We start from the raw sequence: 72,089 nt of genomic DNA, 5'->3' as shown, positions 1-72,089 counted from the left end.
TTAGTCACCCTTATTTACATAACCTGTTCAATAGCAACCAAAACCAATATAAGGCTATCTCATACAACCAAATCAGCTACAGTGAATAACATTCAAATTACATTTTACTCATCCATAGAAATAGCATCTTTGCATATAAATCAACATGAATAATAGCCATCATTCAAGGCTTAATACAAAATGAAGGGTTTTCAACCCAAGCCAACACATTTGGCCAATTCTCAATGACACAAACAAAGTAAAGTCTAAGCCCTATACATGCCATATTCAAAAATATAAATGAAACTATACCGAAAGCTTCGATTGATAGTGTGATCGATATCTTTGACTTCTGTTGATCCTTGAGCTAGATAGGCGACACTGTAAGAAAATGGAAAAGGAGAGGGAGTAAGCATAAAACTTAGTAAGTTCCACATAAATACATATACAACATAACTTTACCATTCATCAACAAGTATCATATCACACAAGTGGCGTAAGAAAAACTTACTCATCAGTATTTAATACACCTCATATAGCATACATTAAGCTCACATTTCATACATACCATATAGGTACCTGTACCACTCACAACACAGTTATACTTTCCTGGTTAACTTTAAATCATACTTTCACCGTTGAATCATTTAGAACATTATCAGATACTCATTTAGCCTAGAACATGGGGTCAGGTGTTGATACCATGTCCCAGACATGGTCTTACACAAGCTCTAGCATATCTGTGTCGATGCCATGCCCCAGACATGGTCTTACACTGACACCTCTTGTAGCTGATGCATGTCCCAGACATGTCTTACACTAGCACTCGTCTCAACACTGATGCCATGTCCCAGACATGGTCTTACATTGGCTCTCATAATGTGACTGATGCATGTCCCATACATGTTTTACACTAGCTCACACAAGTGACCCAAATGTCATGGCATGAATATCTAATTTATTTCCTAAGGTTCAATCGAGAATTCTACTATCTCTATCATCATCATACTATCTCATTTTCACAATCATGTAATTCATGCTGTAATAATTTCAATACAATTCAATCACATACATTATCAATGTAGTTGTATTATTTACATACAACTTACCTTGGATTACAAAATGTGGCGACTAGTCGAATTAGTCGATTTGCTTGGGTTTGCCCCGGTCTAGATTCAGATTCGGTGTTTCTTGATCTATGATAAAAAATGCACTTATTTAGTCACTTTATCAATCTAGGCACTCCACAATACATAATTGAGCAAAATTACCAATTTGCCCCTAGACTTTTGCAAAATGACCATTTTACCCGTAAGCCCGAAAATTGATTTTTATCAAATTTCTCCACATATTAAGCCTAACCAAACCCTTTCTAATGTTATAGAAACTCCAATTTCCAACTATTTCACACACTTATAATCTATTTTACAACTTATGCAAAATAGTCCTTTTAGGTGTTTTCATGCTAACACCTTTCACAAAAGTTGGTTATAAGACACCCAAGACTCATTTTCTTCCACAAAAACTCAGCAAACATTACAAATCCTTTCATGGAAAAACCCTAAACTCTTAATCATTTTGCAAAATAGTACCCTTGTAACAACCCGATTTAGACCTTAATCGGAACAGTGGTTTTGGGACCACAAATCTGAGTCGAAAAATATTTAAAAATTATTTCCTATGTTTATTTCGTGTGAATTTATATTTGTGAAATTTTCGTGATTTAATTTTGTAACACCCCGAACCCGAGACCATCGCCAGTGTCGGACACGAGGGGTTAACAAGCCAAGTTCACTTGTTTTGCCCATCCATTTGACATTTCCAGTCAGGCTGGAAAACTGCGTCACTGTCGCCTTAAAAATCATATCTCGAGTTTCAAAACTCGGAAACTGGTTTCGTAAATTTTCCCTGAATTTAGACTCATATATCCATCCATGGATTTATTTCTAGAATTTTTGGTCGGCCCAATTAGTACAGTTTATTAGTTAAAGTCACCCATGTTACAGGGATCGACTGCTCTGACCTTTGCGTGGTATAACTTGAATATCTCTCTGTACAGGGCTTTAATGCTGGTGCCGTTTGTTTCTAATGAAACTAGACTCAAAATGGAATCTGTACATATAAGGTATGTCTCCTAATTATTTTTGGATAATTTATAGTAAATTTTTAAAGTTACGACAGGGAGCCCAGAAACCATTCTGGCCCTGTCTCACAATAGCTTTAATATCTTTTAACATGTAACTCCTATGACCATTTCGTTTCTTCCATATGAAAATAGACTCATCAAGGTTCATTTACATAGCTTATTCACTATTTAATTCCATTCCTACGAATTTTGGTGATTTTTCACATTCACGTCACTGCAGCTGGCAGCATCTGTTTTAAGGTAGGTCTTACCTATTTGGTAGTCTCCATGAACCAACTAGTCTTGCCATACCTAGCTTCATATATGATCATTTTAACCATGCCAATGGCTGATCATATGACCAACATTCCCATTTCCAAGCCATAGCCACATCATGACACCAAATATATACATACAAACCACAATTAGTCTAAGTTCATGCGTCCTTTTTCGAGCCATTTTCGCATGGCCGTATATATATACATCACAACATATTTAACCAACATGGGGTAGTCCTATACATGCCATTTCAAGTTCAACCAAGAATTTATACCAAAATGGGGGCTTAATAGTGTGGATGACTTGACTTCAACGATCCTGAATCCGATTGCTGTCGAAATAAATCTAGAAAACGAGAGCCAAAGCGGTGAGTAAGCATTTTTATGCTTAGTAAGTCTCAAGGAATATAATCAACTCTAATTACAGCAATACATTCACATAGTTAAATGCATCATTTCATTAATGCACATTCACATAATCATACTTACTTCACCATCCCAACTCTTATGTTCATACACAAATAACGGCTTCATTAAGGCCGATAACTCGTTCCATCATAGGAGTGGATATTCACACGCTCTTACTCCTAGCGCAAAGCACACACCGCACTTACCTTGTCATTGGGAAATTTCACAAGTGCATTAGCTGAAATTTTCCAGCAAGCTTATAATTTTCAAATCACATACCTTCGAGTTTAACCGGATGTCGCTACTCGATCAATCGCCTTGGGACATAGCCGGTTATGGTAACCCGCACCAAGGCCTACGGGACTTAACCCGGATATCACGATTTGCACAAATGCCTTCGGTCTTAGCCGGATAGAATGACTCGCACGAATGCCTTGGTCTTAGCCCGGATGTAGCCACTAGCACAATTGCCTTCGGTCTTAACCGGTTATAATTTCCAGCATAATTGTCTTGGGGCTTAGCCGGATATCATTCAATTTCTCATGCACACATACATCAATAATCATTGGACATACATATTTATTTTCGTTACTAAGGCTCAAACACAATTATAATCACTAACATAATCGCCTTGGGACTTAGCCGGGTATCATTCAATACTCATACACACATAAATCAATAATCAATACATCCATATTTCATTCCACATAATTCAAGTAAGGTCACTTCTTGAGGACTTACCTCGGATGTTGTCGAACGGCTTTTACGGCTATTCGATTACTTTTTCCTTCCCCTTGTCCAATTGTGGCCCTCTTAGCTCTTGAGCTAATTCAAACAAATTCAATTTATCAAAACCTCATTGTGCTAGCTTATGGCGAATATGACAAGGAATTTAAATGGTCATATGGCCACCCTTTAGCTTGAATACACAATGGTCATGCACATTTTATACTACATCAAGCAATTCAATACAATTTATTCGAGCATCAAGGAAAAGCTAAGGCCTTCAATAGGCTACCCAAGGCCGAATATATACTTGTCCATGTTGAGGCCAATTATGCACTTAATACCACACAAAAACAGCATGCATTTTACTAGTTAATGCTTTGCATATTGTAGCTCAAAACTTACAATATAGCATCAAGCACTCATATGTGTGCTAGGCCGAATGTGCTTACAATTTCACAATTATTCTTCAACATCTTCTTCTTTAAACAAACTTATTCATCACTTCCTTCATAACCAAAACATCATGTGCAAACATATATATACATATATGAGCATGGCGAATTTCAAGGTGTCCATAGCCATCCAAAACACAAATTTTAACTAACATGCAAGAAGCATGAACCATGCTCATGAATGCATCATGGCGAATATGACAATCATGCTCCTTTTCAACTTCAATCATGATAAAACAAAAGAAAGCTCAAAATCTTACTCAAGAGTAGACAATCCATCATTGCATGCATCATCATCAAGCTTCACACTTAGCATGCAATGGCTTTATCACCATAACAACTTTGGCCAAATACCATTTCCATGGCTTAACAAAGATTTGAGCCATGGCTAACATGCACATCAAGTTAGCAACCAAAACATGCATGAAACTCCTAACACAACCTCATACATACCTTAATCTTGATGCAAACTTAGCCAAATCTCCTTCTAGATCTCTTCCAAACCAAGCATGAAGCAAAAATCCTCCTTCTTCCTTAGTTTTGGCTCAAAGAAAGGATGAACAAATTTTTTTCTTTCCTTCTCTACAACTCACGGCAATGGGGGGATTACCACACTCACACACATTTTTTTTCATTTTTTATCACCCATACACCTTTGTTTATTATTTCACCCTAATGCACCAACAAAACATGTTTCATGACATGTTTAGCCCATCCTCCCTTGTCATGGCGGCCACCACCTATAAAGGGGAATTTGACATGCAAGTCCATTATTTTGCATGCATGCTTTAATTAGTCATCACACATTTCCTATCATACTTTCAAAGTTCATTACTAAGTCCTTTCTTGTGGAATTCACCCTTATAACACTAAATCAATCATCATAAAATGTCATACATGAGCACACACATATTATAGGCATCAAAATAAATTTTAATTATTTTTATGCCTCGGTTTTGTGGTCCCGAGACCACCTTCCGACTAGGGTCAATTTTGGGCTGTCACAACTCTCCCCACTTAAGAAATTTTCGTCCCCGAAAATCTTACCGTAAATAGGTTTGGATATCGCTCTTTCATAGAGTTCTCGGTCTCCCAAGTAGCTTCTTCTATCCGTGCTTGAGCCATAACACTTTTACTAGCGGAACCCGCTTGTTTCACAACTCTTTCACTTCTCGTGATAGGATACGAATCGGTTCTTCCTCATAACTCATATTATCTTGAATTTCAATTTCGATGGACTAATCACGTGCGATGGATCGGATCTATAGCGTTGAAGCATCGAAGCGTGAAAGACATCGTGAACCTTTTCGAGTTCGGGGCAAAATCAAACGATATGCCACCGGATCGACTCGCTCGGATATCTCATATGGCCCAACGAACCTCGGGCTCAACTTGCCCTTACGGCCGAATCGAGTATCTTTTTCCAAGGCGATACCTTGAGAAACACTTTATCACCCACGATACTCGATATCCTTACGCTTCAGTCCACGACGACTTCGAAGATCGGAGTCTATCTTCGGACTTTCACGGATTACTTTCACTTTCGCTCAGCATCCCTAATCAAATCCACCGAAAATCTTGCTTTCACCGAGCTCACCAAAACAATGGTGTACGGCATTTACGACCGTACAAGGCCTCGTAGGGTGCCATCTTAATACTTGATTGAAAGTTTGTTGTTGTAGCGAATTCAATCAACGGCAAATACCGTTCCCATAAATCACTAAACTCGAGGACGCAACATCTTAACATATCCTCAAGTATCTCGAATTATCCGCTCGGATTGACCATCGGTTTGGAGGTGAAAGGCGGTGCTGAAATGCAACTTGGTACCCAAAGCTTCTTGCAACTTTTTCCAAAATCGCGAGGTAAATCTCGGATCTCTATCCGACACGATGGAAATAGGCACCCCGTGTAATCTCACAACGAGAGAAACGTACAATTCAGCTAATTTGTCAATTGAAAAATCCGTGCGTCACGGGGACAAAGTGGGCCGACTTAGTCAATCGATCTACCACGACCCAAACCGCATCCTTCTTACTTGCGACAATGGCGGTCCGGATACAAAGTCCATTGTGACTCGATCCCATTTCCACTCGGGTATCGTGATTGGTGAAGTAATCTCAAGGCACTGATGTTCCGCTTTCACTTGTTGACATATTAAACATCTCAAACAAAGTCGGAGATGTCTCGCTTCATACCATGCCACCAAAACCGACGTTTCAAATCATTGTACATCTTCGTACTCCCGGGTGGATTGCCATTCGGCTACAATGGGCTTCATTCGAATTATCGAAATGAGTTCAATTCTTTGGAACACACAGACGACTTTTGAACCTCAAACAATCGTCATCATCGATTTGAAACTCGAATCCTTGTTCGAACACACTCACCCGTTTTGCGCCCAACTCGTCGTCGACTTTCTCTCGAGCTTCTCGAATTTGATGTATCAATAGTGGTTTGGCTTTCAATTCAGCTACTAACACACTATCGGATCGAATGCAGAAAGTGCATCGTTCATCGCTCAGTAAGCGAATAATGATTTACGACTCAAGGCATCCGCAACCACATTCGCCTTTCCGGGTGATAGTCAATGACCAGCTCGTAATCCTTTAACACTCGAGCCAACGGCTTTGTCGCAGATTTAAGTCTCTTTGGATCATCAAATATTTGAGACTTTTGTGATCCGAGTATACATGGCACCTTTCACCAAATAAGTAATGTCGCCAAATCTTTAAGGCGAATACGATGGCGGCCAATTCGAGATCATGAGTCGGATAATTTTTCTCATGTGACTTTAATTGCCTCGACGCATAGGCCACAACTCGACCTTCTTGCATTAATACGCAACCTAACCCAAGTAGAGAGGCGTCGCTATAGATGACAAACTCTTTGCCGGACTCGGGTTGCACTAGAATTGGGGCTTCATCAAATAAGTTTTCGATTGATCGAAACTTTTTGGCATTTCTCCGTCCATTCGAACTTAACATCCTTTTGGAGTAAGCCGTCATCGGCGTGGCTATCATTGAGAAGCCTTTACAAATCGTCGGTAATAATCGGCAAGCCCCAAAAAGCTCGAACCTCAAGAATATTTCTGAGGCTTCCAATTAAGTATAGCTGAAATTTTATTCGGTCGACTCGAATACCCGATCTGATACCACATGACCCAAGAAGCTAACCTCTCTTAACCGAACTCACACTTCTTGAACTTAGCATATAATTACTTATCCCGTAAAATTTGCGGCACTAACCGCAGTGTTCAAGATGTTCGGTCTCATTTCTTGAATAGACCAAGATGTCATCAATGAACACAACTACTAATCGATCCAAATATGGTCTAAAGATCCGATTCATTAAATCCATAAATACCGCGGGCATTAGTGAGCCCAAACGGCATCACTAGGAACTCATAATGACCATATCTCGTTCTGAAGGCAGTCTTGGGTATGTCCGAATCTCGGATTCGCAATTGATAATAGCCCGATCTCAAATCTATTTTCGAGAACACTGAGGCTCCCTTTAGTTGATCGAACAAGTCATCGATACGTGGCAACGGATATTTGTTCTTTATTGTCGCTTTATTAAGTCGACGATAATCGATGCAACCGCATGGTTCCATCCTTCTTCTTCACGAACAACACCGGCGCACCCAAGGCGAAAAACTCAAGCGAGCAAAACCTCTATCCACCAATTCTTGCAACGAAGCTTCCAACTCCTTTAATTCCGTTGGTGCCATACGATACGGAGCTATCGAAATTGGAGTGGTACCGGTACCAATTTGATGCCAAATTCTATTTCCGAGCAGTGGTAAACCCGCAATTCTTCGGGAAAACATCCGGTATTCACAAACCACGAGCACATTCGGGTTTCTTTTCGATTCCTTGTCATCGAGCACGTCGCAAAGGTACGCTTCACTCTTTTCTTACATATTTTCGGGCCAACATTGCGATATTACGGTGGCAACCCCTTTAAGTCCGTAGACTTAACCCGAATTATCTCGTTATTCGCGCACCTCAAATCGATAGTCTTGCTTTTGCAATTTACGACCGTATCGTGCATGGTCAACCCATCCAAACCAAGAATAACGTCGAATTCATCGAACGGAAAAAGCATTAAGTCCACCGGGAAACAAGAACCTCGGAACACTAGGGGACTTTTCTTGCACACTTTGTTGACAAGCACGTAATGACCCAAGGGTTTGACACCAAGTACAAACTCAAGAGACTCAATAGGCAAAGTCTTCTTTGGATGCTAAGGTTTCACATATATAAGATTGAGTAGAACCGGGGTCAATCAAAGCAATCACATTAGTATTGAAAAGAGTGAAAGCACCGTAATGACATCCGGAGAGGCATCCTCGCGTGCGCATATGGCATAAGTCCTCGCAGAGCACGAGCCTCGGATCGATGGTAGCATCTCTAGATCCTCTCGACCGCCACCGACATTGCCCATATTTCTAGGTGGCCTACCTCGGCGATGGTAGCACCCGAGTTTCCACTCGACTCACATTCTGCTCAAGCATCCTCGGGCAATCTTTCCTAAAGTGGTCGGCCGATCCACACTTATAGCGAGAGCGATCACGAAACCAACAGCTCCCGAATGCCATTTGCCACAATGTTGACACTCCGCCCTCTCTCGCGATCATTTCCACCATCGGCGATTGAAGTGACTCGTGTGGTCACAGGGTCGATCGCGTCCTCGTCTAGAAAAGCCCAAAGCGCCTCTAGACCGGTTCACATCATCTCGAAATCTCTTGATTGCTGTTGAAGAGACTTTCCGAGGACCTCTTTCGAATTCTATAGTTCCCACATCGCTTTTTGTTTCTCCTTTCTAAGCTCTTCGACTTTACAAGCTCGCTCAACAAGTACTACGATCTCTCGTATTTCGAGAATGCCAACGAACATCCTTATATCATCATTCAGCCCATCCTCGGCGTTTACACATAATAGCTTCGGACGAAATGCATTCTCGCGTGTATCGGCTAAGCCTCACAAATTTTCGTTCATAGTCGTAACCGACATAGAACCTTCTTAAGATCAAGAAATTCCTTCGCTTTTGGTCGATGAATCTCTGATGATATACTTTTTTTTTTTGAACTTGGTTTGAAAGAATTCCCAAGTCACTTGCTCTCTAGGTACCACAGTCGAGTACTCCACCAATAGTAGGTGGAATCACGTAGCAAGGAGATGGTACACTTTAAGCACTCATCGGTGTACAAGATAGCTCATCGAGCACCGGATAGTGTTGTCCAACCAAAATTCAGCTCGTTCGCATCATCATCATCCGTAGCTTTAAATTCAGTGGCCCCATGTTTTGAATCCTATCGATTGGGGCTTACTTGACCTTATTTGGTCGATTCTGGGAGGTATTGTAGGTGCGGGGTTGCATTTGTCGGGAATGGAGGTTGTGGGACAGCCGTGTTAGTTCGAATGTATTGATTAAACCATTCGTTCATCACACTATAAAAGGCTTGCCTAGCCTCATCATTCGGATTGCTGGCCATAGGTTGAGAGTCCGCCGGCGCTGTCCCTTGTGCGGAGCAGCGCCACACTCTCCACATCATCAGCTATTGCTCGGTTGGGATCGGGATCCATTGCTATAAACAAACTCAAAGTCAAATTGTCGAAATCACCACACTATCGATTCATCATTAAATGGCATGTATAGCTAGACCCCAAACACCTCACGGTAGTCCTAGAATCGACTAAACCGTGGCTCGATACCAATAAAATTGTAACACCCGAACCCGAGACCATCGCCATTAATCGGACACGAGGGTTAACAAGCCAAGTTCACTTGTTTTGCCCATCCATTTGACATTTCCAGTCAGGCTGGAAAACTGCGTCACTGTCGCCTTAAAATCATATCTCGAGTTTCAAAACTCGGAAACTGGTTTCGTAAATTTTCCCTGAATTTAGACTCATATATCCATCCATGGATTTATTTCTAGAATTTTTGGTCGGCCCAATTAGTACAGTTTATTAGTTAAAGTCACCCATGTTACAGGGATCGACTGCTCTGACCTTTGCGTGGTATAACTTGAATATCTCTCTGTACAGGGCTTTAATGCTGGTGCCGTTTGTTTCTAATGAAACTAGACTCAAAATGGAATCTGTAAATATAAGGTATGTCTCCTAATTATTTTTGGATAATTTATAGTAAATTTTTAAAGTTACGACAGGGAGCCCAGAAACCATTCTGGCCCTGTCTCACAATAGCTTTAATATCTTTTAACATGTAACTCCTATGACCATTTCGTTTCTTCCATATGAAAATAGACTCATCAAGGTTCATTTACATAGCTTATTCACTATTTAATTCCATTCCTACGAATTTTGGTGATTTTTCACATTCACGTCACTGCAGCTGGCAGCATCTGTTTTAAGGTAGGTCTTACCTATTTGGTAGTCTCCATGAACCAACTAGTCTTGCCATACCTAGCTTCATATATGATCATTTTAACCATGCCAATGGCTGATCATATGACCAACATTCCCATTTCCAAGCCATAGCCACATCATGACACCAAATATATACATACAAACCACAATTAGTCTAAGTTCATGCGTCCTTTTTGAGCCATTTTCGCATGGCCGTACATATATACATCACAACATATTTAACCAACATGGGGTAGTCCTATACATGCCATTTCAAGTTCAACCAAGAATTTATACCAAAATGGGGGCTTAATAGTGTGGATGACTTGACTTCAACGATCCTGAATCCGATTGCTGTCGAAATAAATCTAGAAAACCGAGAGCCAAAGCGGTGAGTAAGCATTTTTATGCTTAGTAAGTCTCAAGGAATATAATCAACTCTAATTACAGCAATACATTCACATAGTTAAATGCATCATTTCATTAATGCACATTCACATAATCATACTTACTTCACCATCCCAACTCTTATGTTCATACACAAATAACGGCTTCATTAAGGCCGATAACTCGTTCCATCATAGGAGTGGATATTCACACGCTCTTACTCCTAGCGCATAAAGCACACACCGCACTTACCTTGTCATTGGGAAATTTCACAAGTGCATTAGCTGAAATTTTCCAGCAAGCTTATAATTTTCAAATCACATACCTTCGAGTTTAACCGGATGTCGCTACTCGATCAATCGCCGGGACATAGCCCGTTATGGTAACCCGCACCAAGGCCTCACGGGACTTAACCGGATATCACGATTTGCACAAATGCCTTGGTCTTAGCCGGATAGAATGACTCATACGAATGCCTTGGTCTTAGCCGGATGTAGCCACTAGCACAATTGCCTTCGGTCTTAACCGGTTATAATTTCCAGCATAATTGTCTTCGGGGCTTAGCCCGGATATCATTCAATTTCTCATGCACACATACATCAATAATCATTGGACATACATATTTATTTTCGTTACTAAGGCTCAAACACAATTATAATCACTAACATAATCGCCTTCGGGACTTAGCCCGGGTATCATTCGAATACTCATACACACATAAATCAATAATCAATACATCCATATTTCATTCCACATAATTCAAGTAAGGTCACTTCTTGAGGACTTACCTCGGATGTTGTCGAACGGCTTTTACGGCTATTCGATTACTTTTTCCTTCCCCTTGTCCAATTGTGGCCCTCTTAGCTCTTGAGCTAATTCAAACAAATTCAATTTATCAAAACCTCATTGTGCTAGCTTATGGCGAATATGACAAGGAATTTAAATGGTCATATGGCCACCCTTTAGCTTGAATACACAATGGTCATGCACATTTTATACTACATCAAGCAATTCAATACAATTTATTCGAGCATCAAGGAAAAGCTAAGGCCTTCAATAGGCTACCCAAGGCGAATATATACTTGTCCATGTTGAGGCCAATTATGCACTTAATACCACACAAAAACAGCATGCATTTTACTAGTTAATGCTTTGCATATTGTAGCTCAAAACTTACAATATAGCATCAAGCACTCATATGTGTGCTAGGCAATGTGCTTACAATTTCACAATTATTCTTCAACATCTTCTTCTTTAAACAAACTTATTCATCACTTCCTTCATAACCAAAACATCATGTGCAAACATATATATACATATATGAGCATGGCGAATTTCAAGGTGTCCATAGCCATCCAAAACACAAATTTTAACTAACATGCAAGAAGCATGAACCATGCTCATGAATGCATCATGGCGAATATGACAATCATGCTCCTTTTCAACTTCAATCATGATAAAACAAAAGAAAGCTCAAAATCTTACTCAAGAGTAGACAATCCATCATTGCATGCATCATCATCAAGCTTCACACTTAGCATGCAATGGCTTTATCACCATAACAACTTTGGCCAAATACCATTTCCATGGCTTAACAAAGATTTGAGCCATGGCTAACATGCACATCAAGTTAGCAACCAAAACATGCATGAAACTCCTAACACAACCTCATACATACCTTAATCTTGATGCAAACTTAGCCAAATCTCCTTCTAGATCTCTTCCAAACCAAGCATGAAGCAAAAATCCTCCTTCTTCCTTAGTTTTGGCTCAAAGAAAGGATGAACAAATTTTTTTTCTTTCCTTCTCTACAACTCACGGCAATGGGGGGGGGATTACCACACTCACACACATTTTTTTTCATTTTTTATCACCCATACACCTTTGTTTATTATTTCACCCTAATGCACCAACAAAACATGTTTCATGACATGTTTAGCCCATCCTCCTTGTCATGGCCGGCCACCACCTATAAAAGGGGAATTTGACATGCAAGTCCATTATTTTGCATGCATGCTTTAATTAGTCATCACACATTTCCTATCATACTTTCAAAGTTCATTACTAAGTCCTTTCTTGTGGAATTCACCCTTATAACACTAAATCAATCATCATAAAATGTCATACATGAGCACACACATATTATAGGCATCAAAATAAATTTTTAATTATTTTTATGCCTCGGTTTTGTGGTCCCGAGACCACCTTCCGACTAGGGTCAATTTTGGGCTGTCACAAATTTTGTTGTTTGAGTGTCTGATTAAATAAACAGACTTAATCGCGTAAATTAAAAACTTGATAGTTAAAAGCATAAGGGCCAAATTGTTAAGGGCTTTGTAAGTTGAAGCATTTATGTTGCAATTTGACTAAATGGTTATAGCATGGACGGTAATGACCATGAATTATAAAGGTTTTATATATTATTATAAAGGTTAATTTAGTAAAACATGTAATAATATATGTAATTATATAACATAAAAATTAAAATAAGCTTTCATAATCCTTGGTTAGTGTCGAAACTAAAAGAAAAAAGAAAGCTTAGGTTGTGGTTTTAAGTTTGGCAACTTGAAGTTCAAATTAAGCTATGAGTTTAACTAGATTTTTGATAATTTTTACGTTTTTTAGATCGTTGCTTCGAATACTATCCGACCCATGCTAGAATTTCTAATTTTGATGAATGTTTTGAGTTATTCCATTGATGAATATTGTTTTTTGTGATTTTTTATGATGAAATATTAAAGATATGTTTTAGATTAACATGTTTTGTATTGGAGTTTTTGATGATTTTGAGTAATTAGGACTAAATTGTAAAAATAATAAATTGAAAGACTAAAATGTGAAATAAATGAAATATATGGACTAGTATGAGTATAAGGAATATTCGGCCTAACTATGTTGTTGTGAGATTGTGCATATTTTGTGTTTTATGCAATAGGGACTAAATAATGAAAAATGTGAAATATTAGGGGTAAAAGTGTAATTTTCCCATTTGTGTGTTTTTGGATGAATTTGGTTGAATATTTGATTTAATAATTTTAATTTATATTAATTTAGATCAAGAAAAGAGAAAATCAGATTTAGATCGGGGAAAAATAAAGTTGTCGACTAGTCGATCCGTACTGATTTTTTCATCGGCCGAGGTAAGTCTATAAGCAAATAGATATTGTTAATTCTAATTATGTATATGCTGATTTGGAATTTATATATTTATAGTAGAGTTAGCCGAATATGATTAAGCATGGAAATAATGTATTTGAGCTAATTCGACTTAGTTATAACATCTGAAAGTTTGTATGAACTATATGGCATATTTGGAATTTTTGATATATAAATTGTTTATGAGACAGCTTTATAATAGTGATATTCGGGATTTGAGCCCAGCAAGCCTTGTGCTGGTGAATTAAATCGAGCTTTATGCCTAGCGGGCTTATTGCCGGTGTATAAAATCAAACCTTGAGTTTAGCAGGCCTTGTGCCGGTGTAAAATACAGGCTTAGGCCTAGCAGGCTTTAGGCCGGTGATTACTTATAAGTTTATGCCTAAAAGACTTCATGTTGATGTGGTAATATACGTTACACGAGCTAAATGGCCAGGTATGAATTAACTTGTTACCTACTTAAAATAAGGTAAGTAAGTAACTTGATTTTTTGTTACAAATCATGTGTGATGCAAATGAAGTATATATGTGATTATGGTATATGTATTCGGTCTTATGATCGAATGATATGAATATTATGGATTTGGTCTTTGAATATGTGTATACAAGACGATGTATATTTGGCCATATGGATAGTTCGTAAACGTGATGTTATATTACGATTTTTGAGCTTGTGTATATGAGTGTATGTACATTTGGTTATATATTGACATCTTGATTTTGAAGGTTGGATGGTAATTAATTATTTTGATTATATGAGCATTCGTTCAAGGAGGAATTGTTCTATGAAATTATATGTTATATATGTATGGAATTAAAAGCTTGAAATTAAATGTGATTACAAATGTATAAGTTGAATTATTTGATTGAAATGATTTAGTATTGAGATGATATTATGCATTAATTGTTTAATTTGATTAAGGCTTACTAATCCAAGTTAGCTTACTCTGTGTATTTTCGTTTACTCTGTTTTATAGATTTTGGATTCAAGCTATAAGCTCAGAGATCGTCAGCAAAGTTCATCACACTATCCACTGCTTTGGTATTTGTGTAGCTGAACTTGAATTATGACATGTATAGGTTGGAGCATATTTTTCTTAATGTTGGATTTTGGTTTGTATGTATATAAGCCATGCGAAAATGGCTTGTTTATTCATGATAAGTTTGGTTTTAAGTTTTGAATATGCTATGGACATGTTTGTTTGTGGTTTTGATGTTGCGGCTATTATATGTGTTTATATGTGAACCATGGTTAATATATTGTTAATGTTGATAAAGTTATGCCAAAGTATATGTGATTGATATAATTGGTTTGATGTGAAATTGTGGTTGGATATTTTGTTGAATGATATGCTTGATATATAAATGGGATATATTAGGTAAATGGCTATGATCTGAAGTATTGATATCTGGTTATGTGATGAAGTAGGTAAGGATAATATGTATATGTCTTTGATCATTGATTAAAAGTATGACTTTCGGTGTGTGAATAGCATGTGAAACAACCATGTTTTGATTCGGAAATAAGGTGAATTAGTTTTCGGTGGATGTTAGATAAATTGGGATAACATGTATTTGATATTAAAAGTGGATTGTTTTGGATATATGGATATATATACATATTTAGCCAAATATGTGACTATCGAATTAGTTTTGGAGCATCACTACTGTTACTTTACTTGGTAAGTGATAATAATATGTGTGATTATTTTGTTTAGTTCTTGGAAATGTTTTATGCGTGTAAAGCGATAGAGTATAATGGAAGTTGACATCAAATAAGGCAAATGTATTTTTGCATGTTATATATATATTCGACTATAGTTTTAATAAATGACCATATCAATAGTAACTTAGGTTTTTAATGAGTAAGTTGGTTGAGATAAAACTTATAATAAAGTTGCATGTATGTATGGTTTTAAATAATGTGAAATGAGATGTTTTAATCCTTATGTTTATATTCGGCCTTTTAATAACGATTATGGTGGAATGTTATTTAATTTATGTGTAACCTCTAAAATGTAGTTTGATTTAGTATTTATTCAAATGTGATGTATTAAGATAATTAATTTCTATGTATATCCATGAATGTCCAAAAGTTGTGTTTCGTTTGGTAATACCTCGTAACCCCTTTCTGTCGACTGATACGGGTTAGGGGTGTTACAACCCTCATTTGAAAGCTTATGCTTCAAGGGTCTTAAAAGTACAAAAATATTTAAAAAAGGGTTGGAAAATCACTTACTTATGAAGGCTTAAAATTGCTGAAAATTTTAAGCTCCAAAACTCTTATTTTGTTGAAAATTCGGTGGTAGAGAAGAAGATGAGAAGGTGATATCACCTTTCTCTTATTTTATTTCTATTTTATCAAAACAAGCCACCTAACCTACCAAATTTTGAAAATTTGACCACCCTTGTATCCTATGGCCGGCCATGCCTCTCAAAAGGGTCTAATTGCCCTTTAAAGGCCCCAATTTAGGTTCTCTAGTTATTTGGCACTTTTAGCTATCAAAATAGGACTTTTGCATTTTATGCGATTTAGTCTTTTTCACAATCGGGCTCACAAATGTCACAATTAACTCACCAAATTTTTCATGCACTCCTAAAAACATGCTATAACATCTAAAAAATTATAAAATAATTTATTGGACTCCAAATTTGTGGTCCCAAGACCACTATTCTGACTAGGCCCTAAATCGGGCTGTTACACTAACGATATATTTGCCTTGCATAACTTGCAGGATTATTGTGATTAAACTATTTCAAGGTATAAATACATTGTTACCTCACGTGATCTTTTATGTGCTTATAAGATTAAATTAATTGTTTGAATTGGCATAGAGATACGTACAAGAGATTATTTTAATTTCATAAGTATGTATGTGCATTAACACATTTGCCTATTAAAATTTGTTTAATCGGTTGAATTGACATAGAGATATAGTCAAGAGATGAATGAATTTTGGTAGGTTAGTATGTTCATAAGTTAGCAAATTATCGAGTTGTCGTGAATTTATTCGTAACAATATAAACATGAGTTTAATAATTCTAAGTTAAGAGTTGTAATTAATTTAATACAATTATGTCATCTTGATTAAATCATCTTTTGAAATCGTGCATTGGAACTTTATTTTATTTTATTTATATTTTCTAGTTTTTAATCACTTCTTCAAAACAAAATATTTTTCTTCACCAAAGTGCTTTAAATTGCATTCATAAATAATTCTTTTCACAGTCCCTGTGGGTACGATAAGTCGACATTTACTTGTCACTTTATTACTTGTTGCGATTGTGTACACTTGCACATTTCCGTCAATCCAATAGTGTGATCTCCAAAAACAATCCAATCGGTAGCTCGTATCCTACGATCTATAAAGAAGAAAACCTAAATAGAGTAAGCTTACGTAAAGCTTAGTAAGTCTGTATTAAACTTAAACTTTGACTTACCATAACTATTGTAAGTAAAATATTTAGCTATTAATTTCATAAACAAGGTCATGAGGCCATTTATTTCCTATACACATGACAAATCTCACAAGGTTGTGAGATCACATATACGAAACATATAACTTTATCATGTGATAAACATTACAACATATTTAAAACTCAATTCAACCATCAGCTATTCATTTAAAACTCACATTTTATTTCAAATATCTAGATCCAATGTTCCATTTCATATATCTATTTCTATATAATCGACTCATATAATCATTTCATACATCTATTTCTATATAATTGATTCATATAACCATTTCATATATCTACTTTTATATAATCGATTCATATAACCATTTCATATATCTATTTTTGTATAATTGATTCGTATAACTATTTCATATATTAAAATTTCACCAATGAACCATAATGAAACAGCGTTGGATACATGGGAACACTGCTCACACAAGCTGTAAAATGGGCCTTCTCACACGAGTTATTGGTCAGGATGTTAGGCTACATGATGCTATTCAAGCGAGCTGTAGAGAATTAGTAACAAGTGTTGTAATAGCACTAACCCGTATCCATCACCAGAATAGGGTTAAAGGCATTACCTGTAACACCCCAAACTCGACCTTTACGTTATGGAAAAATCAAGCGTGTCACATCGAACAGTCTTCTGAAAGCTGATCTTTTCAGTAAAATCCGTTTCTGAGTTTAATTCCTTTTATTATTATTTAAAAATAGTTCTTGTCAAAATTTTTACCAATTTATTTGACTTTGGTACATTTATACAACTTAAATCGCGGAAGCATTTCGAAAACTTTGTTATTGAAAGCTCGTGTTCCTGAGGAAAACCATGACAATTTGAAAACTCGAGTTTTCCTAGACTAGAAGTTTATCATAGAAATTCAAAAGCCCAATTAAAACTTAAAACCACCAATGGCCTTATTCCATAATCAAAACCCCAAAATAAAACCTAAATAAATAAAATTAAAAGTATAACATCCGCAATTGTGTGGCCACCTCCGAGTCTCTCGCCGTATCAAACCGTCAAAGGGTGGGGATTACCTGCACAGTTAAAAGAAATGGTGAGTTTACGAAAACTCAGTGTGTAATCCCTTATTAGTCAGACAGTAAGCAACAAGCAGTAATAGTTTGGGCCTTAACCCTATACAGTGTCAATACAGTCTAGGCCTTAGCCTTATTCAGTAATAGTGTGGGCCTAAGCCCAATTCATTATCAATACAGTGCAGCCATGTACCCTACCCCAATCGAACCAACACACCACCTGTAACAACCAACACACCATGTGGGGATTAAATGACCCACCCAACCAACACACCAATATTGTAGCGAAGCTGCTAACAGTAACGCAGCAATGCTGCTAATAACAATAAATGTGGCAAAGCCACCAAAGCAGTAGCTATGTGGCAAAGCCACTAATATAATACTTCCTTCAAATCAGAAACCCTACCCCATGCAATATGTCGTGTCATAAATATTACGTGTATGCAGTATGTCATACTCAAAACCATTCATATAAATGTCATACACACATCAATTAACCTACCACTAGGGGTACAATGGTCATTGCGTCGATTAGGGGTAAATAGTAATTTTACCCTTTAGGGGTATTTTGGTTATTTTGTCTATTTTGGGGTCTCGATACAGATAACGACATTTCTGAAGGTCTATAGTTGCTTCGAGCGTCACAGATAGCCTAAATGATCATAACGGTGTAAATGGACCCAAGGCCCATTACTCGACCCAAGTGGGCCCATACGCTCGTATGGCCAATTTAGGCCAAAGTCAATTACGGCTATGTGACCTACATAGTCCACTCCAATATTTATCACTTTTGGTGGATTTAATCTGTATGGGGCCCTCGAGCCCATTGGGCCCACACGGCCCATTATGGCCTATAATGACCCAAGTCCACAGAAAATCTCGTGGTGGCCTTTTCAGTCTACCGCCCATGATTTGTGGGCTCGGTTTACCCAACAAGAAATCGCACGCTCGTGAGGCCTCAAATGTCGAAGTTTTGGCATTTCAGCTTTTCAGCTTTTGCCGATTCACAGTCAGATAACGGTGTGGATACACACCTTTTCGGCTTTTGACAGTACAGAATGGTGTATGGTTACACACCTTTTTGTGAAAGCCTATGAACACCCCTTGAGCACCAACCTACAAGCATCGAGATACTACGTTACTCACTTCCCAGAGACAATACTCAACTTATACCAAAACCAACATATCACCATATATTATCTTGATCGAACGAGAAGAGGTTTCCCCTTGAACTGATACCCAAGACTAGCAGCGATTTCCTTTTCTCCAAAACCCTGTATTTTCAAACATCATTAACAGACTATAGTATACGTACAAGTACTGAAGTAAGGGAACAGTCACTTGCCGAGATTAAAAGAGAACTAATCGGCCAAGGCACTTCCAGAGCACAAGAGTGTAATATTCGGCCTAACACTACTAGAATATTTGAGAAAGGAACAAGGGGATGGATTCGCCCAGATTGAGACAAGGGAGGAAGAAAAGAAATGATCAATAGAACTCAAAGAATGAAACAGGAAAGGTTCAGCTATAGAGAGGCAAATCGATAGCACTATAGGAAAAAAAGAAATGAAAGGTTAGAGGAAAAAAGTAATATGATTCGACAAGAAGTAGAAGAGAAGAAATTGAGAATAGGGATTTCGACACTAAGAACTTACACTAATAAAATCCCGAAAGAGCACGAAAGGTAGCTTACGAAATCGGTACTAGGGAGAAAAGAAGCCAGAAATGCCAAAAATAACAAAAACCCGAAATGACAGAGAGGAAATTTGACACCCATTCACTCACCAATTGTCGAAAATGCACACCAAGGGACCCCTACCCGAATTTGGATATTCCAAATCCTCTAATCGGCTACAACTCTCCTTAATTTTAATTCCTTGACTTTCTCATAAAATCTCTCCCCTTATCCCTCCTTGATTTACTTCTTAAATCACTCCTCATCACTCTCCACAACTCCTCTATCAGAATTTCACTGTAACACAACCACTGACCAAAACCAACTGCAAAATAAATACCTAAATTGTGGTGCTCCACACTCGAACCTCAAACCTTCAACACCATTCCACACGCCACTACCACTGAGCCACAGGCTCTTTTTGTGACATCAATCAGTCGTAATAAAATATAAGCCCAACATACTAACGTCCAGATTCACTTTAGAGCAAAAATTAAAATTTCTGCAAAAGCCAAGACTTGAGCCCAGGCTTCTCAAACACTACCTAACTCACCCAAATCATCTAATCACTCAATCAAACATGTAGTTTTGTCAGATAACACAAAATTACAAACCTCCTATTTGTAGGGCGTTACAACTCTACCCCCTAAAAGAAATTTCTGCCTCAAAATTTACCTGGTCAGAATAATTGAGGGTATTATTGTCGCATTGTCTCTTCAGGCTCCCACGTAGCTTCCCCTGAACTGTGATTATGCCAAAGCACCTTGACTAATGGAACAAATTTCCTTCTTAGCACTTTGACGTCATGATCTAATATTTGTACTGGTTCTTCCTCGAAAGTCAAATCAGACTTAACCTCAATTTCCTCAACTGGCACGATATGCGTGGGATCAGAGTGGTAACGCCTCATTATGGAGACATGGAACACATCATGAATCCTGTCTAAGTTTGGAGGCAACTCAAGCTGATAGGCAACTGGCCCACTCGCTTCAAAATTCGGGAAGGCTTGATAAACCTAAGGTTAAGTTTGCCCTTCCATCCAAATCTCAGAATTTTCTTCCATGGTGAGACCTTCAGAAAGACATAATTCCCCACAGGGTACTCGATCTCTTTATGCTTTAAGTCTGCATAAGACTTCTACCTATCAGATGCCTACTTTAACCGATCTTGAATTAACTTTACCTTTTCTTGAGTATTAGAAACTAACTTGGGCCTTAAAACTCGCTGCTTACCAAGTTCCATCACAGGTAGGAGTACAACACCTACGACCATATAACGACTCGTACGGTGCCATCTGAATACTGGATTGATAGCTGTTGTTGTAAGGAAACTCTGCCAATGGAAAATAGTCCTCCTAGCTGCCTCGAAAATCCAATACACAGCATCTTAACATGTCCTCCAGTATCTGAGTCACCCTCTCGGATTGACCATTTGTCTGAGGATGGAACGCAGTACTGAAGTCCAACCTTGTACCCAGAGCCTCGTGTAACTTCTTCCAGAGCCGAGATGTGAATCTAGGATCTCTATCAGAAATGATAGAAACCTGTACCCCATGCATTCTCACAATCTCAGCCATGTATAATTTAGCCAACTTTTGCAACGAATAATTAGTATGAACCGATATAAAGTGGGCAAATTTAGTCAATCGATCTACAATAACCCATACCGAATCCTTCTTAGTCGGTGTTAAGGGTAACCCACTTACAAAATCCATGGTTACCCCCTCCCACTTCTAGAGTGGAATCTTAACTGGCTGCAATAACCCTGAAGGCAGTTGATGCTCAACCTTAACTTGCTAGCATGTCAAACACTTACTCACGAAATCAGTAACCTCGTGCTTAAGCCCTGGCCACCAGTACAGCTCACGAAGATCTCGATATAACTTATTTATGCCAGGATGCATGGGATAGGACTACTATGCGCTTCTTGCAGTATAGATTGCCTGAAGCCAGAATCCCTAGGTATACAAACTCTTCCACGAAAACATAGTACTCCCTCACTATTCAGCCCAAATTTCGTAGTCTCTCCATTCTGAACTAATCGGAAACAAGGAATTAATGACTCATCCAACAACTGTTTCTCCTTAATTTGATTAGTCCAGGTCGGTCTCACTTGAAGATCAGCCAACAAGCTACCATCATCAAATAGGCTGAGACGAACAAACATTACTCTCAAATCAGATACAACCCTACAGCTCAATGCGTCAGCTACCATGTTAGCCTTACCAGGGTGATATTCAATGGAACAATCATAATCCTTAAGCAATTCTATCCACCTTCGTTGCCTAAGGTTCAACTCCTTCTGAGTAAGGAGGTACTTGAGGCTTTTATGATCTATGTAAATAATAGTCTTCTCACCGTATAAGTAATGCCTCCAAATCTTCAATGCGAAAACCACCGCAGCTAACTCCAAGTCGTGAGTGAGGTAATTCGCCTCGTGAGGCTTAAACTGATGAGACGCGTAAGCAACCACCTTACCCTATTGCATCAACATACATCCCAATCCAATGTGCGACGCATCACTATAGACAGTGAATTCCTTCCCAGACTTTGGTTGTTTTAAAATAGGGGTCCCAGTCAGAACTTTCTTTAGTTTCTCAAAACTCTCTTACTGCTTATCAGTCCAATTAAATGGTACACTTTTACGTAGTAACCTAGTCAAAGGTGCAGCAATCAATGAAAACCCCTCAACAAAATGTCTATAATACCCAGCCAAACCTAGAAAACTTTGAATCTTAGATATCATCTTTGGTGGTTTTCAATCCAATATGGCTTCAACTTTTCGAGGATCAACCCTAATTCCCTCGGCAGATACCATATGACCCAGAAACGTCACTTCTCGCAGCCAGAACTCACACTTGCTGAACTTTGCGTAAATCTACTTTTCCTCAAAATCTGCAAAACAATTCGAAGATGTGTATCATGATCCATCTCGGTTCTTGAATACACCAGGATGTCATCTATAAATACAACTTCAAACCAATCCAGATAGGGCTGAAATACTCAGTTCATCAAATCCATGAAAGCTGTTGGTGCATTAGTCAACCCAAACAGCATCACTAGAAATTAGTATTGACCATAACGAGTCCTAAACGCAGTCTTATACATATCATCCTTGTTAACCTTTAGCTAATGGTACCCAGATCGAAGATCTATCTTGGAGAAAACTGGAGCTCCACGCAGCTGATCAAATAGATCATTTATCCTCGGTAAAGGGTACTTGTTCTTGATAGTCAGTTTATTCAATTGCTAATAATCAATGCACATGCGCATGGATCCATCCTTCTTCTTTACGAACAACACTGGCATTTCCCATGGAGACACACTCAGTCGAATGAATCCTAAGTCCAGTAGCTCTTGAATTTGAGCCTTTAACTCCACCAGCTCCTTTACTGCCATCCTATAAGGGGTGATGGACACCGGTGCTGTTCTAGGAAGGAGTCAATACCGAATTCAACCTCACGGTTTGAATGCAACCTAAGAAGCTCTTCAGGAAATACATTCAAAAACTCCTTAACAGTTCTGACATCTCTAACAGAAGGACCTTTAGAATCAAAAAATGTTGACATAAGCTAAAAACGTCTCGCAACCCTTGTGAACCAGTTTCTCGGCCCTTAATGTTGAAATTACATTAGACAAATAATCTCTTCGCTCCCCTATCACAGTCACCTCGTCATCCTCAGTAGACTTTAACACCATATGCTTAGCAGCACAATCCATTTTCGCATTGTGCTTCACTAGCCAATCCATGCCCAATATAATATCTAATTCTCCAAACGGTAGTTCCATCAAATCCGCCAGAAAGACAACCCCTTGGACCTCTAGGGGCACGCCTCTAAACAACTTATTCATCCTAACTGAATGTCCCAGTGGACTCAACATAGTCATCTTACTAACAGTATTTTCAAACTGAATACCCAGCATCGCAGACACAGTGCATGCAACATACTAGTATGTAGACCCAACGTAAATTAAAGCAGTGTATGGTACATTATAAATAAGGAACGTACCAGTTATGATGTTAGGGGTGTCACCATCCTCTCGGTGACAAGCAGCATAGACCAAGGCTGGCTGTGTCACCCCTGGCCTATCCACGGCCTCTCGATGGCTGCTGACCACCTCTCCCTGATTGAATTTGGCCCTGGCTTGCAGCTTGCATCTGAATAGACCTCTAAGTATAGTTTTTAACCTGATGATCCATGGACCTACACCGGAAGCACGCCCCGGTTCATTTCCAACACTCACCTTAGTGAGATCTCCCATAATCAGCACAAGGTTGCGGTCTTACAGAAATGACAAGAACCACTCGGACTGACCCATCATATCTGGCCCTCTTCATAGGCCTTCCAGAAGAACTCGAGGGTCTAAAATCCCTCTTATTTCTACTCCTATCTTTCTCGCGGTTCTAGCACTTAGAGCGCTTCACATCCTCATCAATATTTGTTTTCTCAACAAGGGCAGCAAGGTCTTATTCCCTCTGTGAAGCTATCAGCATATGTAACTCATCCCAGAGGCCATCCTCAAACCACACACAGTGTTCATACTCAGTTGCAACTATCCCGCGAGCATACCAACTCAGCCGCAAAAACTCTGCCTCGCACTCCGCCATTGTCTTATTCCCCTGGGTTAAGTTCAGAAATTCCTTCCTTCGGGCATCCACAAAACTTGCACCCATATACTTCCCTGAAAAGGTTGCTTTGAAGAAATCTCATGTCAAACGGTTAGCCTGTGTACCTTCTCTCACAGTGAGCCACCATTGGTAGGCCTCATCTCGCAGTAAAGACACTGCTCCTTTTAATTTTTGCTCCACAATACAATCAAGGTCATCCATTTTTCTCTCGGTAGCCTCCAACCAATATTCTGCCACATCTGGGGCTATACCAGAAACACCCTTGAAGATTTCCACTCTATTAGACCGGAGTCACTCAGAAATTGACCCTCGGCCCACTGATCCAGTACTCGCTCCAGTAACTCTTTTAAGAACACGTAGCATTACTTGAGATAGAGCATCATCCCCCACTGCTCGGTCATGAGACCCTGTCTGAGTTATTGGTGAGGCTGGTGCCTCCCTAGCAGGCATATGACCCGATGCTGAAGACCCAGCTCTAGCACTTTATCGGCCTCTACCGCGGCCTCGTGTACCCCTTCTGCGAGTACCTCTTGTGTTCATTTCGATAGCAAATCATCTGTTTTAAAGTCTTATGAATCAATTTATAATTTCAGTAATTATTAACAATATGTTATGAATGGCAGTAATTAGGGTTTGTTTCCGCATAATAGAATCTTACTATAGTTTTCAATCTTCTATAGTCTCAATTTACCTTAAGAGTTTCAATGTAATCCTATTACCTATAGTAGTCCCTCAGTAATACATTTTAGTCTATAGCAATATATAGTGTCAGAAAACTTACAAATTTGATGTCGGAGACTCGGTGTGCCACGTTTCCAATCACAATGTTTAAAATTCAAATTTTCAAAAACCCATTCCACAACCGAGTTTTGTAAACTTGACTCTGATACCACAAATGTAACACCCCAAACTCGGCCTTGATGTTATGGCTGAATCAGGCGTGTCACATCGAAGAGTCTGTTGAAAATTGATCTTTTTGGTATAATCCGTTTCTGAGTTTAATTCCTTTTATTGTTATTTAAAAATAGTTCTTGTCAAAATGTTTACCAATTTATTTGACTTTGGTACATTTATACAACTTAAATCGCAGAAGTATTTTGAAAACTTTGTTATTGAAAGCTTGTGTTCCTTAGGAAACTATGGCGATTTGAAAACTTGTGTTTTCCTAGACTAGCAGTTTATCGTAGAAATTCAAAAGCCCAATTAAAAATTAAAACCACTAATGGCCTTATTACATAATCAAAACACCAAAATGAAACTTAAATAATTAAAGTTAAAAGTAGAGCATTTGAAATCATGTGGCCACCTCCGAGTCTCTCGCCGCACCAAATCGTCTAAGGCTAGGGATTACTTGCACAGTTAAAAGAAAGGGTGAGTTTACAAAAACTCAATGTGTAATCCCTTATTAGTCAGACAGTAAATAGCATGCAGTAACAGTTTGGGCCTTAGCCCTATACAGTATCAATATAGTCTGGGCCTTAGCCCTATTCAGTAACAGTGTGGGCCTAAGCCCAATTCATTATCAGTACAGTGCAGTCATGTAACCCACCCCAATCGAACTAACACACCACCCGTACCAACCAACACACCATGTGAGGATTAAATCGACCCACCTAGCCAACACATCAATATCGTAGCGAAACTGCTAACAGTAAAGCAACAATGCTGCTAATAACAGTAAATGTGGCAAAACCACCAGAGCAGTAGCTACGTGGCGAAGCCACTAATACGGTACTTCCTCCAAATCAGAAACCCTACCTCATGCAGTATGTTGTGTCATAAATATTACGTGTATGCAATATGTCATACTCAAAACCATTCATATAAATGTCATACACACATCAATTAACCTATCACTAGGGGTAAATGGTCATTGTGTCAATTAGGGGTAAAATAGTAATTTTAACCTTTAAGGGTATTTTGGTCATTTTGTCTATTTTGGGGTCTCGGTACAGATAACGACCTCTTCGAAGGTCTATAGTCCATCGAGCATCACAGATAGCCTAAATGGTCATATTGGTGTAAATGGGCCCAAGGCCCATTACTCGGCCCAAGTAATCAAAGAATGAAATAGGAAAGGTTTGGCTATAGAGACGCAAACCGATAGCACTATGGGAAAAAACGAAACGAAAGGTTAGAAGAAAAGAGTAATGTGATTTGGAAAAAAGTAAAAGAAAAGAAATTGAGAATAGGGCTTTCGACACTAAGAACTTACACTAATCAAATTCCAAAAGAGCACGAAAGGTAACTTTCGAAATCGACACTAGGAATAAAAGAAGCTAGAATCACCAAAAATAACAAAAACACGAAATGACAGAGAGGAAATTTGGCACCCATTCTCTCACCAATTGTCGAAAATGCACACCAAGGGACCCCTAGCCAAATTTGCATACTCAAAATCCCTCAATTGGCTACAACTCTCCCTAATTTGAATTCCTTGACTTTCTCCTAAAATCTCTCCCCTTATCCCTCCCTGATTTACTCCTTGAATCACTCCTCATCACTCTCCACAACTCCTTCATCAGAATTTCATAGTAACATAACCACTGGACGAAACCAACTGTAAAATAAATACCCCAATTGTGCTGCTCCACGCTCGAACCTTATACTTTGGACACCATTCCACACGCCACTACCACTGAACCACAGGCTCTTTTTGTGACATCAGTCAGTCGTAATAAAATATAAGCCCTACATACCAACGTCTAGATTCACTTAAGAGCAAAAATTAAAATTTCTGCAAAAGCTAGGACTTGAACCCAGGCTTCTCAGACACTCCCTAACTCACCCAAATCATCTAACCACTCAATCAAACATGCAATTTTGTCAGATAACGCAAAATTACAAACCCCCTATTTTTGCGGTGTTACATTACCAAACAAATCAGAATATTTTATGAACAATTTATATACATTATCCACAATCATAGTCAAACGTTATCATAGAGTCCCTTATATAGGTCATAGAGACCTTAAACATGCATTAGAAAGGGGTTGGGACTAAACCGAGTTCATACAAAATTTTTTGAAACTTAAACAACTTTTCAAAGTTGTACAGGTCACACGCCCGTGTTAACAGGTCGGGTGCCTCACATGGCTTTAGACATGCTTGTGTGTTTAGGCCATGTCAAAACAGGGCATACATACTGACTTAATCAAACGGTAACAAGACATGCTCGTATGCCTTGGCCGTGGTCAAAACTGACTTGGGTTATACGGCTAGCCACATGCCCGTGTACCTTGGCCGTACTCAAGACTGACTTAAAATCATAGGGTACCCCAAGGGGCACACGGCCGTACAATATGATCGTGTGTTGCACACAGTTGAGACACACGCCCGTGTCTCAGCCTGTATGGAAAAAATAGGCCATTTGAAAAACCAATTTGCCACCCAATTTGGGTCAAACCTACAAGCATCAAGCCAAACACATATGCACTATAATTTCAACCAATTTTAATACCAAAACTTACACCAATCATGCCATAACATTATCAACCAATTTCATGCTTAATAATCATACCAAATTATTCCAAAACATAAGACAAAATCATATCTAAACATTTGTTTCATAACCTTATTTTATTTCCATTCAATCACATGCTATAAATTTACCAATTTAACAAATTTGCACATATCAAAACTTACCAAAATTGACCATTTCATTTGGTCATTCATAAGCACATAACATAAGCATAATTTGCATCACATGATATATACAAAAATCAAACCATAAGTTCAACCTCATTATCTCATCTCATTGCAATGAGGTTTATATATGCAATGAGTATGGCGTTAATATTCCTCATTGCATGTAAACCTCATCTCATCGGTTTTTATACATGCTATGTTGTCCCTTTTATATTAAGGATTTCCATGGCTTGTAACTCAATTAAGATTGGCTCGTTTTCTTAACTCATTGCCAAGATTGTGGCCTAACCACCCCATGTGATTTGGTCATGCTACATATGACTAATTGTAATACACCATATATAATCATCACAAGAACATTGGAACATAACATGCACAATTTGGTAGGTCATAACCTACACCAACATGAGCCAATTTCCATGGCCATATACGAGTGAATATGTATACTTTTATAAGCCTTCATATTGGCTAATTAAATGACACATATAACAAAATAACAAAAGGCCTATACATGCCATTGAACAAAATAAGAGTATCTATATACCAAAGATAGACAAGATGATAGTGTGTTGACTCTCCAACCGTCTCCTAATGTTCGCGAGTCCATGAGCTCTGTAAGATAGGGAAAAGAGAGGGTTGAGCATTTACATACTTAGTAAGACTGAATAACTGGAAAATAAACTTACCGATTAATTAGCATGCATCCATATTAGGCAATAGAAGCAACAAGCATGAAATAGTTTCCCTATCACATGCACTCAATCAACAAGTTAGTCTCATAGTAATGCACCATGTAATTTGTTTTAGATGAGCTCATCATTCGACATTTTAATTTTTATATCTCATGTTAATCCCGTTGAGTTTCTAGGAAGTCTCAATGAATTATCCATTTACAGTTAAGTCATAAGAGTGATCGTCTCAAGTATGCACTCCCGCGAACCTCACATCATACCGCAGGATTACCAGTCTAAGCTAAATTCCCTGCAATGTAAACTCATAGGGTGTTGTCGGGATTAGAAGTCCAGGCTAAATCCCTTGCAGTGACAAGCACCCGTAATGAGTTGGGATCTGAATTACCAGTCCAGGCTAAATTTAGACCCTAGTCGGATTACCCGTCCAAGCTAAATCCACAATGCACACATATTCTTCGGGAGGCTCGATCACTCAAGGAACACCCGTCTGGGCTAGATCCTTCCTATATTTGAGATTAGCAGATTACCCGTCCAGGCTAAATACTTTTCTGTAACACATGCAGGATCTCAAGTCATGTAAGCCATGGTTTATCCATCCAATTTCCGTTTTTGACTTTAACCGGGACATTTATTAACATTTCATTATTATTAACATACTTCATGGATTTTCATGCCATCATCATAACCAATTATCATACATTCATAACACATTTAACTAGGCATATTAATAGTTTACTTAAAGTTATTCGAACTTACCTGGTATCTGTTTCGGTTTTTCATCTTAGTTATTCCGAAACCTTTCGTTTTCCTTGATCGACCTCTGAAATTTGTTCCCCGGGGTCTATAACAATAAAAATGAATCATTAATACCTCACATTATTCTTTTCGAGTCTAAATTTCACCCCCGGATAAAATGACCATTTTACCCTAACCTTTCACATTTTTACGATTTAATCCCTAGGCTCGTATAATGAAATGCATGCAATTTCCAGCTTACCCAAGCCTAACCGAATGTTTTACCCTATTATGGCAGCCCACATCTTTCCATTATTTCACATTTCTACCACATATTTTACACCTTTTGCAAAAAGGTCCTTTTTAGGGTTTTTCATGAAAATCACCTAAGAAAAGATGTTTAACACACATCCAACTTTCATATTCCTCCATAAAACATCAAAGAATGAACATGTCACACATGGGTCACTTTGCAAACATGAACCCTAACATAAAATATGGGTAGAAATGGAGAGAGTAAGCTACAGGGATTTCAAAAATTCAAAGAACATTAAAAACGGGGCTTGGGAGCACTTACTTTCGGCTGGATGAGGGAGAAGAGTGGCTGATTTTTGCCTTCATTTTCCCATTTAATTTCATTAATTAGCCAAATGACCAAAATCCCCTTAACCCCTTTCTTTCAAATTTCATCCATACATGCCCATTTTTATCCAAAAACTTAAAAATTGGGCAAATTGCTCTTTAAGACCTTCTAATTACTAATCTAAAGCAATTTCATACAAATTACTTCTAGAATCCAAGTGTTACAATTTATTCGATTTGGTCCTTATTTTCCAATTGGACACCTTACTCATAAAATTTCTTCATGAAACTTTAACACATATATATTATCATATTCTAGACCTCATAATAATCATAAAATAAATATTTCAATGTCAGATTTGTGGTCCCGAAACCACTGTTCTGACTAGGCCTTATTTTGGGATGTTACATTTCTCCCCCCTTAGGAACTTTCATCCTTGAAAGTTTTACCAATAAACAGGTTCGGATATTGGTTTCTCATGGTTTCTTCTGGCTCTCGTGTAACCTCTTCCACACTATGTCGATGCCATAAGACTTTTACCAAAGCCACATCTTTATTTCTCAGCTGTTTAACTTCACGAGACAAAATCTTGACCGATTCTTCACCATAAGTCATGTCCGGTCTAATTTCGATCTCCGTTGGTGAAATCAAATGAGAGAGGTCTGATCGATATCGCCTTAACATCGATACATGGAGTACATCATGAATCTTTTCCAGTTCTGGTGGCATTGCCAAGCGAGGCTAATGGTCCAACTCTTTCTGTGATCTCGTATGGTCTAATAAATTGCGGGCTCAGTTTGTCTTTCTAGCAAAATCTCAATACTTTTTCCATGGAGATATTTTCAAAAATACTTTATCTCTGACTTGGAACTCAACTCTTTTCTTTTCAGATCAGCATATGACTTTTTTCTATCCGATGCCGCTTTTAAGCAATCACGTATCACTTTAACCTTTTCTTCAGTTTCCTTGATTAGATCAACTCCGTGAATCTGACTCTCCTTGAGTTTTGTCCAATATAATGGAGTTTGACACTTTCTACCATACAAAGCCTCATAAGGCGCCATCTCCAAACTCGTTTGAAAACTGTTGTTGTAGGCGAACTCTACCAATGGCAGGTATTTTTCCCAGCTGCCCTGAAATTCATGGATGCAACATCGCAACATATCCTCAAGAATCTAGATCATCTGTTCAGACTGACCATCAGTCTATGGGTGAAAAGCTGTACTAAAACTCAACCTAGTACCCAAGGCTTCCTGTAATTCTTCCAAAATCATAACGGCACCCTGTGTAATCTCACAATTTCAGATATATATAATTCAGTCAACTTGTCAAGTGAGTAATCTGTCCTTACCGGAATAAAATGAGCTGACTTTGTCAACTTATCAACCACAACCCATATAAATCTTTCTTTTTCGGGGTTAATGGTAATCCTGTCACGAAGTCCATAGTGATTCTGTCCCACTTCCATTCGGGGACCATCACAGGCTGCAGTAAACCAGAAGGTACTTGATGTTCAGCTTTGACTTGCTGACATATCAAGCATTTCGATACAAATTCCAAGATGTCTCTTTTCATGTCGTCCCACCAGTACATTTTCTTCAAATGATTATACATCTTGGTACTTCCCGAATGAATAGACAAACGGCTATCATGTGCTTCTTTCAAAATTCTTTGAATAATTTCATCGTTCCTCAGTACACAAACTCTGTCTCTGAACATTAAACATCCATCAGGACCAATCTAAAAGTCTGATTCAATGCCCGACTCACATTGAGTTCTTTTAGCTTACAGGTCATTATCATTAGTCTATGCATCATAAATTTCCTGAAGAAATGTTGGCCTAGCCCTTAGCTCTGCCAAGACTGAACCATCATCAAGCAACGCCAATCGAGTGTCCATGGCCGTTAGTGCAAATAAAGATTTTCTACTTAACGATTCAGCGAATACATTCCCCTTTCCCGGGTGGTAATCGATGATCAGCTCATAGTCTTTAATTAATTCTAACCATCTCCGCTGTCTCAGATTCAATTCTTTTTGAGTCAGCAAATACTTCAAACTCTTATGGTCTGTGAATATACGACAAGTCTCACCATATAAGTAATGCCTCCAGATTTTTAAGGCAAAAACAATGGCGGCAAGCTCTAAGTCGTATGTCGAATAATTCTTCTCGTGTGGCTTCAACTGCCATGAAGCATAGGCTATCACCTTCCCATCTTGCATAAGTACACAACCCATTCCATTTAAGGATGCATCACTATAGACCACAAATTCTTTTCCCGACTCGGGCAATACTAGAACAGGGGCTTGAGTCTGCAATGTCTTCAACTTCTCGAAACTCTGCTGACACTTTTCTGTCCATTCAAACTTAACATCTTTCTATAGAAAACTTGTCATTGGAGTCGCTATCATAGAGAATCCTTTCACAAATCTTCGGTAGTAACCAGCTAAGCCCAAAAAGCTTCTAACCTCGGCTACATTTTTAGGTGGTTTCCATTCAATGATGGTAGAGATCTTACTTGGATCAACTCGGATGCCATCACCCGAAATAATATGACCCAAGAACCATACTTCTTGGAGCCAAAATTCACTCTTGCTAAACTTAGCATATAATTGTTTTTCCCGTAAAGTCTGCAACACAGTTCTCAGATGCTTCGCATGTTCTGTCTCATCCTTGGAATAAATCAAAAAGTCAATAATGAACACGACGATGAACTTGTCCAGGTATGGCCGAAATATCCTAATTACTAGGTCCATAAATGTAGCCGGTGCATTCGTTAAACGAAATGGGATGACAAGGAATTCATAGTGACCATACCTCATTCTGAAAGGTATTTTTGGTACATCTGATTCCTTAACTCGCAACTGATAGTAATCGGATCTCAGGTCTATCTTAGAGAACACAATGGCTCCCCTCAACTGGTCAAACAAATCATCGATTCTTGGCAAAGGATACTTATTCTTAATAGTTACCTTGTTCAGTTGCCAATAATCTATGCATAACCTCATCGAACCATCCTTTTTCTTAACAAACAATACAGGAGCACCCCAAGACGAAAAGCTCGGCCTTGCAAAACCTTTATCCGTCAGTTCTCGCAATTCTGCTTTTAACTCCTTCAAATCGATTGGTGCCATCCTGTGCGGAGCAATAGAACTAGGAGTTGTTCCTGCCACTAGTTAAATACTAAACTCTATCTCTCTATCAGGAGGTAGTCTGGGTAATTCTTCCGAAAACAGGTCTGGATATTCACATACTATTGGTACCAACTCAATCTTTAACTCCGTTTCCTTAGTGTTTAGTATAAAATCAAGGTATGTAACACCCCGTACCCGAGTCCGTTACCGGAGTCGAACACAAGGTGCACACAGACTTAACTTAATTATTTTCACAGTCCATAAAAAAATTTTCCAGACAAGCTGGTTACTGCATCACTGTCGCCTTAAAAATCATATCTTGAGTTTCAAAGCTCGAAAATCAGTTTCGTAATTTTTCCCTGAGACTAGACTCATATTTCCATCTACATATTTTTTTCTAGAATTTTTGTTCAGGCCAATTAGTACAGTTTATTAGTTAAAGTCTCCCCTAATCCAGGGTTCGACTACACTGACCTTCACACATTACGAATTGGATATCTCCCTATACAGGGCTTCAATACTGATGCCATTTGTTTCTATAGAAACTATACTCAAGGAGGAATCTATACATATAAGGAATGAATCCTAATTATCTCTGGTTAATTTACAATGAATTTCCAAAGTTGGAACAGGGAATCCAGAAACCGTTCTGGCCCTGTTTCACGAAAACCTAAATATCTCTTAACATACAACTCATATGACCGTTTCGTTTCTTCCATATGAAAGTAGATTCATCAAGGTTCATTTAAATAATTTATTCACTATTTAATTCCATTCCTGCTATTTTTAGTGATTTTCACATCCACACCACTGCTGCTGTCAGCATCTGTTTCGTAAACTTTACCTATTTCGTGGTTTCCATGGACCAACTAGAGTTTTGTCATACATAGGTCCACCTATGATCATATTTAGCCATTCCAAGGGCTGATCATTGCCCAACACTTCCATTCCAGTCCATAGTCACATCATGAAACCATATATACATACATAAACACAAATGGTCTAATGCCATACTCCACTTCTACGAGCCATTTTCGCATGGCCGTACACATACATCACAAAAAGTACTTGAAAAACAACAAAGGGTAGTCCTATACATGCCATATCCAGAGTTCAACTAAAAGAGTACCAAAAGGGCTTTGATAGTGTGGGAGACTTGACTTCCAAAAATCCAGTCCGATGGTGACGAGCCAAAATCTATAAAACAGAGAACAAAGAAACGTAGTAAGCAATTTATGCTTAGTAAGTTTTGAGCAAGGATTCCAAGACAACAAAAGCATAGCATTCATATAGCTAAACGGATAATTTCATATGCACACATTCTCAACATCATACTTACTTCACATTACCAACCCTTATGTTCATACACAAAGATCAACTTAGCTAAAGGTGGTAGCTCGCTTATCAACCGAGCGAATACTTACTTGTAAGGGCTCAACTAATTCAAGCACATACGAACATACCTCATTGCTGGAATTTTTGCAAGCGTATTAACTGAAATTTTTACAGCAAGATTGCTCATTCCCGAATCACGTACCTTCGGAATTTAACCGGATATAGTGACTTGCTCGATTGTCTTCGGGACATAGCCCGATTATAGTGATTCGTACAATTGCCTTCGGGAATTAGCCCGGATTTAGTAACTCGCACGAATGCCTTCGGAACTTAACCCGGTTTTGGTAACTCACACAAATGCCTTCGGGAATTGACCCGGATTTAGTCACTTAGCACAAAAGCCTTCGGGACTTAGCCCGGACGCCATTCGAATAAACATGCACATTTAACACTAAATCATGACACATTCGTATTTCATTTTCATTAGCAAAACTCAAATACAATACACTTATCACTCTTGCACATTTCGGTTCAATATCCACACACAAAGAGCATGATTTCGATTTACTTGAGACATGATCTAATCAAATCATAATTTAAGCTCTATTACTCAAGAACTTACCTCGGATGTTGTCGAACGATTCCGATGGCTATTCGACCACTTTTTCCTTCCCTTTATCGAATTTAGTTCCCCTTTGCTCTTGAGCTTGATCTTGATACAAGTATAGCCAAACCTCTTCCTAATCCTCTTCCAAACCAAACATGAAGCAAAAACTCCCTCCTTTTTCCTTAGAATTTTCGGCCAAGAGAGAATGAAAAGGATGAACAAATTTTTTTTTTCTCTTTTCTTCAACTCACGGCAATAGGGAGTAACACACACATTCTTTCTTTTTTTTTTTTTCTTTTCCATTTCTTTATTACCCATAACCATTAATTTATTTTTTTCCTCCCATAATGCACCAACATAACATGTCTATGACATGTTTTGCCCATAATCCCTTGTGATGGCCAGCCACTAGCTATTTAGGGGGGGAAATTTGACATGCAAGTCCTCCTTTTTGATTACATGCACTATTAGGTCCTTATAGATTAGCCTATCACATTTCAAAAGTGTCACACAAGTCCTAATAATCTGAATTCACATGCAATCGATCAACAAGCTTGAAATTTTCACACATTCATAAATGCATATTCTAGACAATAAATATTACGCTCAAACATTTCGGTGACTCGGTTTAGCAGTCCGAAACTACTTCCGACTAGGGTCAATTTTGGGCTGTCACAACTCTCCCCACTTAAGAAATTTTCGTCCCAAAATCTTACCGTAAATAGGTTTGGGTAACGCTCTTTCATAGAGCTCTCGGGTTCCCAAGTAGCTTCTTCCATCCCGTGTTTGAGCCATAACACTTTTACTAACGGAACCCTTTTGTTTAGCAACTCCTTCACTTCACGAGCTAGGATACAAATCGGTTCTTCTTCATAACTCATATCGGCTTGAATTTCGACCTCTGATGGACTAATTATGCGATGGATCGATCTATAACGTCGAAGCATCGAAACATGAAAGACGTCGTGAATCTTTTCAAGTTCAGGAGGCAAAATCAATCGATATGCAACTGGACCGACTCGTTCGGATACTTCATATGGCCCGATGAACCTCGGACTCAATTTGCCTTTACGGCCAAATCTGAGTATCTTTTTCCAAGGCGAAACTTTAAGAAACACTTTATCTCCCACCTGATACTCAATGTCTTTTCGTTTCAGATCCGCGTACGACTTCTGACGATCGGAGGCTATCTTCAGATTTTCACGGATTACTTTTACTTTCTGTTCAACATCTTTAATCAAATCCACTCCGAAAATTTTGCTTTCACCGAGCTCGGTCCAAAACAATGGCGTACGGCATTTACGCCCATACAAAGCCTCGTAAGGTGCCATCTTAATATTGAAAACTATTGTTGTGTTTAATTCAATCAAAGGTAAATATCGCTCCCATGAACCATTAAACTCAAGGATGCAACATCTCAACATATCCTCAAGTATCTGAATTACCCGCCGATTGACCATCGGTTTGTGGATGAAAAGCGGTGCTAAAATGCAGCTTGGTACCCAAAGCTTCTTGCAATCTCTTCCAAAATCGCGAGGTGAATCTCGGATCTCTATCCGACACAATGTAAATCGATACCCGTGTAATCTCACAACTGAGAAACGTACAATTCAGCTAGTTTATCCAATGAAAATCCGACGCGACGGGATAAAGTGAGCCGACTTAGTCACCTATCAACAACAACCCAAATCGCATCCTTCTTACTTGTCGATAATGGTAGTCCGGACACAAAGTCCATTGTGACTCGATCCCATTTCCACTCGGGTATCGTGATCGGTGAAGTAACCTCAAGGCACTTGGTGTTCCGCTTTCACTTGTTGACATATTAAACATCTCAAACAAAGTCGGAGATGTCTCGTTTCATACCATGCCACCAAAACCGACGCTTTCAAATCATTGTACATCTTCAGACTCCCGGGTGAATTGACATTCGGCTACAATGGGCTTTGTTCAGAATCATCGAAATGAGTTCAATTCCTTGGAACACACAAACGACTTCGAACCTCAAACAATCATCATCATCAATTTGAAACTCCGATTCCTTGTTCTAATACACTCACCGCTTTTGCGCCCAACTCATTGTCAACTTTCTCGAGCTTCACGAATTTGATGAGTCAATAATGGTTTGGCCTTTAATTCGCTATTAACACATTGTCGGGTAGAATAGACAAGTGTACATTCATCGTCAGAAGCAAACAAAGATTTTCGCTTAAGGCGTCCGCAACCACATTAGCCTTTCCCGGGTGATAATCAATGACCAGCTCATAATCTTTCAACAACTCAAGCCAACGCTTTGTCTCAGATTTAAGTCTCTTTGAGTCATCAAATATTTGAGACTTTTGTGATCCAAAATACATGGCACTTCTCACCAAATAAGTAATGTCGCCATATTTTTAAGGCGAATACGATGGCGACTAATTCGAGATCATGGGTCGATAATTCTTCTCATGTGGCTTTAATTGTCTCGACGATAGGCCACAACTCGACCCTCTTGCATCAATACGCAACCTAACCTAAGTAGGAGGCGTCACTATAGATGACAAACTCTTTGCCCGATTCGGGCCGCACTAAAATTGAGCTTCCACAAATAAGTTTTCGCTTGATCAAAAGTTTTCGACATTTTTCGTCCATTCGAACTTAACATCTTTTGAAGTAGCTTCGTCATGGGTGTGGCTATCATCGAGAATCCTTTTACAAACCGTCAAGAGTAACCGACAAGTCCCAAAAAGCTCGAACCTCAAGAATATTTCTGAGGCTTCCGCTAAGTATGGCTGAAATTTTGCTCGGTCGACTCGAATACCGATGCAGATACCACATGACCCAAGAAGCTAACCTCTCTTAACCGTAACTCACACTTGCTGAACTTAGCATATAACCGCTTATCCCGTAAAATTTGCAACACTAATCTCGTGTGTTCAAGATGTTCGGTCTCATCTCTTGAATAGACCAAGATGTCATCAATGAACACAACTACGAACCGGTCTAAATATCGTCAAGATCCGATTCATCAAATCCATAAATATCGCGGGGCATTAGTGAGCCCGAACGGCATCACTAAGAACTCAGAGTGACAAGACCTCATTCTCGAAAGCGCTGATACATCCAAATCTCGAATCCGCAACTAATAATAACCCGATCTCAAATCTATCTTTGAAAACACTGAGGCTCCCTTTAGTTGATCAAACAAATCTTCAATACGCGGTAACAGATATTTATTCTTTATCGTCACTTTATTCAGCTGACGATAGTCAATGTACAACCTCATGGTTCCGTCCTTCTTTTTCACAAACAATACTGGTGCACCCCAAGGTGAGAAACTTGGTCGAGCGAAACCTCTATCCGTCAATTCTTGCAACCGAGCTTTCAACTCTTTTAACTCGGTTGGTGCCATACGATCGGAGCTATCAAAATCGGCGTAGTCCTGTGTACAAGCTCAATACCAAACTCTATCTCCGAACAGTGGCAAACCCGGTAATTCTTCTAAAAACATCCGGTATTCACAAACCACCGCACAGATTCGGTTTTATTTCTAACTCCTTATCATCAAGTACATACGCAAGGTATGCTTCGCACCCTTTCTTACATATTTCTAGGCCAACATTGATGATATTACAACCGCAACCCTTTAAGTCCGTAGACTCAACTCGGATCATCTCGTTATTTGCGACTTCAAATCAATAGTCTTGCTTTTGCAATTCACAACCGCATCATGCACGGTCAACCAATCCAACCCAAGAATAACATCAAATTCATCGAACGGCAAAAGCATCAAGTCCGCGGAAAACAGAACCCCGAATTACTAGGGTGCATTTCTTACACACTTTGTCGACCAAAGACGTAACGACCCAAGGGATTTGACACCAATTACGAACTCAAGAGACTCAATAGGTAAAGTCTTCTTGGATGCTAAGGTTTCGCATATATAAGAGTGAGTAGAACCAGGGTCAATTAAAGCAATCACATTAGTATCAAAGAGAGTGAAAGTACCAGATAACATCCGGCGAGGAAGCATCCTCGCGTGCGTGATAGCATATGCCCTAGCAGAGCGCGCGAGCCTCGGATCCGGTCGTAGCATCTCTAGATCCTCTCGACCACCACTAGCATTGCCTCAGATTTCCGATGGTCTACCTCGAGCGGGTGGTAGCACCCGGTTTCCCACTGATTTATATTCTGCTCAGCAACCTGCAATCTTTAATAAAGTGGTCGACTGATCCGCACTTGTAACAGGAGCGGTCACGGAACCTACAGCTTCCACAATGCCATTTGCCACAATACTGGCATTCCGTTCTATCTCGACGTTCATTCCCAACACTGGCGACTGAAGTGCCTCGTGTACCCACAGGGGGTCGATCACGATCTCGTCTAAAAAGGCCCGAAGTGCCTCTAGACCGGCCCACATCATCATGAAATTTCTTCGATGCCTATTGAAGAGACTTTCCCGAGGATCTTTTACGAAACTCTCCAGTTCCCACATCAACTTTTTGTTTTTCTTTTCTAAGCTCTTTGGCTTTACAAGCTCGCTCGACAAGTACTACGAACTCTCGTATTTCAAGAATGCCAACGAACATTTTTATATCTTCATTCAGCCCATCCTCGGTTGCGTTTACACATGATAGCCTCGGACGAAATACATTCCCAAGCGATCTACTAAGTCTAACAAATTTTCGCTCGAATCGATGAATCGACATAGAACCTTGCTTAAGCTCAAGAAATTCCTTCCGTTTTTGATCAACAAATCTCGATGATATACTTTTTCCAAACTCGCTTTGGAAAACTCCCAAGTTACTTGCTCTTGGGGCACAACAAGTCGAGTATTCCACCAATAGTAGGCAAAATCACGTAGCAAGGAGATAGTACACTTTAGGCATTCATCGGTGTACAAGATAGCTCATCGAGTGCCTTGATAGTGTTGTCCAACCAAAATTCAGCTTGCTCGGCATCGTCGCTATCCGTAGCTTTAAATTCAGAGCCCCATGTTTTCGGATTCATCAACTGGGGCTTATTCGACCTTATTTGGTCGGGCTACAGTGCATTGTAGGTGCGGGGTTGTGTTTGTTGGAAATGGAGGTTGTGGAATAGTAGATTAGTTCGAATGTATTGGTTGAACCAATCATTCATCACGCTATAGAAAGCTTGTCTAGCTTCATCATTTGGATTACTAGCATTAGGTTGAGAGTCCGCCGGCGCTGTCCCTTGTGCGGGAGCAGGCGCCACACTCTCCACACATCAGCTATTGCTCGGTTGGGATCGGGATCCATTACTATAAATAAACACAAATTCAAATGTCAGAAATCACCACACTATCAATTAATCACATAAAATGGCATGTATAGCTAGACCCAAACGCATTACGGTAGTCCTAGAATCGACTAAACCGTAGCTCTGATACCAATAAAATTATAACACCCCATACCCGAGTCCGTTACCGGAGTTGAACACAAGGTGCACACAGACTTAACTTAATTATTTTCACAGTCCATAAAAAAATTTTCCAGACAAGCTGGTTACTGCATCACTGTCGCCTTAAAAATCATATCTTGAGTTTCAAAGCTCGAAAATCAGTTTCGTAATTTTTCCCTGAAACTAGACTCATATATCCATCTACATATTTTTTTCTAGAATTTTTGGTAGGGCAAATTAGTACAGTTTATTAGTTAAAGTCTCCCCTAATCGAGTGTTTGACTACACTGACCTTCACACATTACGAATTGGATATCTCCCTATACAGGGCTTCAATACTGATGCCGTTTGTTTCTATAGAAACTAGACTCAAGGAGGAATCTATACATATATGGAATGAATCCTAATTATCTCTGGTTAATTTACAATGAATTTCCAAAGTCGGAATAGGGAATCCAGAAACCGTTCTGGCCCTGTTTCACGAAAACCTAAATATCTCTTAACATACAACTCATATGACCGTTTCGTTTCTTCCATATGAAAGTAGATTCATCAAGGTTCATTTAAATAATTTATTCACTATTTAATTCCATTCCTGCTCTTTTTAGTGATTTTTCACATCCACACCACTGCTGCTGTCAGCATCTGTTTTCAGGTAAACTTTACCTATTTCGTGGTTTCCATGGACCAACTAGAGTTTTGTCATACATAGGTCCACCTATGATCATATTTAGCCATTCCAAGGGCTGATCATTGCCCAACACTTCCATTCCAGTCCATAGTCACATCATGAAACCATATATACATACATAAACACAAATGGTCTAATGCCATACTCCACTTCTACGAGCCATTTTCGCATGGCCGTACACACATACATCACAAAAAGTACTTGAAAAACAACAAAGGGTAGTCCTATACATGCCATATCCAGAGTTCAACTAAAAGAGTACCAAAAGGGCTTTGATAGTGTGGGAGACTTCGACTTCCAAAAATCCCGAGTCCGATAGCTGACGAGCCAAAATCTATAAAACAGAGAACAAAGAAACGGAGTAAGCAATTTATGCTTAGTAAGTTTTGAGCAAGGATTCCAAGACAACAAAAGCATAGCATTCATATAGCTAAACGGATAATTTCATATGCACACATTCTCAATATCATACTTACTTCACATTACCAACCCTTATGTTCATACACAAAAGATCAACTTAGCTAAAGGCCGGTAGCTCGTTTATCAACCGCGAATACGCATTTGTAAGGGCTCAACTAATTCAAGCACATACGAACATACCTCATTGCTGGAATTTTTGCAAGCGTATTAACTGAAATTTTACAGCAAGATTGCTCATTCCCGAATCATGTACCTTCGAATTTAACCGGATATAGTGACTCGCTCGATTGTCTTCGGGACATAGCCCGGTTATAGTGATTCGCACAATTGCCTTCGGGAATTAGCTCGGATTTAGTAACTCGCACGAATGCCTTCGGGACTTAACCTGGTTTTGGTAACTCACACAAATGCCTTCGGGAATTGACCCGGATTTAGTCACTTAGCACAAAAGCCTTCGTGGACTTAGCCCGACACCATTCAATAAACATGCACATTTAACACTAAATCATGACACATTCGTATTTCATTTTCATTAGCAAAACTCAAATACAATACACTTATCACTCTTGCACATTTCGGTTCAATATCCACACACAAAGAGCATGATTTTGATTTACTTGAGACATGATCTAATCAAATCATAATTTAAGCTCTATTACTCAAGAACTTACCTCGGATGTTGTCGAACGATTCCGATGGCTATTCGACCACTTTTTCCTTCCCTTTATCGGATTTAGTTCCCCTTTGCTCTTGAGCTTAATCTTGATACAAGTATAGCCAAACCTCTTCCTAATCCTCTTCCAAACCAAACATGAAGCAAAAACTCCCTCCTTTTTCCTTAGAATTTTCGGCCAAGAGAGAATGAAAAGGATGAACAAATTTTTTTTTCTCTTTTCTTCAACTCACGGCAATGGGGGGTAACACACACATTCTTTCTTTTTTTTTTCTTTTCCATTTCTTTATTACCCATAACCATTAATTTATTTTTTTCCTCCCATGATGCACCAACATAACATGTCTATGACATGTTTTGCCCATAATCCCTTGTCATGGCCGGCCACTAGCTATTAGGGGGGGAATTTGACATGCAAGTCCTCCCTTTTGATTACATGCACTATTAGGTCCTTATAGATTAGCCTATCACATTTCAAAAGTGTCACACAAGTCCTAATAACTGAATTCACATGCAATCGACTAAATCGAAGCTTGAAATTTTCACACATTCATAAATGCATATTCTAGACAATAAATATTACGTTCAAACATTTCAGTGACTCGGTTTAGCGGTCCCGAAACCACTTCCCGACTAGGGTCAATTTTGGGCTGTCACAAGGTAGGCTTCATACCCTTTTCTCATATATCTTTGAGCAACCATTGCTATGATTACTACCGGGGGAGTATCCAACTCTCTTGAATCAACCCGTAGAATCTTACCATCTGGGCACTTCAATTCAATATACTTGCCACCACAATTTACAATTACATCATGTAGGGCTAACCAATCCATGCCAAGTATTACATCAAACTCATCAAATGGCAATAGCATAAGGTTACCCAGAAAATAGTGACCCTGAATCGTCAAAGGACAATTCTTACAGACTTTATCAACCAAGATTGACTTGCCTAATGGGTTCGACACTCTGATTATAAATTCAGTAGGTTCAATGGATGTATTCATACTAAACACCAATCTCATGCAAATGTATGAATGCGTCGGTCCCGGATCAATTAAATCAACAACACAAGTGTTAAAAAGAGAAAAAGTACCCGTGATGATGTTAGGAGTAGAGGCTTCCTCTCGAGCGTATATTGCATAAGTTCTTGCCAGGGCTCGAGTCTTTGATTTTGCAATGTCTTTGGCCGCAACCAGACTGCCACTAGCACTTCCAGGATATCTCGAAGGTCTACCTCATGGAATAGGAGCACTCAATTTCGGGGATACTCCCATATCTTTATTGGTCCACTCTAGGCAGTCTCCGAGGAAGTGGTCAAGAGAACCACATTTATAGCACGCACTGCTCTTCATCCGGCACTCTCTGAAGTGAAATTTATTGCAGTTTTTACACATTGGCTTTCGGTCATCTATACTCCCCACACTAGTCATCATACGGGTGGAAGACTTCTGATTACGTCATTTAGAGCCTCTCAATCTACCCGAATATCCTATCGATTAAGTGAAGCGTTCATGTTGACTCCTTGATTTCTTTGTGGGAAATGAAAGCGTCTTACCACTGGACCTCTTGTTCGCAACTCGAGCTTCTCTCTTAGCTTGCTTCCTTTCATTATTGAGTTCCTCGGCCTCCTTGGCCTGATCAGCTAATGTAGCAAACTCTCATATCTCAAGAATCCCAATCAATAGCTTGGTTTCCTCATTCAAACCTTCCTCGAAGCATTTATACATTTCTGACTCTGTTTGAACCTATTCAGTTGCATACTGACTTAGTCTCACAAGCTCCCTTTCGTATTCCGCTACAGTTTTATTTCCTTGTTTGAGTTCCAGGAACTCCTTTCGCTTCGAGTCTAAGAACCTTTGACTGATGTATTTCTTCTTAAACTCCGCTTGGAAAAATTCCCAAGTAATGTTTTCCTTTGGTACCACTGAAGATACGGTCTTCCACCAGTGGTATGTAGTATCCTTTAAGAGAGATACAACACAGTTTAAACACTCCTCAGGTGTACACGATAATTCATCCAACACTCGTGTATTATTCTCGAGCCAGAACTCAGCTCGTTCAGCATCATCATCTATATTAGCTCTAAATTCTTTAGCCTCATACTTTCTAAGCTTGTCCACCAGGGCTTTACCAACTCTTACAGGTGCCATACCTCGTGGCACTTTCTCATCAGGTCGGTTAAGGGGCGGGGGAGGTCATGGTATGTTGAGGCGATTCCTCAAATAATCCCCAAACCATTCATTCATCATGTCAAAGAAGGCGGCTCTAGCCTCTTCCCGGCTTTCAGACATAAGCCTTCTACTATTACTAGAAACAACTCGTTGTACGGAAGCTGGAGCATGGCTCTCGGCTCCCTCGGACTCATCTTGTGCATGATTGGAAGACATTTACTATATTCAAAGACAATTAAATAGTTAGGAGATATCACACTATCAACGTTCGTATAATGGCATGTATAGCTAAACTCGATACACTCTACGATAGTATTAGAACTTACTAAACTGTAGCTCTGATACCACTAAATATAACACCCATTACCTGTACCTGAGACCGGGACCAAGTACGAGGCATTATCAGACATGTACTCGAACATTTTTAGGAAAAACGGGTTATAAAAATTTCCTTTCAATTTGAACCCAATCAAACATCTTAGTTTCCCTAATATGAGCCTTTGGGGCCCAAAACATACATTGAGAAAGCTCCGGGACTAAACAAAGGACCTGAGAAAGTTCTTGAAAATTTTTCTAAGTTAATCCTTACACGCCCATGTAGAGGTAATGCACACACCCCTGTGCTTTAGGACACGCCCCTATCCCCTACTCGTGTGGGATTAATTGAATTTATTTTCCATTTCGAAACTATAGAGGTTCTCAAACGGCCAAGCACACGCCCGTGTCCCTGGCCCGTGTCCTTCACACGATCTAGACACACCCGTGTAGTCGCCCGTGTCCAAAAACTCGATCATTCTGTTTATAACGTTAGGCCAAGACACACGCCCGTGTTCTAGGCCGTGCACTCCACACGGTTGAGACACACAGCCGAGTCTCTACCCATATGTTTACTACCATGCATTCTGGCTTAATATTATTAGGTGCAGGGGACTCACGGCCATTTCACACGCCCATAGGGCGGTCCATGTGTCACACACGACCTAGACACATGCTGAGTGTCCACTCGTGTGGACCTTGTTAGGCTATTTTCCAAGCCTTAAGTCACCCTCTGATAACTATATCCACTTATAGTTTTCAATAACACTTAACATGGTTTAATTATACTCTTAAATGGCCTTAATATACCTCATTGCATGTAAACCTCATCTCATTGATTTTTATACATGCTAGGTTGTCCCTTTTATATTAAGGATTTCCATGGCTTGTAACTCAATTAAGATTGGCTCGTTATCTTAACTCATTGTCAAGATTGTGGCCTAGCCACCCCATGTGATTTGGTCATGCTACATATGACTAATTGTAATACACCATATATAATCATCACAAGAACATTGGAACATAACATGCACAATTTGGTAGGTCATAACCTACACCAACATGAGCCAATTTCCATGGCCATATACAAGTGAATATGTATAATTTTATAAGTCTTCATATTGGCTAATCAAATAACACATATAAGAAAATAACAAAAGGCCTATACATGCCATTGAACAAAATAAGAGTATCTATATACCAAACAAAGACAAGATGATAGTGTGTTGACTCTCTAACCGTCTCCTAATCTAACCGCCTCCTAATCTTAGATGAGCTCATCATTTGACATTTTCATTTTTATATCTCATGTTAGTCCTGTTGAGTTTCTCGGAAGTCTCGATGGATTATCCATTTACCATCAAGTCATAAGAGCAATCGTCTTAAGTATGCACTCCTGCGAACCTCACATCCTACTACGGGATTACCATTCCAGGCTAAATTCCCCCACAATGTAAACTCATAGGGTGATGTCGGGATTACCAGTCCAGGCTAAATCCCTTGCAGTGACAAACACCCATAATGAGCACTGATCTGAATTACCAGTCCACGCTAAATTCAGACCCTAGTCAGATTACCCGTCTGGGCTAAATCCACAATGCACACATATTCTTCAGGAGGCTGGATCAATCAAGGAACACCCGTCCGGGCTAGATCCTTCCTATATTTGAGATCAACGGATTACTCATCCGGGCTAAATCCTTTTCTGCAACACATGCAGGATCTCAAGTCATGTAAGCCATGGTTTATCTATCGAATTTCCCTTTTTGACTTTAACCGGGACAATTATTATCATTTCATTATTATTAACATAGTTCATGGATTTTCATGCCATCATCATAACAATTATCATACATTCATAACACATGTAACTTGGCATATTAAAAGTTTACTTAAAGTTACTCGAACTTATCTAGTATCCGTCTCGATTTTGCGTCTCGGTTATTCCGAAACCTTTCATTTTCCTCGATCAACCTCTGGAATTTGTTCCTCGGGGCCTATAACAATAAAAATGAATCATTAATAGCTAACATTATTCTTTTCGAGTCTAAATTTCACCCTGGACAAAATGACCGTTTTGCCCTTAACCTTTCATATTTTTACGATTTAATCCCTAAGCTCATATAATGAAATGCATACAATTTCCACCTTACCCAAGCCTAGCCGAATGTTTTTCCCTCTTATGGTAGCCCATAGCTTTCCATTATTTCACATTTCTACCACATATTTTATACCTTTTGCAAAAAGGTCCTTTTTGGGGTTTTTCATGAAAATCACCTAAGAAAAGATGTTTAACACACATCCAACTTTCATATTCCTCCATAAAACATCAAAGAATGAACATGTCACAAATGGGTCACTTTGCAAACATGAACCCTAACATAAAATATTCGTAGAAATGGAGAGAGTAAGCTACAAGGATTTCAAAAATACAAAGAACATTAAAAACGGGGATTGGGAGCACTTACTTTTGAGCTTGAAAATGTTGAAAACCCTAGCTATGGAGGCTTGGAAATTTCGCCTGGATGAGGGAGAAGAATGGCTGATTTTTTCCTTCATTTTCCCATTTAATTTCATTAATTAGCCAAATGACCAAAATCCCCTTAACCCCTTTCTTTCAAATTTCATCCATACATGCCCATTTTTGTCCAAAAACTTAAAAATTGGGCAAATTTCTCTTTAAGACCTTCTAATTACTAATCTAAAGCAATTTCATACAAATTGCTTCTAGAATCCAAGTTTTACAATTTATTCGATTTGGTCTTTATTTTCCAATTGGATACCTTACTCATAAAATTTCTTCATGAAACTTTAACACATGCATATTATCATATTCTAGACCTCATAATAATCATAAAATAAATATTTCAATGTCAGATTTGTGGTCCTAAAACCACTATTCCAACTAGGCCCTATTTTGGGATGTTACACGCAAAGTAAGCTTTCAAGAGCTTAGTAAGCCATATACAAATAAACTTAACAAATAACAACAATTCATTTATAAAATTTGAGGCAAAATACATTCACTTAAACATATGTCTCTTATATTTCATTTGAACATGGTTCACATATACATATCATAACTCATTCTCATACTTATATCATATATTCATCAAGGTACATATACTTACCTTTCAATCTCAAACAAGGTATACAATTCAAATGTACCTGAGTCGAATAAAGATTCACATAGTCATCTATTTAATCGAAATGCCCGTTGATTCATTCGAAATCATAAGGATACAAGGATAGCTCAGAAAGCTCGTACAATGCCAACTTCCCAAACGTGGTCTTACATGTAATCAAATATCGATGCCACTATCCCAGACAAGGTCGTACACGAAATTAGATACGATGCAAACATCCCAGACGTGGTCTTACATGATAACACATATCGGATCCTAAGTCATGACATATGTATCCTAACTATTCTTAAGGTTCGTACGGGCTTTTCAGACATCAAAACTTTTTCGATACTTTCTAAAATATCTCATATTCAAGGCATAAAGCCATTCATCATTGTTCAAAAACATATAAGCATAAATAAACCATTTCAAATACATTTATTTGTATATAGACTTACCTCGTATGGATTCGGATAGATAGAATCGACTACTCGACGACTTTCGAATTTCCTCGATCTAATTCCATTTTCTTTAGTTCTTAATCTATATAAATTCAAATTTAACCCTTTTATTCACCAAATCATTCAATTAAATCCAAAAACACATATTTAGGGAATTTTACAAATTAACCCTCATATTTTCACATTTTGACAATTTAGTCCCTAATCACAAAAATCACAAAACACACAAAATTTCCTTAGAAATATGGTTGGCCAGATATTCCTAATGCTCATATGAGTCCACATATTTCATTTATTTCACATTTTAGTCCCTCAAATTCTTCTTTTAACAATTTAGCCCAAATTACTCAAATTCATCAAAAATTCAAAGACAAAACATGTTAACCTAAAAAATATCTTTCGTTTACCAACAGTTAACTTCATAAAGCTCACAATTTCATCAATGGTATATTTCAAAATTATCAATAAAATCAGAAATTTTGACATGGGCTTTATAGAATATCAAGCAACGATCACAAAAACGTAGAAATTATCAAAAACTTATCAAAACACATACCTTAATCAAAGGAAACAATAGCCGAACTCTAGCTTGAGTTTTCTCTCTTTTTCCTTTGCTAATTTCGGCTATATGAACACATAATGGCTTATTTTCATACTTTGTTTTAATTATAATTCATTTTATAATTAGTTTACCAATTTTTTCCTTACATTAAAACATTAATAGACCATTATATTAAGGTTATTAATGTCATTCAATACATTTTTTGGTCAAATAACCACATAAGGACCTCACAATTAAAGAGACGTATTAGAATGAATCTCAATCTCAGATGGAGGAATTACATACGAAGGATCAGATCTATATCATCGAAGCATTGATACGTGAAATACATTGTGAATCTTTTCTAGCTCAAGTGGCAACAACAGTCTATATACAACTGGTCTGATATGCTCGAAAATCTCATACGACCCAATGAACCTCGGACTCAATTTGCCTTTTCTACCAAATCAGAGTACTTTCTTCCACGGGGATACTTTCAAAAACACTTTGTCACTGATCTTAAATTCAATATCTTTTCATTACAAATCTGCGTAAGAATTTTGACGATCAAAAGCTGCTTTCAGACTATCTCGGATCACTTTTACTTTCTATTCAGTCTCTTTCATCAAATCGACCCCATGTATCTTATTCTCACCGTGCTCAGTCCAATACAAAGGTGTACGACATTTGCGACCATATAAAACTTCGTATGGTGCCATTTTGATGCTCGATTGAAACTTTTATTATAAGCGAATTCAATTAAAGGTAAATACTGTTCCCACGTACCTTCATATTCAAGAATGCAACATCTCAACATATCCTCGAGTATCTGAATAATCCACTCAAATTAACCATCCGTCTGCGGGTGAAAAGCAGTTCTGAAGTGCAATTTCATACCCAGAGCATCTTGCAATTTCTTCCAAAATCGTGATGTGAATCTCAGATCTCTGTCTGACAGAATAGATAATGGCATACCATGGAATCTCACAATATCGGAAATGTATCACTCAGCAAACACATCAAGTGAGTAATCGGATCGTATCGAAATAAAATGGGTTGATTTCGTCAATCGATCAACTACAACCCAGATTGCATCTTTCTTTCCTCAGAGATAAAGGTGAACCCGATACAGAGTCCATCGTCACTCTATCCCATTTCCATTCTAGAATCATAATTGGTTGTAACAAACCAGATGGTACTTGATGTTCAGCTTTCATTTGCTGACAAATTAAACATTTAGAAACAAAGTCAGAAATATCTCTTTTCATTCCAAATCACTAGTAATGCTGTTTCAGATCATTATACATTTTCGTACTACTCGGATGAACAGATGAACTACTATTTTAAGCTTTGTTCAAAATCATCTGAATCAAATTTGGATTTCTCAGAACACAAATTTGATCTCGGAATCTCAGACAATCATCTTTATCAACTCTGAATCCTAAATCAGAATCTAATTCATTCTGAGCTCATTTTACTAAAATATCATTATCAACCTTCTGAGCTTCGATAATCTGTTGAATGAATAATGAGCTTGCTTTTAATTCGGCTAATACCGAACCATCATTGGACAGAACCAAATGAGCATTCATCGCACGCAATGCAAATAATGATTTTTGACTTAAAGCATCAGCAACAACATTTACTTTTCCCAGATGATAGTCAATAACAAGCTCATAGTCTTTTAACAGTTCTAGCCATCTTCTCAGTCACAAATTCAAATCTTTCCGAGTTATCAGATAATTCAAACTCTTATGATCAGAATATACGTTACATTTCTCACCAAACAAATAGTAGTGCCAAATTTTCAAAGCAAATACAATAGTAGCTAACTTAAGGTCGTGCGTCAAATAGTTCTTTTCATGCGACTTTAACTGTCTCGAAGCATAAGTAATGACTTTGCCTTCCTGATTCAAAACGCATCCCAGACCATTCAACGAAGCATCACTATAGATCACAAATTCTTACCCATTTCAGTTGTACTAACACTGGAGCTTCAGTCAATAAGGCTTTCAACTGATCAAAGCTTTTCTGACACTTTTCATACAATTCAAATTTCACATCTTTCTGAAGCAGTTTCATTAACGGGGTTGTAATCATAGAAAAGCCTTTTACGAACCATCTATAATAACCAGCAAGTCCCAGAAAACTATGAACTTCGGATACATTTCTCGGAGGCTTCCAATCCAAAATAGTTGAAATTTTGCTTTTGCGACTCGGATACTTGATGCTGACACAATATGGCCCAGAAAATCGACTTCTCATAACCAGAACTCACATTTGCTAAACTTCGCATATAATTTCTTATCCATCAAAGTCTGTAGCATTATTCTCAGATGCCCGGCATGTTCGGTTTCATCATGTGAATATATCAATATGTCATCTATGAACACAACAACAAATTGAGCTAGGTACTGTCTAAATATCACATTCATCAAGTCCATAAATATAGCAGGTGCATTACTCAATCCGAAAGGCATAACTAAAAATTCAGAGTGGCCATTCCTTGTTCTGAATGTAGTTTTCAGAATGTCTGAGTCTTTTACTCGCAACTGATAATAGCCTGATCTGAAATCTATCTTTGAAAACACGATAGCTCTTTTCAATTGATCAAAGAAATCATCAACTCGAGGCAGAGGGTATTTATTCTTGATAGTCACTTTGTTCTATTGACGATAATCAATGCACATTCTCATCGTACAGTCTTTCTTTTTCACAAACAGAACTGGTGCACCCCAAGGTGAGAAACTCGATCTAGCAAACCCTCTATCAGTCAACTCTTGCAACTGAGACTTTAATTCTTTTAATTTGGTAGGAGCCATTCTATATGGAGTTTCGAAATCAGAGCAGTTCCTGGTATTAGCTCAATGCCAAATTCAACTTCTCGTATTGGAGGTAATCCTGGAAGTTCCTCAAGAAACATATCAGGAAATTCACAGAAAACCTGCACTGATTCAAATTTCTTTTCTGACATTTTTGAATCAATCACATAGGCAAAATATGCTTCACAACCTTTTCTCGCAATACTCAGAGATTTCATCGAAGATATCACAATAGGCAATCCATTCAAATCACTAGATTCAATTCGAACTATTTCATCATTCTTGCATCTCAAATCAATAGTTTTCTGTTTGCAATTCACAACCGCATCATGCAAAGTTAACCAATCCATACCCAGAATTATATCAAACTCGTCAAAGGGCAATAACATCAGATCAGCCGGAAAATAAATATCTCGAAACATTAACGGACAATTCTTGCAGACTTTATCAACTAAAACACATCTGCCTAGAGGGTTCGATACTTTAATCACAAATTCAGTAGACTCTACAGCCAAAGTCTTACTGGATACTAAATTCATGCATATATACAAATGTGTGGATCTAGGATCTATCAAAGCAATCACAAAAGTATCATAAAGTGTAAAAGTACCAGTTATAACAACTGGAGACGAAGCTTCTTCACGAGCTCGGATAGCTTAGGTTCTGGTAGGTGCACGAGCCTTGGATCTAATAGCATTGTCTTTTGTTCCCCTTTGACTGCCACTTACATTACCCATATTTCTAGGTGGTCTACCACGAGAGTATTGCCACTTGGCCTTGGGTTTCGTACAATCTCTTGCCCGACAGATTCAGGGCAATCACGGATGAAATGGTCTAATAATCCACATTTGAAACAAGCCCGATCATGCAATCTACAATTGCTGGGATGTCTTTTGCCACAGTGTTTGCACTCAAGGCGATTAGATCGAACATTTCCAACACTGGCAACAGATGTAGCTGGAGCTCTGAAACTCGAATGCGATCTACCACGATCTCTACTCGATTGTCCCACATTAGCCGTTGAACGGCTATAATCATCTCAGAATTTCTTTGACATAGACTGAAATGGCTTGCTCCATGATCTCTTTCGCACTTCTCTAGCTTCTAAATTAGCTTTTCTTTTCTCTTTCCCGACCTCTTCAGCTTTACATGCTCGTTCAACAAGCACTAAAAATTCTTTGATCTTAAGAATCCCGACTAACAACCAAATATCTTTATTCATACCATATTCAAATCTTTTGCACATGATTGCTTCAGTTGAAACACATTCTCGTGCATACTGAATCAGTCTCACAAATTCTTGCTCGTATTCTGTAACAAGCATACGACCTTGTTTAAGCTCAAGAAACTCTTTACATTTCTGATCGATGAATCTCTGATTGATGTATTTCTTTCAGAATTCAGCTTGAAAGAAATCCCAGGTGACTTGCTCTCTCAGAATCACTGATATCAAAGTCTTCAACCAGTGAAACACCGTATCTCTTAGAAGTGAAACGACACATTTTATGCATTCATCTGGAGTAAAAGACAATTCATCAAACACTCTTATCGTATTCTCTAACCAGAACTCAGCTCTTTTAGCATAATCATTCGTAGTAGCACGGAATTCTTCGACCTTATATTTTCTAATTTTATCAACTAGAGGTTGAATTAACTGAGTCGGATTAGCTTGTGGCATAACAGGGACTTGTGGAGGATTAGCTGCGGTTGGGGGTTGTTGAACAGCCAAATTAGTTCTAATGTACTGAATGAACCAATCATTCATCATTTGATAGAAGGCTTGTCTAACCTCTCCATCATGGCTATTCGTAGCCAGTCTAGAATCGGATGGCACTGTCCTTTGTGCGGGAGCGGGTGCATTACTCTCAACATCGTCAGCTACTGCTTGTTCGGGATCCATTTGCTATATAAACACACATTTTCATTGTCAGGATTCATCACACTATCACAGTTTATAAATATGACATGTATAGCTAGACTCATATACACTACGTTAGTCCTAAAATCGACTAAACCGTAGCTCTAAACTAGGGTTAAAGGCGTTACCAAACAAATCAAAATATTTTACGAACAATTCATATACATTATCCACAATCATAGTCAAACATTATCATAGAGACCCTTATATAGGTCATTGAGACCTTAAACATACATTAGAAAGGGGTCAGGACTAAACCGAGTTCATACAAAAATTTTTGAAACTTAAACAATTTTTCAAAGTTGTACAGGTCACACGCCCGTGTTAACAGGCCGTGTGCCTCACACAGCTTTAGACACGCTCGTGTGTCAAAACCGTGTCAAAATAGGGCATACATACTGACTTAATCACACGGCCACAAGACATGCCCGTGTGCCTTGGTCATGCTCAAGAATGACTTAAAATCGTAGGGTACCCCAGGGGACACATGGCTTTGCAACATGACCGTGTGTCACACACGAATGAGACACACGCCCGTGTGGACAAAAATAGGCCATTTGAAAATCCAATTTGCCACCCAATTTGGTCAAACCTACAAGCATCAAACTAAGCACATTTGCACTATAATTTCAACCAATTTCAATACCAAAACTTACACCAATCGTGCCATAACATTATTAACCAATTTCATGCTTAATAGTCATACCAAATTATGCCAAAACATAAGAAAAAAATCATATCTAAACATTTGTTTCGTAACCTTATTTTATTTCCATTCAATTACATGCTATAAATTTACGAATTTCACAAATTTGCACATATCAAAACTTACCAAATTTCACCATTTCATTTGGTCATTCATAAACACATCACATAAGCATAATTTGCATCACATAACATATACCAAAATCAAACCATAAGTTCAACCATAATTAAGCCATATCACATGGCTAAATATACAAATCACAAAACATATTTAACTACCTCTACCCTATAAACGCCATACTCCAATATTTACACTTTCAAAATGCACCAAAATAAAGTTTGATAGTGTAGTGATGATCCTCGATGATCCCTGAGCTTCCGATAGCTACGATATCTATAAAACAATGCAAACACACACAAAGTAAGCTTTCAAAAGCTTAGTAAGCCATGTACAAATAAACTTAACAAATAACAACAATTCATTTATATAATTTGAGGCTAAATACATTCACTTAAACATATGTGTCTTATATTTCATTTGAACATGATTCACATATACATATCATAACTCATTCTCATACTTATATCATATATTCATCAAGGTATATATACTTACCTTTCAATCTCAAACATGGTATACAATTCAAATGTACCTGAGTCAGATACAAATTCACATAGTCATCTATTTTATTGGAATGCTCGTTGAACCGCTCGAAATCATAAGGACACACGGATAGCTTAGAAAGCTTGTACAATGCCAACGTCCCAGACGTGGTTTTACATGTAATCAAATATCAATGCCACAGTCCCAGATAGGGTCTTACACAAAATTAGATACGATGCCAACATCCCAAACATGGTCTTACACGATAACACATATCAGATCCTATGTCATGACATATGTATCCTAACTATTCCTAAGGTCAAAACTTTGTCGATACTTTCTCAGATATCTCATATTCAAGGCATAAAGCCATTCATCATTTTTCAATAACACATAAGCATAAATAAACCATTTCAAATACATTTATTTGTATACAGACTTACCTCGTACGGATTCGGATAGACCGAATCGACTACTCGATGACTTTCGACTTTCCCCAATCTAATTCTGTTTTCTTTAGTTCTTGATCTATATAAATTCAAATTTAACCCTTTTATTCATCAAATCATTCAATTCAATCCAAAAACACATATTTAGGTCATTTTACAAATTAACCCTCATATTTTCACATTTTGACAATTTAGTCCCTAATCACAAAAATCACAAAATACACAAAATTTCCTTAGACATATGCTTGGCCAAATATTTCTAATGCTCATATAAGTCTAAATATTTTATTTATTTCATATTTTAGTTCCTCAAATTCTCCTTTTTACAATTTAGCCCAAATTACTCAAATTCCTTAAAAATTCGAAGACAAAACATGTTAACCCAAAACATATCTTTCATTTACCAACAACTAACTTCATAAAGCTCACAATTTCATCAATTGAATATTTCAAGATCATCAATAAAATAAAAAAATTTAGACATGGGCTTTATAGAATATCAAGCAACAATCACAAAAACGTAGAAATTATCAAAAACTGATCAAAACACATACCTTAATCAAAGGAAACAATAGCTGAACCCTAGCTTGAGTTTTCTCTCTTTTTCCTTTTTTAATTTCAGCTATATGAACACATAATGACTTTTTTCATACTTTGTTTTAATTATAATTCATTTGATAATTAGTTTACCATTTTGCCCTTACATTAAAACATTAATAAACCATTATATTAAGGCCATTAATGTCATTCAATACATTCCATGGTCAGTTAACTATATAAGGACCTCAAAATTAAAAAGACATAGCAATTAGGCATTTTAACAAATAGAATGCAAATTTTGAATTTTACGCGACTAGGTCCTTTTTATCAAATTAAGCACACAAACGATTAAATTTCCATACGAAACTTTCACACATGTCAATTCACATATTATAAGCATGGGAAATAATATTAAAATATTTTTTGACTCTGATTTGTGGTCTCAAAACCACTATTCCGACTAGGGTCTAAATCGGACTGTTACAAGTGCAGGACCCCAACCATCGGTAAGACATCCAAGACCAACACCCGAAACGATAAAGAACCTTAATGACATGTCATTTGTATCATAGGCATTCACGAGGTTCATATGGGTCATGTTTCACATCCATATCATTTAGTTTTATATATACACATTACTTCATCACAATAACTCATCTATTCAGTTTTCTATTTTCAATCATAACCTTTAACTTTATTAACAATGCAACTTAATTCCATTTCATCGGTTACCATTTATCAAGCAAACAAACTCAACCACAACATACATAGATAATTATTAAATAAAAAATAAAAAACTAATTAATTTAGTCAATTTATGAACTTACCAAAACATAGTAGCTATCGACACCTCGATGATGATTAGTCGACAACTTTTTTTTTCCTACGATTATAAACCGATTGATCAGTTTCTTGGTCTAAATATAGTAATTTAATTCAATTATCTAATTCAAATACTTTAATATACTTAAAAGCCTGTAATTAACCCTTTAATGATATTTTAAACTTTTATGCTAAAGTTTTACCTTTTATTCAATTTAACCCCTAAACCCAAAACTTTTAAATCTATCATAATTTAACCAAATCAATGCTAGCCAAATTTTATATAATCTCTATACAACCCATATTTATCAATTTTTCACAAGAATTCATGTAACTTTACTATTTTAACAATTTAGTCCTTAAACTTTAAAATCAACCAAAATCATTTTACAAAATAGTCTTATTTAACTATCAAGCTTAATAATCTATCATCAAACCTAAGAAAAAAAAACATCACAAATTCATCAATGGCATAAATTAAAACATTTAATAGTTTTATGAATTAGTCTTTAGGTTAGCTAGAATATCAAAAACATAAAAATCATTAAAAAGACTTAAAAATAGTACCATACAAGAGAAAATGGCTTAGTGAATCTTGGTGTTTCAAAGGGTAGGAATATAAAAAGATGATAATTTTTGTATTTTTTACTTTAACTTGTTTAATATAATGTAAACATTATTTTATTCCATAATTCATGACTAACCATCCAACATCAATAATTATTACATATTTTCCATTTAAAACCATCAACCTATTCATTTATACCCATTTAACCCATATAAACTAATAGCGATTAACTTTTGCAACTTTAACTATTTAGTCTTTTTTTTACTTAAATAACTATCTAAATGTTAAAATTTTCTAACCACATTTCAATACATCTATTTAGTAACTCCGTAAATATTTTTGATTTATAGAAACGAGGTCCGAACCTCATTTTCCAAAACCACTTGACTTTAAGGACAAACCACTTGAACTTAACTATTCATCCAATTAACAAAATTTATCAAATCAAAATTTAATATAATATTATATTTGATTCGTAAATATTAAATAATAATATTTGTGGTCTTGAAACCAATATTTTTGACACCACTAAAAAATGGGTTGTTACATCAACCTTCCGGTAAGTCTTATAGCTTTATATGTTACAATTGTTGAAGAGTAATGATGTAAGAACAATAAGGTGTGAAAGGAAGGCCCTAAATGGGGTTCGTATGTAGTTGAAATATTAGTAAACTATCTATAAATGAAGATTTTAATATAAATTGCATGATCTTATAAGTAGTTGTTGTTGGTGGATCGAGAGGGACGATCGAAATAGAAGCTCTAGGCTGAGGTAAAGGTGGGTCTCTGGTGAGTCTCTAGACTCGACTCGTGCGTGTTATTTTATGATTATTCTTTGTATGATTGATGTTCTTGTAATTGTGCATGAGGAGTTGTTGTATGTATATATGTGTATTTTCTATGAAGTATCTGGAAGTATGTAAATGAAGTGTACAATGTGTGGTAAGCATGCATAAGAAATTATGTGTTCAAAAGTATGTCTCTATTATGGATATGAGTGAAATCTATGTATATGTGTCCATTACGTTAACTAAATGATGTAAGATAAAGTATGGTTGGCGATAAAGAGAGTTCGGGCAGAGTGTGTGACAGCCCTAATGTGACCCTAGTCGGAAAGTGGTTTCGGGACCACAAAACCGAGTCATAAAAATAATTAACCGTCATATTTGATGCTTATTATATATATATATGCATGTGTGAAAATTTCATGTTTGAATTTTGTTAATTGTAAGTGAATTTTATTAAATAGGACTTGTGTGAGAAAATTTAGAAATGTGCTAGGCAAATGTTTAAGTGGCCTATTGATGCATGTTAGAAAATGCTTGTCCTTGCATGTCAAATTACCCAAAACTTTAGGTAGTGGCTGGCCATGCTATGGGTTAAAGCATATTATAAACATTTTGTGTTAATGTTTTATGTTAGAAATAATAAAATAAAAGGTTAGTAATAAAGTAATGAAAAGGGAGGGGTGATGAAAACAAAGTTGTCTCATCCATGCTCCCCCATTGCCGTGACTTGAGGAAGGAAGAAGAAGAGGATTCTCTTGCTTCATGTTCGGTTGGTTGATGTTTAGGAAGAGGTATGTTTGATGTTATTCCATGAAATTCATGCATATTTCTAGATGTTGGTTTAAATTCTTTTGCTATTTGATGGAGATGATACTCGGCCATGGGTGTTGTCTTCTTGGTTGGTGTTTGATGTTGTGGTGATGAGGCATGAAGATGATTGAGTTTGAGTGCTTAATATAAAGGATGGGTCTTAACAACTTCATGAAGTATTCGGCCATGGTGCTAAAATGTTGTATTGTGTTTAAACTTAGAATTTTTAGTTATATGGATGTGTTAAGTTGCTTGAAATGTTAGATTAATTTGAACTCATCACCAAGTTCTTTAGGCAACCCATGTTAAAAATTTCGGTATTGAGATGCCTAGAACTTTCGGCCATAGTTGCTATGGAGAAATAAGGTTTTTGTTTCTTGTTAAATTGGATGTATCTTGTTGTATGAGTGCTTGAACAAACTATGATTAAATAGATGCATAGATTCAAGGTGGGAAGAATTGGCTATTATGCTTGATACTAATGCCGAATATGAGAATGTTGTATTGGAAAAATGTAGGTGAACATGACAAGTGTATTCAGCTTAGGGCATAAAGGATACGAAAATTTGGTATTTATTTTTGGATTGTGTGTGTATGACCATGGATAATTGGCTACACAAATATTATAAATACATAATGTATGTTAAATTTATTAAGCTACAAAACATTATACATGATCGGCCAAGGTAAATTATTTGAGTAAAGTATATCTTGATGGTACATTTCGGCTAGTATAAAATGTATATGGATGTCGTATGACTATGCTTAATTTGGGAAGTAAATTGTTTGATTTAGCTCAAGAGCGTAGAGGATCAAAGTTGGATAAGGGAAAGGAAAAAGTGATCGAATAGTCGTCAAAATCGTTCGACAACATCCGAGGTAAGTCTTCGAGTAATGAAACTTAGTTTATGATTTGATTAAGTCATGACATATAAGAATAACAAATAAACGGTGATATAATGATCCTACTTGAATTATATATTGATTTGATTAGTTTATACCTATGACGGGTAGCCGAATGTGTATAGAGATCATGTTATAAAGCCAATCAAAATCATGCTCTTTGTATGTGGCTATTGAGCCGAAATTGGTAAGGTTTGATAAGTGTCTTGTGTTTGAGCTTTAGTAATGAAAATGAAATATGGATGTGTCATGATTTATAGATATATGTGCATGATTATTCGAATGATATTCGGGCTAAGTCCCGAAGACTTTTGTGCTAGTGACTATATCCGGACTAAGATCCGAAGGCTTTTGTGCTAGTGACTAAATCCGGGCTAAGTCCCGAAGGCATTTGTGCGAGTTGCTATATCCGGGCTAAGTCCCGAAGGCATTTGTGCGAGTTGCTATATCTGGTTAAATCCCGAAGGTACTTGGGTTTGGGAATGAGCGATCTTGCTGTAATAATTTCAATTAATACGCTCGTAAAATCCAAACGATGAGGTATGTTTCGTCTATGCATTGGAATAGTTGATTCCTTTTAAATAAGTATTTGCTCAATTGATTAACAAGCTTCCGGCCTTTAGTTAAGTTGATCCCCTGTGTATGAATATAAGGGTTGAAATGTGAAGTAAGTATGATTTTGGGAATATGTGTATATGCAATTATTCATTTAGTCATATGAATGCTATACTTTAGTCGTAAATAATTTCATTACTTGATCTTACTAAGCATTAAAATGCTTACTCTGTTACTTTGATTCTCTGTTTTATAGATTTTGTTCGTCAGCTATCGGACTCGGGATTGTCAAAGTCGAAGTCGTCCACACTATCTAAGCCCTTTTGGTACTCTTTTAGTTAAACTTTGATAACGGCATGTATAGCGCTGACCCTTGTTGTTAATTAAGTACCCTTTTGTAATGTGTATTCGTATAGCCATGCGAAAATGGCTCGTATATTTCGAAGTATAACATTATGGTCTTGTGATATGGTTATTAAGTGGTGTGGAAATGTTTGCTAATGACTAGCCATTGGAATGGCCAATCATGGTCCTATTGGTGCTACGTACGTCATGGCTAATCGGGATTACCCTTGATAATAATGTATGTCAATTTGCTAGTTGATTCATGGAAAATTATGAAATAGGTAAAATTTACCTTAAAATAGAAGCTGACAGCAGCAGTGATGTAAGTTGGAAAAATCACTAAAAATAGTAGGAATGGAATTAAATAGTGAATAAATTATTTAATTGAATCTTGATGAGTCTATTTTCATATGAAAGAAACGAAACGACCATATGAGCCGTATTTTATGAGATGTTTAAGTTTTCGTGAAACAGAGCCAGAGCATTTTCTGGATCCCCTGTTCTTATTTTAAAAATTTACCATAAATTAACCAGAGACAATTAGAAGTTATTATTTATATGTATAGATTCCTTTTTGAGTCTAGTTTCATTAGAAGCAAACGACATAAGTATTGAAGCTCTGTACAGGGAGATATCTAAGTCGTAATGCATGAAGGTCAGAGTAGTCGAACCCTGAAACAGGGGAGATTTTAACTGATAAACTGTACTAATTGGCTCAACCAAAAATTCTAGAAAAAAATTTGTAGATGGAAATATGAGTCTAGTTTCAGGAAAAATTTACGGAATCGGTTTTCGAGTTTTGGAACTCGAGATATGATTTTTAAGGTGACAGTGACGCAATTAGCCAGCTTATCTAGAAATTTTAAAATGAACTGTGTAAATGAATGAATTAAGTCCGTTAACACCTCGTGTTCGACTCCAGCAACGGTCTCGAGTACGGGGCATTACAGAGTGTTAGGAAAAATATGTGATATGATAATGGACCCGACAATGGTACTTTGATGGCATCTGATGGGACAGTAAACACAAGAAAAAGCCAGTGTTGCAGATATGTGGAAAGACCATGGCCATGGCATATTCTGGAAATGACGGATGAACTGCATTTGTCTACTAGGGTTTCTACATGTCTCAGGGGTGATGATGGGTAAACCTTAGGCTATGCTGAGTTTAGGCAAATCCATATCATCAAACACAACAGTTTATGTAGTGCCTTGGTGGCAAACCAAACAAAGCCTTTGTGGTAAGTTATCTGAAAGGCATTTGTGGCATATTATATAGAAAGCCTTTATGGCGAGTTATCTAAAAGGCCTATATGGCATATTATCTAGAAAGCCTTTGTGGCGAGTTATTTGAAAGACCAATGTGGCATATTATTTGGGAAGCCTTAGTGGTGAAGTTATCTTGAAAGCCCTAGTGGCGAAGTTATCTAGAAAGCCCTTGCAGGAAGTCATCTGGAAAACCTATATGGCAAATTATGTAACACCTAAGTGGTGAGTTGTTAGTCTGCCTTTGTGGCGAGATCAAGGTATGCCTTCGAGGCATTTTCTGAAATCTAGGACAAAGAGTTGGCATATCTGTAATTATGGGTGGTGTAAGTGTCTTCCAAACTTAGAAGTTTTCACGTTATGTATCAAAGTCCTCTGAGTTTCTATTGGATGATCGAAAATATTGCACTCATTAAACCAAGTTTGTTGCTTGGATTAATTTGAAGATATGGTGTGATTGCAGTACTGACAGTCTGCTAGAGCCAATATAAGAATCCATCAAGAGTAGTATCTGTAATAGTCTGGTTTTGACCTTAGTCGTAATAGTGGTTTCAGGACCACAAATCTGAGTTAGAAAAATATTTTTTTAATATTAATTTCTATGTCTATGATACGTAAATTGATATGTGTGAAAGGTTCGTACAAAAATTTAACTGTTTGTGTACTTAATTTGCAAAAAGGACCTAATCGCATAAAATGTAAAAGCTGTGTGCTAGATGTTTAAGTGCTTATTTGAGTTGGATTTTTAGAGTAAAGGTCCTTATGTTGTTATTTAACCATTGGAGATTTGAATGGACAAAAAAGGGCATGTGTTAGGTGAATTTTTAATGGTTGAATGAAAGGGCAAAATGGTCATTTAGATTTATGTTAATAATAATAAAACAAATGCATGTAAATGGATCATTTTATGTCCATTCATAATCGAAAATACAAAGAAAATAAAATAAAAAGAACACCTAGGTTTCGGCCATTGTATTCCTTGATTGAGGTATGTTTTTGCTAAGGTTTTTGATAATTTCTACATTTTTGTGATCGTTGCTAAGTGTACTATAAAGCCCATGCTTCAATTTCTGATTTTGATGATGATTTTGAAATATACCATGGATGAATTCATGAGTTTTGTGTTGTTAAATGGTAAATTATGGAAGGTAGGTTTTGGATTAACATATGTTGTCTTTGAATTTTTGATGAAATTGAGTAAATTGGGCTAATTTGTAAAAATGTTATTTTGAGGGGCTTAAATGTGAAATAAATGAAATGTGTGAAATAGTATGAGTACTAGGAGAATTCGGCCAATCTTGTGTATATGCAAATTATGTGTATTTTATGATTTTGTGAAAGAGGGACTAAAGTGTCGAAATGTGAAAACATTAGGACTAATTTGCAAATTATCCTAAATATGTGTTTATGGATTGAATTGAATTATTTAGTGAATAAAATGATTAATTTTGAATACTTATAGATCAACAAAAAAGGAGTTCGGATTTAGATCGAGCAAAATCGAAGGTTATAGAATAAACATTTGAGTCGACACCTTCAAGTACGAGGTAAGTTCATACTTAAAATGTGATGTTAAGTAAGTTTTGATGCCTTTATTCTACATGGGTTGTATATAATTGAATTGGATAATATGGTGATGAATCGGAAGCTTTGGCACTAAGTGTGCGATTTAAACTAACTTTGGCACTAAGTGTGGGATTTAACTAGCTTCGGCTACTAGAAGCACTAAGTGTGCGATACCGACTTAGTCTCAGTTATTCGAGATGGCACTAAGTGTGCAAAAATATTTAGCTTCGTGTAACACCCCTCGCCCATATCCCTCACCGAAATAGGGTTCGAGGTGTTACCCGACTTAAACTCAGTCAATCACACAAAAACCATGCCGAAAAATTTAAATTAATTTAAAACTTTTCTTTTCACATGCAATCTGTCCCATATATGGGCTTACGAGGTCCAAAACATTAAAACTCTATACATGCCATAGACTCGAAATACTAGGATTTACTTACACCATTAGCGTGAGCTCGACAGTGTGATAATATCTCCGGCGAACTCCAACCCGAGCAAGTAACTGGAGCCAACAATCTATAAAATAGAGGAACGTAAGAACGGAGTAAGCTTTCATAAGCTTAGTAAGTTTTAAGCAATGCAAACAAATAAACGCAATTATACTTCAATTATTCAATTTCTCAAGAGACCATATTCTAGGTATAATTGCCATCTGGCTGAATATTCACAAGCACATAATGCACGTTCAGCATTCTTATCACACTTAATCTGAATTCATAAAACATAATTACATCAAATACTTTCATACTTTCTCACACTGACCAAGTGTATCATGATCATAGATATAGTTATAACATTTATTCACGTATGTATCACATTACACACTTATGATTCACTTCAAATCAAACTCACATATGAGTACATAATGTGTACCTAGCCCACTTAACGTATTGAATGTATTCATTTATCAATCTAATACGAGGTACCTTAGTTTTAGATTTTTCTCAAATCACCTAGGCATTTACGCTCGCTAGGCTCGAGGTCCGATTATCATTTCACCGGCATTATAGCTCGCTAGGCTCAAAGGCCGAATAATCAAATCAATAAGTTCCATATAACATATTCATATCAATTAAGTACTAACATCATTCGAACGTATATAATTATACATCTCAAACACCTTTCTTTCATCTCATTTTCACACTTAGCATTTGATAGCTTATGCATAACATTTCACTCACATTCATTTCAAACTTATCATTCGATTATAAAAGCACATTACATATTTACCAACATGTTATACTTGCCTTTAGGCCATATAAGTATGATACAATACACTATCATTTCATCTTTAACATTCGCTAAATCCTATCTTACAAGGAACACCGAATTCACATAACATATCATTTCACCTAAGATTATAGCTCGCTAGGCTCAAAGGCGAATATAATACCAACACTAGGCTCATGGATTTAACTCGGATATAATACCAGCACGAAGTCTGCGGGATTTAACCCTGATATATTACCAGCACGAAGCCTATGGAATTTAACCCGGATATAATACCAGCACGAAGCCTGCGGGATTTAACCTGGATATACATCAAATATCATGCATATTTTATCATATTTTAACACCTCTCATTCAACATATCACATTAGTAGTCATTTGCTACATTCGGATATAAGCTCTATATGAACACCATCATTTACATTTCGGTTCAAAAGTCATACGGAAATATCACATATCCATTTCATTATTCAAACTTAACCCATAGTGACCATTCGAATATAAGTCATATACATAAATTATTTATCGCACAACTTAATTCAGATAGAACCAAAAGGTCACAATTTATCTAATATGTACATATTGCTCACTGATTCGAACACAACCTTTCAAATTAGCAATTATAAGATGGTTCCGCACATAGCCCATCCTTATCAATAATTTACGATGGTTTTACCCTTACTCACATATAGGCATTTTTACCTATGCTTCTCAATTCACATTTGTGATTCAATTCCAATCGATTTAACATGCATAAGTACATATCGCATACCTGACCAACTTAATGTATTTGAACGAATTCGATTGTCGATTTAACACAAGGTCTCATAGTTGAACATAAACATGAAACCATTTCTTATACGTTCGATTCACATCAATCATCAAATTCATTTAATTCACATGTACTTAATTAGGTTGTTCGTACCTGAATAATTTACTTTACGGAACGAATCCACATATCGTATTGGCCTATAGTCTTATAGCACCACACTTTTAATAGTTTACCAGCAATTTGCCTGCTAGGTAATAACCTGATTTCATCACCGGCCATAAGCCTACTAGACCTTTAAGTCCGATGTCATTTCACCGGCATTACGCCTGCTAGGTTTGAAACCCAAACATATAATATAATGCATATCTTATATCATCAATCACTAACAATTACCCCATCGAAGTTCACATTTAATCACTTTAGTACCAAGCCACATTCGGCTACCACAAAGGACTAATAATAATAATTTTATACACATGGTTTCCTTTAGATATTTAATAATCACAAATTGTGATATCTCCACCAGCACATATACAGCATAGTTTATTCATTGTAAAACTCATTTAGTGCATCAACTTTCCAAATTCAATTCAACTTAAGCATAATAGCCGTAATCGGCTTATAGCCTTAAATTATTACATATTCGGCACATTAACTAAATAAAATTTACATTCTTTCTGCCATATTAATTTAACTCTTAGGCATATAAAAAGGAATCAAGTTTAAACACTTAAGAACTTACCTCGAATGTTGCCGAATGATTACAACGGCTATTCGATTACTTTCTCTTTTCCCTTATTCGAATTTGTCTCTTTATGCTCTTGAGCTTAAATCCAAAGATTTTAAACTAGTCATTATTCGACTATTCAAGCATCACTTTCAAAATATAATATATATATATATATATATATATATTATACTTTCACACCTACTAATCACAGTAAGCTTATGAGAAATCAATAAGCAACTCATTAACAAATTTTTGTTAATGTTTACCACATAATCCTAATTTCACTGCAAGCTGTCTTCCTGAGCAATAGTCACTAAATCATTTATAACTGGAGCTAAAAAACTCCAAATCAAGTTCCGTTAATTTTCCCTGAAAATAGACTCATATATATTTTATCCATAAAATTTTCAGAATTTTTTGTTTTTCCAATCAATACCATATTTTTCATAAAATTTTCCTTGTTTCACAATTTGACTAATCTGACCACTCTTCACTACGAATCAAATATCTCATTGTACAGAATTCAAAATATGTTATCGTTTATTTCATTTGAAACTAGACTCATTAAGGAGTCTAAGCATATAAATTTCATCTTAGGACCATTTTTTTACAATTTATAATAATTTTATAAAAATAGAACAGAGGATCTAGAAATCATTCTGACCCTGTCCCACATCACTTCAAATATCTCATTATCGGAAATTCTTTTGCTTACGCGGTTTATTTTATAAGAAACTAGACTCATTAAGATTTAATTACATGATTTATTCAGCTTCTAACTCATTTCCCTCAATTTATGGTGATTTTCCAAAATCACGTTACTGTTGTGTCCCAAGAAGATTTATTACAAAATCACTCTTTCACTCATACTTTACATGCATGTTATTTAGACATGCATATCACAAATCAATCATCACATATCTATAATTTCACTTAAGTATAATCTCCATTTCATCATTTTAAAGCAAAAACATTACTTAATGTTTTCCAAGTTCACATTCGGCCATAATACACCCAACATGTTAGCCGATTTTTCCCCTTAGCATCTAATAAACATGCATGCTCATTTGTTTGGCTCAACTTCACCTATCTTCCATTATTCATCAAAATAACATGAAACAACAACCATTTCCTTCATTTCAATTCATGACCGAATGCTCACAACACAACCAAAAACCAAAAATATGCCTCATGGGTTAAGGTAGAAAAAGAAAGACCTATGAACATCAAAATAGAAGCAAAGTACAATGAACTTACCTTGCACCTTCTTCCCCCTAGTGGCCGAATTTTTCAAGAGCTTCCTCCTCTCTTGCTCTCCTATTTTCGGCTATGATGAACAAAGATGGACAAAACTTTGTCCTTCCCTTCCTTTTGTTATTTTATTACTAACATTTTATGACACAAAATAACATATATTATTTGTGCCATACTTATGCCATAATTTCAATAAAAAAATTTGCACTAATGCTTATCATGCCCATCATGGCCAGCCACCATACCTTAAGGTGGGGAATTTGACATGCAAATCCACCTATTTCATATTAAAAGTTATTTGGCCACTACAAATTAGCCTATAGCATTTTCAGAAATTTTCACATAAGTCCTATTTCATAATTTTACTCTCAAATGACAAAATCAAAGCATGGAATTTTCACACATGCACTTTCACATATAATAAACATAGAATATAACATTTAATTATTTTTGTGACTCGGTTTTGTGATCCCCAAAACCATTTTCCGACTAGGGCCAAATTAGGGCTATCACACTTTGGCTAACCTTATAGCACTAAGTGTGCTGATGTGTAAAACACGAATAACTTATGGAAAGTCTTATAACATTCAACATGAGGTAAGTACAAAAGTGAATAAATACGGGAAGCTTCAGATATGTATAATTCCTAAGTGGTAGATGATGTTATGTATATGAATCTCATTGAGTTGATATAGTTATATGGATTGAAATTGTGCAAATACTCATAGGTTATCATTTTACGTTTATATACTATAAATGTTTTGAGTACGAGCTTACTAAGCTTTTGAAAGCTTACTCTGTGTCATTACTGTCTGTTTTATAGTTATCGTAGCTACTGAAGGCTCGGGGATAGTCGAGGATCATCACCACACTATCGATCTCATTTTGGTACTTTTGAAAATGTAAATATTTGAAGTATGGCATGTATAGGCTAGTAGTTGGGAGTATGTTTTGTGATATATATATTTAGCCATATGATTTGTCTAATTTGTGTTTGAACTTATGGTTGAGAAAGGCTTATGATATGTGATGTTATTTTGCAATAGTGGCATTTTCTAGTTGGATAATGGAGAAGGTAAGTTTGGTGAGTTCATGGTATAAGAATGAATGATGTTTTTGACATAATTTTACATTATGTTTTAGTATGAATAGGTAAGGTTATAAGTATGTAAATGGTTGATAATATTATTGCATGAATGATGTATGTGTTTTAGCATGAGAAATTGGATTGTACATATATGCTCGTTTCTATGCTTGTAGGTTAACGTAAAAAGGGGTGGCAATTTGGCTTAAACCAAGCCTGCATTATGCCACACGGTCAAAGGCCACGAGCGTGCTTTGTGGCTGTGTTTGTTTGGTAGCAACCTCTTAAAAATCACACGACTTTGACACACGAGCGTGTCATATGGCCGTGTTCTAAAGTCAGTAGCTAGCTTAGTATCACACGGCCATAGAACATGGGCGTGCTTATTGGTCATGGACGAAGTCAGTATGATCACCCTATTTTGGCACAGTTGGTTCACATGGGTGTGTCTGATGCCCGTGTAAGGCACACGACCTGGACACACGGGCTTGTAATCTTAACAGAATAGAAAAATTTTGTAAGTGTTGAAAGTTATGAACGTGTTCGGTTTAGTCCCGACCTCTTCGTAATACATGTTTAAGGTCTCATTAACCTAAGAAAGGGACTTATGTTGATGTTTGACTATGATGCTATGATGTTTATGAAATGAGTGCGAAGTGTTTCGATATGTTTGGTAATGCCACTTAACCCTAGTCCGTCGATGGATACGGGTTAGGGGTGTTACATTTGGTTGGTATCAGAGCTATTGTTTAGTCAGTTCTAGGACTACCATAACATATGTGAGTCTAGCTATACATGCCATATATCTGAAACTGATGATGTTGAAAGCAATGCGCCTGCTCAGGTGCAAGGGACAGTGGAAGCTGATTCTCGACCAACTACGAGTAGCAGTGATGGTGAGGCTAAGCAAGCCTTCTATTAGATGATGAATGATTGGTTCACTCAATATATTAGAACCAATCTAGCTGTACAAAAACCTCCACCCCCGGTTAATCCCCCTCAATCTTCTGATATGCCACGAGTGAATCCAGTACAGTTGGGTAGACTACCAGTTGACAAGATTAGAAAATATGGAGCTGAAAAATTCCGAGCTACAACAAGTGATGATGCAGAAAAGGCTGAGTTCTGGTTAGAGAACATAATAAGAGTGTTTGATGAATTATCCCTGAGTCCCGAAGAATGTATAAAATGCGCTGTTTCACTTTTGAGAGATTTGGCATATCATTGGTGGAAGACTTTGATATCAGTGGTTCCGAGTGAACGAGTTACAAGTGATTTCTTCCAAGATAAATTTCCAAAGAAATACATCAGTCAGAGATTTATTGATCAGAAACGTAAAGAGTTTCTTGAGCTTAAGTAAGGTCGTATGTCTGTTACAGAATACGAGCGAGAATTTGTAAGATTGAGTCAGTATGCCCGTGAATGTGTATCTTTGGAAGAGATAATGTGCAAGAGATTTGATGATGGCTTGAACGAAGATATTCGCTTGTTGGTTGGAATTCTGAAAATCAAAGAATTCGTAGTGCTCGTTGAACGAGCATGTAAAGCGGAGGATCTTGGGAAAGAGAAAAGCAAGGCTGAGTTTGAAGCTAGAGATGAACGAAAGAGATCATCGGGCAAATTATTTCAATCTGGATCCAAGAAGTTTAGAGATGATAGCAGTCATTCAAAGACTAGTGTGGGATATTCAAACAGAGACCGTGTTAAATTACAATCGAATTACAAATCTTCAGCCATGTCTGTTGCTAGTGTAGATAATGCAAAGAATGAAAGGCCTGAATGTGAGTAATGTGAAAGACGACACTTTGGTGAATGATGGGGAAAAAGTAATAATCGAGCTTGTTATAGTTATGGTTCGAGAAACCATTTTATTAAAGATTGCCCAGATTTAGATGGAAAAGATAATGTTCAAAATCTGAGACAGAGTGGTAATGTTTCTCGAGGTTGACCTCCTAAAAATACAGGAAATGTAAGTGGTAGTCAGAGAGGGACAAAAGATACAATTGTTAGATCTAAGGCTCGTGCACTTACTAGAGTGTATGCTATCTGAGCTTGCAAGGAAGCTTCAACACCAGATGTGATTACGGGTACATTTACTCTCTATGATACTTTTATGATTGCTTTGATAGATCCTGGATCAACACATTCGTATATATACATGATCTTAGTGAATAGTAAAATTTGGCCTATAGAGTTTACTAAATTTGTGATTAGAGTTTCGAACCCCCTAGGCAGATGTGTTCTAGTTGATAAAGTCTGCAAGAATTGTCCTTTAATGTTTCAAGACAATTGTTTTTCAGCTAATCTGATTTTATTACTTTTTAATGAGTTTGATATAATTTTGGGTATGGATTGGTTAACCTTACATGATGCTGTGGTGAACTGTAAACGGGAAACTATTGATTTGAGATGCAAGAATGATAAAATAGTTAGAATTGAATCTAGTGATTTGAATGGATTGCCTACTGTAATATCTTTGACGAAAGCATTGAGTATTGTGAGAAAGGGTTGTGAAGCTTACTTTGCTTATGTGATTGATTTGAAAGTGTCAGAAAAGAAAGTTAAATCTATACCTATTACCTGTGAGCTTCTTGATGTGTTTCCTAAAGAACTTCCGAGATTACCTCCAGTTAGAGAGGTAGAATTTGGCATAGAATTGGTACCTGGTACTACTTCAATTTTGATAGCTCCGTATAGAATGGATCTGACCGAGTTAAAAGAATTAAAGTCTCAGTTGCAAGAATTGGTCGATTGAGGATTTGCTAGACCAAGTTTCTCACCTTGAGGTGCTCCGATTTTATTTGTGAAAAAGAAAGACGGTACGATGAGAATGTGTATAAATTATCGTCAGTTGAATAAAGTGACTGTCAAGAATAAGTATCATTTGCCCCAGATTGATGATTTGTTTGATCAGTTGAAGAGAGCTACTGTGTTTTCGAAAATAGATTTGAGATTATTCCAAAGACTACTTTCAGAACGAGGTACGGCCACTATGAATTTTTTGTTATGCCTTTTGGATTTACTAATGCACCTGCTATTTTTATGGATTTGATGAATAGAATTTTCAGACTGTATTTAGATTAATTTGTTGTAGTATTCATTGATAATATATTGATTTATTCACTTGA

The sequence above is a fragment of the Gossypium arboreum genome, chromosome 2 (genome assembly GCF_025698485.1).
Source record: "Gossypium arboreum isolate Shixiya-1 chromosome 2, ASM2569848v2, whole genome shotgun sequence".
Taxonomy (NCBI): Eukaryota; Viridiplantae; Streptophyta; class Magnoliopsida; order Malvales; family Malvaceae; genus Gossypium; species Gossypium arboreum.
Note: the sequence above shows the minus strand (reverse complement) of the source record.